Source organism: Ophidiomyces ophidiicola (assembly GCF_022830035.1).
Source record: "Ophidiomyces ophidiicola strain CBS 122913 chromosome Unknown scaffold_56, whole genome shotgun sequence".
NCBI classification, from domain to species: Eukaryota; Fungi; Ascomycota; class Eurotiomycetes; order Onygenales; family Onygenaceae; genus Ophidiomyces; species Ophidiomyces ophidiicola.
Window position 1 is genome coordinate 1 of NW_026054696.1, and position 54264 is coordinate 54264.

General features: G+C 52.8%; 19 protein-coding genes across 19 annotated transcripts; 10 read left to right on the top strand and 9 right to left on the bottom strand.

The window, feature by feature from the left end:
* Positions 1-766: 766 nt before the first annotated feature.
* Positions 767-2094, top strand: LOZ57_006764 (uncharacterized protein; the record flags this gene model as incomplete). The annotated part of the gene is made up of 2 exons (XM_049255779.1): positions 767-1100; positions 1155-2094. Coding segments are annotated over 2 exons (1274 nt in total), but the record flags the coding sequence as incomplete, so codon positions are not given.
* Positions 2095-3578: 1484 nt separating this feature from the next.
* On the bottom strand, positions 3579-5779 carry CTI6 (Histone deacetylase complex subunit; the record flags this gene model as incomplete). The annotated part of the gene is made up of 4 exons (XM_049255780.1): positions 3579-4276; positions 4341-4606; positions 4682-4957; positions 5187-5779. 4 exons carry the CDS (start codon positions 5777-5779, stop codon positions 3579-3581), a joined length of 1833 nt encoding a protein of 610 aa, XP_049105229.1.
* Positions 5780-7606: 1827 nt separating this feature from the next.
* LOZ57_006766 (uncharacterized protein) lies at positions 7607-9514 on the top strand (the record flags this gene model as incomplete). The annotated part of the gene is made up of 3 exons (XM_049255781.1): positions 7607-7622; positions 7762-8523; positions 8580-9514. 3 exons carry the CDS (start codon positions 7607-7609, stop codon positions 9512-9514), a joined length of 1713 nt encoding a protein of 570 aa, XP_049105230.1.
* Positions 9515-11332: 1818 nt separating this feature from the next.
* On the top strand, positions 11333-11983 carry LOZ57_006767 (uncharacterized protein; the record flags this gene model as incomplete). The annotated part of the gene is made up of 2 exons (XM_049255782.1): positions 11333-11527; positions 11603-11983. The coding sequence occupies 2 exons, from the start codon at positions 11333-11335 to the stop codon at positions 11981-11983; spliced, it is 576 nt and encodes a 191-aa protein (XP_049105231.1).
* Positions 11984-12569: 586 nt separating this feature from the next.
* Positions 12570-14110, bottom strand: LOZ57_006768 (uncharacterized protein; the record flags this gene model as incomplete). The annotated part of the gene is made up of 4 exons (XM_049255783.1): positions 12570-13162; positions 13227-13719; positions 13774-13946; positions 14002-14110. 4 exons carry the CDS (start codon positions 14108-14110, stop codon positions 12570-12572), a joined length of 1368 nt encoding a protein of 455 aa, XP_049105232.1.
* Positions 14111-17221: 3111 nt separating this feature from the next.
* LOZ57_006769 (uncharacterized protein) lies at positions 17222-18515 on the bottom strand (the record flags this gene model as incomplete). The annotated part of the gene is made up of 3 exons (XM_049255784.1): positions 17222-17402; positions 17482-17983; positions 18059-18515. 3 exons carry the CDS (start codon positions 18513-18515, stop codon positions 17222-17224), a joined length of 1140 nt encoding a protein of 379 aa, XP_049105233.1.
* A 996-nt stretch (positions 18516-19511) lies between these two features.
* LOZ57_006770 (uncharacterized protein) lies at positions 19512-21891 on the bottom strand (the record flags this gene model as incomplete). Its single annotated transcript, XM_049255785.1, has 5 exons — positions 19512-19568; positions 19623-21231; positions 21299-21396; positions 21465-21663; positions 21725-21891. 5 exons carry the CDS (start codon positions 21889-21891, stop codon positions 19512-19514), a joined length of 2130 nt encoding a protein of 709 aa, XP_049105234.1.
* A 731-nt stretch (positions 21892-22622) lies between these two features.
* LOZ57_006771 (uncharacterized protein) lies at positions 22623-24038 on the bottom strand (the record flags this gene model as incomplete). The annotated part of the gene is made up of 3 exons (XM_049255786.1): positions 22623-23040; positions 23093-23789; positions 23858-24038. 3 exons carry the CDS (start codon positions 24036-24038, stop codon positions 22623-22625), a joined length of 1296 nt encoding a protein of 431 aa, XP_049105235.1.
* A 322-nt stretch (positions 24039-24360) lies between these two features.
* Positions 24361-26202, top strand: MCCC2 (Methylcrotonoyl-CoA carboxylase beta chain, mitochondrial; the record flags this gene model as incomplete). Its single annotated transcript, XM_049255787.1, has 2 exons — positions 24361-25841; positions 25911-26202. 2 exons carry the CDS (start codon positions 24361-24363, stop codon positions 26200-26202), a joined length of 1773 nt encoding a protein of 590 aa, XP_049105236.1.
* Positions 26203-27791: 1589 nt separating this feature from the next.
* RSR1 (Ras- protein rsr1) lies at positions 27792-28629 on the bottom strand (the record flags this gene model as incomplete). The annotated part of the gene is made up of 2 exons (XM_049255788.1): positions 27792-28215; positions 28598-28629. The coding sequence occupies 2 exons, from the start codon at positions 28627-28629 to the stop codon at positions 27792-27794; spliced, it is 456 nt and encodes a 151-aa protein (XP_049105237.1).
* Positions 28630-30263: 1634 nt separating this feature from the next.
* TGL1 (cholesterol esterase) lies at positions 30264-31837 on the bottom strand (the record flags this gene model as incomplete). The annotated part of the gene is made up of 3 exons (XM_049255789.1): positions 30264-31576; positions 31641-31720; positions 31803-31837. The coding sequence occupies 3 exons, from the start codon at positions 31835-31837 to the stop codon at positions 30264-30266; spliced, it is 1428 nt and encodes a 475-aa protein (XP_049105238.1).
* A 368-nt stretch (positions 31838-32205) lies between these two features.
* Positions 32206-32757, top strand: LOZ57_006775 (uncharacterized protein; the record flags this gene model as incomplete). Its single annotated transcript, XM_049255790.1, has 3 exons — positions 32206-32230; positions 32318-32459; positions 32553-32757. The coding sequence occupies 3 exons, from the start codon at positions 32206-32208 to the stop codon at positions 32755-32757; spliced, it is 372 nt and encodes a 123-aa protein (XP_049105239.1).
* Positions 32758-33122: 365 nt separating this feature from the next.
* WBP1 (oligosaccharyl transferase glycoprotein complex, beta subunit) lies at positions 33123-34701 on the bottom strand (the record flags this gene model as incomplete). Its single annotated transcript, XM_049255791.1, has 4 exons — positions 33123-33548; positions 33607-34325; positions 34384-34494; positions 34557-34701. The coding sequence occupies 4 exons, from the start codon at positions 34699-34701 to the stop codon at positions 33123-33125; spliced, it is 1401 nt and encodes a 466-aa protein (XP_049105240.1).
* A 2038-nt stretch (positions 34702-36739) lies between these two features.
* On the bottom strand, positions 36740-37712 carry LOZ57_006777 (uncharacterized protein; the record flags this gene model as incomplete). The annotated part of the gene is made up of 3 exons (XM_049255792.1): positions 36740-37393; positions 37456-37500; positions 37584-37712. The coding sequence occupies 3 exons, from the start codon at positions 37710-37712 to the stop codon at positions 36740-36742; spliced, it is 828 nt and encodes a 275-aa protein (XP_049105241.1).
* A 4206-nt stretch (positions 37713-41918) lies between these two features.
* LOZ57_006778 (uncharacterized protein) lies at positions 41919-43586 on the top strand (the record flags this gene model as incomplete). The annotated part of the gene is made up of 2 exons (XM_049255793.1): positions 41919-42727; positions 42797-43586. 2 exons carry the CDS (start codon positions 41919-41921, stop codon positions 43584-43586), a joined length of 1599 nt encoding a protein of 532 aa, XP_049105242.1.
* Positions 43587-43619: 33 nt separating this feature from the next.
* On the top strand, positions 43620-44015 carry LOZ57_006779 (uncharacterized protein; the record flags this gene model as incomplete). The annotated part of the gene is made up of 1 exon (XM_049255794.1): positions 43620-44015. One exon carries the CDS (start codon positions 43620-43622, stop codon positions 44013-44015), a length of 396 nt encoding a protein of 131 aa, XP_049105243.1.
* A 438-nt stretch (positions 44016-44453) lies between these two features.
* Positions 44454-46358, top strand: eso1 (N-acetyltransferase eso1; the record flags this gene model as incomplete). Its single annotated transcript, XM_049255795.1, has 1 exon — positions 44454-46358. One exon carries the CDS (start codon positions 44454-44456, stop codon positions 46356-46358), a length of 1905 nt encoding a protein of 634 aa, XP_049105244.1.
* An 803-nt stretch (positions 46359-47161) lies between these two features.
* Positions 47162-48990, top strand: LOZ57_006781 (uncharacterized protein; the record flags this gene model as incomplete). The annotated part of the gene is made up of 4 exons (XM_049255796.1): positions 47162-47891; positions 47943-48024; positions 48085-48691; positions 48757-48990. The coding sequence occupies 4 exons, from the start codon at positions 47162-47164 to the stop codon at positions 48988-48990; spliced, it is 1653 nt and encodes a 550-aa protein (XP_049105245.1).
* A 3232-nt stretch (positions 48991-52222) lies between these two features.
* On the top strand, positions 52223-53821 carry WSC4 (Cell wall integrity and stress response component 4; the record flags this gene model as incomplete). Its single annotated transcript, XM_049255797.1, has 4 exons — positions 52223-52352; positions 52419-53011; positions 53220-53726; positions 53792-53821. 4 exons carry the CDS (start codon positions 52223-52225, stop codon positions 53819-53821), a joined length of 1260 nt encoding a protein of 419 aa, XP_049105246.1.
* Between the last annotated feature and the right edge of the window lie 443 nt (positions 53822-54264).

Genomic DNA, 54264 nt, shown 5'->3' on the forward strand with positions numbered 1-54264 from the left:
GGCTCAGACCTTCAACGGATGTTGAAGAGAAGTCTCAATTCAGCCTAGTGTATCTTGGCATAGCCCCACCCTAGTTAGTAGGAGACGGCTCTTCAACATACGGTGAAGGTCTGAGGTTATGAGGCAATGCCCAAGCCCTGGCCTGACGGAAGTTGATTTGGGTGGCGGGAAGGCAGGGGGTTGGGCCAGCCAGTCCAATGAGCGGAGCCCACGGAGCTCGGACCCCACAGGGGGCGGCGGGCTGGGGACGCGACGTGAAGTCTTGTCGGGCACGAGGTGGCAGCATTGCGGATGGAGCCTGGCAGTGAAAGAGGACCAGCAGTAAAACCACCGTGAATCCAGGCTTCGCGAGCGCAGTGAAGATTGATATTGAGTGCTCGAGAGAGCTTAGGTAAGCGACCTGCGAGCTGGGACTGCGCGGTGATTGGCCGGCAGCAGCATAGGGCTTGGCCGAAACAGGCCTAGCTTTGTTTACCTTGGCCGCCCACTGCCTGCCCGAAGCGGAAATCAACAACAAACAACGGCCGTGGCGGGAAGGCGCCGCCCGCGCCGAGTGGCCCAGCAACCACCAGCCTCCCCCCGGCCGCCCTTATAACCCCGTCGCCCGCCGCTGTTCCTCCTCCTCTTCTCTTTACCTCCTCAACTGCACCCTCTTCACCGACTCGCTCCGTCGACCCTTTTGTTTTTCGAGTCTTTTCTTGTCTCGCCTTTCGACTTGTTCTCGAGCACTTCGAAAAGGCATTCGAGAAAAGACCCCCCCGCTCAGCCAATCTGGACTTTGACGCCCGCGTCCCCATCCCCTTCAGTGTCTTCCCGTCGTCGTACCGGAGTGACGCTGTCTCTGAGACTACTCATTCAAGAGTAGAGGGAGAGGTCAAGTTAACGGGCGCCGCTGCTTCGCGCGTCGGACGGGAAGATACTCACCACGAAGGGCCGCTCCCAGCTCCCAGAGTCCACGGAAACGAAGAGGTTGACCACCGCTACTCCAAGACCGAGTATCGCCCTGTTCGAACCCAAATCCGTGAGGACTATCGTGTCTACGAAGAAGCCCCTCCTGCTGCTCGTGAGAGATACCCTGAGGTAGATCTCGCTCGTGAACAGTAAGCAAAGCTTTTCTACTTTTATTACCCACTATTTCGCTCACCCCAGCTTAGATACTACGAGACCAAACAGGAACGCAAAGGTTTCCAGGCTCAACTCGACGTAACCGAGCACGAATATCGCCGACGAACAGACCCTAACTACTCTGTTCAGTACGAATCTGTGCGTCCGTATCCAAACGAAACACGAGAGGTTGACGCGTCATACGATCGTGTCGACGAATACACCGAGACCTACAAGCCTCGCCCACACGTCCGTGAAGTCGATTACGATTCCAGCTCCAACCGCTTCGACAAGACTGTTGAAGTGATCAAAGAGCGTCGAACCGTCCACGACACTCCAACCCAAAGAATGGGATATTACGACGACGAGGGACAGTATCATTCTTTCCGTCGTGGTGTTGAGCGTGCTGCCGACCGCATCTTGCATCCTTTCCACCATCATCACCACCATCACAAGGAAGAAATGGTTTCCGAGGATCGCCCAGTCCGCCGTGAGGCTCCACGTGAGACCGTGAGAGTCATCCAGCCCCGTGGCGGCCACCCCCCTGGCACTATCACCATTCCATGCCACTTCATCCGCATTGGTGATCTCCTCATTCTCCAGGGTCGCCCTTGCCAAGTGATTCGCATTTCGGTCTCCGCCCAGACTGGACAGCATCGTTATCTTGGTGTTGATCTTTTCACTGGTCAACTTCATGAAGAGTCCAGCTTTGTATCTAACCCATCTCCCTCTGTTGTCGTTCAGAGCATGCTCGGACCCGTCTACAAGACATACCGCATTCTTGATCTCCGTGATGACGGCCATATCACTGCCATGACCGACACCGGTGACATCAAACAGGGCCTCCGCGTCATCGACCAAGGTGGTCTTTTCAACCGCATCAGTGATGCCTTCGCTGATGGAAGAGGAAGCGTCCGTGCTCTTGTTATCAACGATGGTGGCCGTGAACTTGTTGTCGACTACAAGGTCATCCATGGCTCTCGCCTCTAAATATTTTATGTAACATGAATCTTGATGAGTGCTGGAAAAAGGGCTGATAATTTGATGGAACATAGCCTTCTGGGTCAATACTTGGAAATTTCCTTATCTTTGAGTGGTGGTCTTAGAGTTTCTTTGTTTCCTATTTTTCCTTGTCACCTCTGAAATGCTGGGATTTGGTTGATGGATAACTTTGGTAGCTTCTGGCTTGTATACTCAATCTAGCTGAATCAATTGACATTGACCCTTAACCAATTTGTCCTTTTTTGTCTACTGTTCCCTTACTTACTCTGTACTACATCCTATGTGTAGCGTTCCAGCGACTATCTACTGCAGGTTCTGTCTGCCAGGTGCATCTGCGTGGGTATTGATACTTGCAGTGTCAGCATCGATATCTTCCAAGTATGTCATTCACAGTGCCTCTTAAAATATTCATGATTCACTTACACATTATGCTTGGTTAGCTACCCACTCCGTCCAGAGGATGGAACAATGATATGGCCAACTGCTGAGGTCTTGATGTATGTCGATCCACTAATCCGTATTGCCATGCTTGACAACCAGCTATACAAGCAACAGTGCCCGGTACTGTCTGCTTCCAAATTCCAACTTTATGGCATTGGTCTTCAAGGATGTGAAGAAACAGGAAATTTTATACCAAGGAGTTTGGTTAAGACAATCCCATTATTTGATTAATTTACACAATTCATGCTTTGATACCTCCAAATGCCTCATTAGACTGCATTAAACCAGGCCTCAGAAAATTATGTGTAGAAAGAACAGTTTCCGCAGAACTCCTGCCTTAGGAAAAAACACAATGATAGAGGGGAAAAAAGTGGATAGGTAAAGAGCTCAAGGTCTCAGACCATGTTAGAGAACAAGAGAGCTGGGTGGTGGAAGAGGTCTGGGGATATATCTCCTGATTTCAGCAAAAAGTAAATTACTGTTGTTGTAGTAAGGGCATTTAAAAAACAGAGAAAAGATAATAGCAACGAAAAAAATCAGTGGAGATTGAAAACACCACGATGAGAAAACTGGTTCTCCAAATAATGTGCATCAGCTCACCAACACGCCCCTGGTTCAGTTTCTTTTTGTTGTCCTCCCAAATTAATAACCAACGCCGTGCTCCTGATTCATGTGCATCAATTTCCAAAAGATTCATAATTGTTTGTGACAATGAACAATTGACCATTCATCTTGGAAGAAGAGTGTAGAGGGCAAAAGGTGAATCGCTCAATGCAATGCCGCGTATCTGTGCATGCAAATGGCATAGCACTTTAAGCAGCGCAGGTGCTTTCATCCCTCATGTAAAAACGCCCATCCAAGGGTGATATTGGACCGAAGAAAAGAGAAAGAAACCAAATCATAGTCGCCCCGCCACAGATGTCAATAATCGTACAAGGTAATAAGAAGGAGAATAAAGCTGCCGAGTGAAGTGATATGGCAATGGCACAGTCAGTATGTAGAGACCAGCTGCATCAATACCACTTTGTGTGTTATTTCTCGCCATACTTTCCAAACTCCTGCTGCCATTTGAGCAGACCGCGGGTAAGCTCGTCCATCATTTCTCCACTAGACAGATCTTTGAAATCTCGTGCGGGGGGAAGACAACCATCCAGTAGCGGGCCAGCAGCTTCAGCAATCGCACAAATAGGAATGTCCCCATTGATAACGGCACCTTCTATGGCTGCTGCAACGGTAGTGCTATCTGGGGCGCGGGTGCCATTGCTGCCTGCTCTATTCGGTGGGGTGGTTTGCTCCCCGGAAGCCGCCATCTCGACTTGCATCCGCGAAATAAATTCAAGAATAGCTGCAACACGCCTTCTCATATCGTTCATCGTAGTTCGATTGGGGTTCATATAGCGGGGTCTGCTAGGCTTTCCAGATTCCCCTCCGTTTGTTTGCACACCGTTCGCCCCATTGTTTCCAGGGGAGTCACCGTTCTCTTCGCGTGACTGGCCACGTCGAGGTGAATTGTTCTGATCCCCAGTGCTGTTTCCATTGGCCATATCGCGATCTCGAGTATATTGGTTGCGACCAACACGACCGCGGCGCGCTGGAGGACGGCCCGATTTTCGAGCTGACGGTTTTTGTGCAGGTGGTGGGGGGATATCTGAAGTCTCAGGGGCTGACTGAGGGGGCACAGAACCGTTTACAGTAACTTTCGTGGGGGAGGTAGCGTCAAGCTCTGAGTCTATCATGTACGAGGAACGTTAATTCCGAGCAGGAAGAGAAGCTAAAGTAAAGGAAACACCCACCATCATCCTTCCTTCGATCGGACCGACCTTTCCGTCGACCGGTAGGTTCTGGGGGAAGTTCTTTCTCGGTGTCTTTTTCAGGGGCAACGGCTTCTTTCTCACGTTGATTTCTGGTGACTGTTCCCCTGGTCTTTTTGCTACCATTGGCGGTAGATCGCGGCTTTTCTTCATCAGATAATTGCCGAGATTGGGGCTGCGCCGACTTCGATACAATGGAAGAAGATGAGGGAGATCCGGTACGTTGCCGCTTTGCGGAATGTTTAGGTCTGCAAATAGGCTATTGTTAGGACACAATCCAGATACATAGTGTGAGACATAATGGAAATTAAATGTAATCATACGTTTCACTACCGCTCCGGTTTCTTTTCCCTCGGCGGCTAGAGGTATCTTCAGCAGCAGACTTGCTTTCCTCTTTGCTCTCCTCAATAGCCCGGCGCAACAGATCCTCTTCATCGTACGCGGCTTCTCGGCTGTTCATGGTAGATCGTCGTTTTGGTGGGTCTCCATGGTCCTTAGATTTCTTGTCTTTGGCGCTTCGGGAGGTACCTCGAACAGAAGAAGTTGAGGAAGGAGGGGAGGGCGTCCCAGCGACCGGGAGATACTGGGAAGACTTTTGACTGCGAGGCCGTAAGCGTGAGAACCACATTGTAGACAAGAAAGGCTCAGATTGAGTATAAATTAGGTGCAAGGCAAAGCTTTGGTGAGAATGAAATGGGTTGATGTTAAAAAAGGGCCACGAAGGAAGAAAAAGGGTAGTAGGGTCAATTATTTGAGCAAAGCGTTGAGAATATTATGATCGGGTAGTGAATGGGCTCAATCGGGATCGAAAATGAATGAATGGCTTACCCGCTACCGCTGACAACCAGCCTGTGTAGGTCTTTTCGGCATTTTTCGCAAAAGTATTCATCTGGGCTCAAGGCTTCTTCCATGATGCCCACGCAGCCGCCATGCTGCCACACCTTACAGGAATCGCACTGGATAAATAAGCTGCCAGCGTCCTCGGACAATATGTCCAAGGCAGCCGGGTCTTGGTTGGATTCTTCTTTGATGCCAGCCTTCAGCGAGTTTCTCGCCATCATCTCACGAGCAGACGGCGGCAGGCCCGGGTAATCCTGCTGCCCACAGATACACCTTGTTATTTCCTCCTCTTCGCCATCTTCGTCTTCGAACTCGTCGTTTACGGGAGGTTTTTCGTCATCGTCGCGACCTCGCTGTCGCTGGCGAGTATGTGGGACGTCATGCCTTGAGCGCGCATCGGCGTCGTCTACAGATTGCGATGGAAGCGTCGAGGATCTCCGCGACGAGGAGAGCTTATTATTCGACCGTGTGTTTCGTTCGGGTCTCCCGAGCGAGTTTGAGGAACTGGAGGAGGCGGAATGGTGGAGGACACCGGCGGGTGCTTGGGACGCGCGAGCTCGAGAGGAGCGACGAGGCGTCATGGCTCCAGGCGCGATTCGAGGAGGGGATCGAGGGTAAACTGCAGTAGGGAGGAATCGAGGTAGTCAGAAATTACAGGGAAGTTTAGAAGTAGATAGTTGGCAAAGAAGTAGCTCTGGGGCGTGAAGCTGCGTAGGAGAGGCCAGGCGCGGGCAGGGGGAGCAATCCAGGTGGAGGGCAGACAATTGACGAAGGGTACAAGCGGTCAAAGGGCTCGAGGGCCGTCAGACGGCATAAGAAGAGCGAGAGTAGAGAACTACATGCTCTAGAACGGCGGGTGCTGGGGCTGGGAGGCAGAAAGTGGGAAGAAGTTCGCGAGCGGAGATTTGGGAGAGCAGAAGAACGGATGGATCATTCGCTAGTTTGGTTCCCCGCGCGCGCCCGTCAGCAGCAACGCCGAGCGAGCAGCAGGCCCAGCGTTGCCTTCTCCCGCCCATTATTCCACCACGGCTGCACTCCCGCCCTCCGTCCGCGTCTGATGGTGGCTTTGGATGAGAGGCCGCTGCGGGCTTGGGCACCGTGACTCTCTGCGATGGCTCGCAACACGCCCTGCCGCCTCCACTGCGCGGCCTCGCGTCGAGTCTTCTCTCTGAGCAGTTGTCGATCCGCCCGATGCCTGCAGGCTCTCGGTCCCTACAAACTGACCCCGTCGCAGATCGTGTTCTTCGCCGCGTGCCCACACGTTGTTGACGCGTTTCCACGCCTTTTCCTCGCCGGTCCGGGTTGGTTGTCCACCGTGGGCGTGCAACTGAGCGAAGCCGACGACTGGGCAAACTTGTTTCCCAACGGCCAGCGGTTTCAATTTCCTAATATTACTACAGGATCTATGTTTCTGTCTCATCATGCCTCGCAGCGCTCGTTTTTAGGGTTCTAGACTGCTCGACACCCGCGCTGGGCCAGCGTGCCGCAACGGCGGTGTGTGCTCAAGCAGCGCCCAATCCTCCCGTCCTCCCCGTGCAGACAGCGTGTGATCAGGTGATATGTGCGAGGCCATGACGGCCGGATAGTGTGTGAGGCAGGAGAGCTGGGGTGGTGGCGGTTCAGTCGATGGAGGGCCTGGCTGCGAGCAGGGTGCAGGCCAGGCTGTGGGAGTGTGGCAGGTCACGAACTAGTTAGTTAACTAGAGTACCCGTCCACTGTCTGCCCTCCTCAGGGCCCCGGGCTGGCCGCACGCCCGGCTGCCCGCTGCGTAGAAGCCGTAGTTCGCCGGCCAGCGGCTGCCGTGCGTGATATCGCGGTTGACAGACAGGCGAGGGGGCGCTGCGTGTCCCAAAACGGCTAGTGTGGCGTCCGGTGATTGGCGACGACGCTTTGCACGAAAGAGGAAACCCGAAAGCTCAACGACCGAGTGTCTTCCCGCCTGCCCACCACCTCGTTCTCGCCAGAGCCTGCCGACACCCTGTCCAACGCTGTGCCCTGTCTTGTCCTGTTCTGCTGAGTATTGTATGCTCCCCCTGCCCGCTCCTGCCGCCCGCCATCGTGCTGGCCGGCTCTCGCTACTCCCACCACCTCTGTCTGACCCTCAATGCCGCAGGATCTGTCATCGCTGAAGGCCTTGCTGGCTTGTTGTGTAAGTGGCACGCCCGCTGTGGTGCTCACTCCCGTATAGACCATGTCTGGTGGGCCGATTTCTGCCCGGAGTCGAGCTCTTTGAGGAGGAACGAGGCCATTGTGTCATAGCAGCTGACTTGGCTTATTCCGGAGATTAGATCGTCAACACTCATTCAGACGCCGGACTAAAGCATTGCCATTCTCGCGTGAAAGAAATTGCTGCCAAATCTAGTCTTTTAACTTGTTTGGGTATTGCTTGAGTAGGGGTTGTGATAAATATGGCTGCTACGTTGAGTATGTGCCCAACCAGACTAACTAGGCATCGTGGGCCCTAGAAGCGGTGGAGGGCATCCCTAGGCACTGGCCTGTAACCTCTGACTCCTTGGACAACCAACATCTCTGAACTCTAGTTACTGATGGGTTCAATACGCAGGCGGGACTTACACCTCCGCTCCCGACACACCATCCCCGGTTTTCCCTGATCGACTTATCAGACCTCTGCCAAAGCGTCCAATTCGTGCCCGTTTATCCCCCGAAACCGCCGATTCCATCCTTTTTCCACCGTCTCCCCCGGCGACCCAGCTGTTCTACACCTCGTACGCTACCAACGGAGATGTCGTAAACGGTGCAAAGGTTTTCGTGCAGCGAGCTAGTTATGGATTTGAGAACAACCCCGATGACGACCATCACATATATGAAGACGGGGTAGAGTCTGATGAAGATGGGCCTGTTGTTGTGCGGCGGAGTATAGGGCTGCACCGGTCGTCTTTGCCTCCTTCGGAATTTGTGAAGCATATGGGCTCTCCTTCCAAGGCAAGCTCAAACGGTCTCGATGGCTACGATGCATTTGAAAACACAAACAATAAGAAGAAGCGGAAAATACCTACATCTGGCGGTTTAGGCTGTCATTCGTCCCTTTCAGCTGATATTTTAAGCATCAGCCCTTCCAGTGCACCTGCTGTCAATTCTCGGCCCCTGGAGGAGTGCAGCGGCAACGCTGCTTATTACGCATCCAGTCATGCTATTTCCCCGCCTAGCTCTGGTATTTCCGGTTCTGGACGTGGGAGGTTTGGCCGAAATGCCGTCCGTTCTGGTAGTGGAAGAACTTCTTCGGGTAGCTTCCCTGTCAACTGGCCCAGTCACCGGCCTGGTGGCAACCGCCGTGACGTGCCCTCTCCTAGTCAAGAACAATTCGGTATGGGTCGTTCCTTCTTTCTGGGCGTTATTAGCCAATCTAATACTTCTTCACAGGTGCAGCAAAACATCACGACCAAGGTATCATCTCGACTGCCATTGCTAATGCAGCAGCATTTTCAGCCATGTCAACGCAAACAAAGGAGGCCACAAGCCTATTGGATCAGCCGCTGAAACCTGCGCCTGCAAAGACGCAATTTACCTTCACTTGCGAGTCTGATTCTTCTAAGGGAATGGCGTCTTGGCCAATGCATAGCGTCTACCCTCCTATCCAACAGCATCGACCAACTTTTCAACCCACTGCTAGACCTGGCTCGGGGCAGAGAAGATTTTCAACCCAGGGCACGCAGACCAGCCCCAACGTAACATCACAGGTCAATCAGCAGAGCCAACCTGCTCCCAGCCATCCTACCCAGGCAGCTCCGCCGCCAGCGCAAGGGAAAAAAGCCCGTAGATCGCCTCGAGCCGTATATGCGTTTGCTGCTCGCCAGCGCAGGCTTCAGCAGCAGTACACAAATCTACACCATCCACCTAACATTGAGGACATTTGGATTTGCGAGTTTTGCGAATATGAGAGCATCTTTGGGCACCCACCCGAAGCCCTGATCCGGCAGTATGAGATCAAAGATCGAAAAGAGCGGAGAAGATTGGCAGAGAAACGGAGGCTGTTAGAGAAAGCCAAGCTGAAGGGCCGCAAAGGAAAAAAGCAGCCCAAAAACGCGGGGAAGAACGCAGCCGCCCAGCAGCCAGCTTATCAGCAAAACTATGATCGGCAGTCGATGCCAGACCAATCCATAGAAGGCCAGGAGGGGCAGGAAGACTACATAGGATCTATGGACGCTGAAGAGTATGGTGACCAACTACCACCGCCACCTCACGCACCGCATGGTAGCCCAAACAGACAGCCTGCTGCCGCTCGTGGAAACCCAAAGCATACAGCAAGCCAGGGCCCAGGTGAACTTGACGGGAGTGGACCGGGCCGTGCTGGATGATGGGTAAGTGGGCAATCAATCTGCGTTCATTGTTGCGATGGGTGCGAGGGCTTCTGTCTTTGGTGCTCGAGAGGAATGGCGCTTTTTGCTTGCTTGTTTGACCTTCACATCCGCGTGATCTGTTGGTGTTTTCATATCGGTCTCATCCCCCTTTCCTACCTGCTTTCGATCATTCTCTGCATCTTTCTTCGTCGAAGGACTGCTTGAACACCGGCAGTACTATCTCTACTCAAGCCTGTCTTTCTTTTCATTATTTTTGGGTGGTATGCTGCTCAAAATGCCTTTATTCTTCCCCTACCCCCCTTTCCCCAATCCAAATTCCCCAATTCCCCTTTCCTTTCCCCCTCTCCCGTTGCCATTATCTTCCCCTTCTTCCCCTTCTTCCCCACCACTGAAACTCTCACGATCACTTGTTGCATGAGCGTATTGGAATATATGCAGGAATAGCGAGATTGGAGTCACACTTTGAACCATGTCCGAGGGCTCGCAGACCCAGCACATACGAGCATGCTCTGTTAGCGCCATGTGCTGGTTCTGCCTCTGCCCTGGACGCGGGCATGAGTACATATTGGTCGTGTTTCAAGGGCCGTTGGCGGACTAGCTGCTGACTACAAGGACCAGCCACGGCCGTCGCGTTGCTTTCAATTCCGCACCCTAGACTATAGATATTGTTAGGTTAGCCTTTAACTCCTAGGGTGGAATAGCGAGCAGTGTGTCTTCTGATTGTCCTCCGTAGAGATGATGTGTCCGCATAGAGTTCCGGCTAGTTCGCGGGACGGCCAACGGCGTTTCTGGGGGCCAAAAGCCAACTCTCGACGCCCGCAAATAGAATCGCGACGATCGCCTTTCATCCGCATCCTCCAGGCGGCCGAGTCTGGGGCCGGGCGCTTGCTGCAACACGCCAGTGCGATCCCAGCGCGAGCTTAATCGAACGCGAGACAGCCAACCGTCGCGCCGTTTCTTTTAATAGCCGCTGATGCCATTCTGCAAGTGCTGTTTCATGCCGCCTGGACGACATCGCGATGCTCGACCGTGATTGATCGCTCGACCTGGTTCTTCAGAGGCGACCGCCCTGCAGAGTCTCTGGCTGTGGCTCTCGATGCGACGTGGCCCCACGGCATATAACTTAAGGGGAGGGATAAGAAAAGCGGCAACCTTGCGAAGACTCAGCTCGCTTTGGCTTCTCGACGGGGGCTCTCCAATGCAGCCAAAACACATATATACCCGCTGCTGGCCGGCTCGGTCGGACGCTGTTTTCTCGCTGGCCAACCTGTCTCTCTTTCTCATCGTCGCTGCGCTTGTTCCCGTTTCTCTTTTCCTCTTTCGTTTGTTGTGTGTGTTGTTTTCCGTTCTATAGATCCTGATCACGCTTCCATTGTCTCCTGAACACAGACCTCCACGCAATAGAAATCCACTCTCTTCTTCCTATTGTATATCGTGTCTCTTATTGTCTGCTTGAATACGTTCCTTGACGGAACTTGCAGTTTCTCGTCTGCTTCACTCCCCAAGTGCTGAGCACTTGCTTCCCTCGCCCTGCTGCTGTGAATCTGGCCTGGTGCCCACTTGCATCTCTCTCTCTCTCTCTCTCTCTCTCCTCTGCTCTGTTCTGCTGCATCTTCACTTGAAGACTTTTAATCTTCACTTTACGCCTTGACGACTTTCATATCTCGCTACTGAATTTCCCCTTCCTGCCTCCTTATTGTCGATTTGTCTTCTGCCCTGTAGCACCTCTTTCCCAATCTCCTTCGCCTACTTTTACCCCTCGAAAATCTCTCAATTATACCTGTTTGCACAGACTCGAAGCTATAGAACAACACCATGGCTTTCCTCAGGTCTCTCGTCGTTGATGGCGTGAAAAAGCGCTACAGTCCCGGCAATATCATCACCACCATTATCGAATGCTGCTTTCGATTCTTTCAATTTGTCTTCGCCATCGCTGTCATCGGCTTATACGCCCAGGATGTTGAACGCGCAAGAAAAGCGGGCATTTCCATGAGTCCTCTCTCAAAATGGGTATGCATACATACCAAAGACAACTTCCTACCCCCCTGACCGTCTCCCCTACTAACCCAACCCACGCACCGCCAGATCTACGCCACCGTCATCGGCTCCATCTCCTCCATCGCCGCCATCCTCTACCTACTCCTCCCGTGCGCCATCCAGCGGCCGCTGTCCAGCTTCCGCATGCTCCAACTACCATGCTTCGCCTTCGACTCGCTCCTGTCCGTCCTGTGGCTCGTGCTCTTCGGCATCTTCGCCAAACTCTACATCAAGGTCGACTACAAGGACGACGCGGGCCTGCGCCGCATGCACCATGCCGTCTGGGTGGATCTCACCAATCTGTGCTTCTGGCTGGCCACCACGATGTGGTGCGGCCTGCGGTGGTGGCGCGGTGACCGCGCGGCGAAGCAGCAAGGGAAGAATGCCGAGTTTGCGGCCGAAGAGGGCCAGATGCAGCAGATTCGCTGATTGATAATTTTCTTTTTTTTTTTTTAATTGTATTTCTACGTGTTTGAAGGGAAGGATAAGAAGATTGGTTATCGATGGTGTGCCAAATTCTTGCATATGCATTGTCCTGGGGTTTTTGTGTTATTAGTCCAGCTCCTCAGCTGGCAACTTGATTTCGCTTTGCATCATAATAACTGGTTAGCATTTATGGTTATGGGCTCAGTTTGTTTTTACTTATGAGTATTAGCAGGTATCCGGTGCCAATAAAGTTTCGTATGGCTGATAATGCTAGTTTTGAGTATGCTCTGCTAGCTGCTTATATTTAAAAAGATTTTCGGTTCATAACTTCATATTCTTATGCAAGATGGAGTAACTACCGTAGATTCATAGAGCCTCGCTTCCCTTCCGCTAATCATACACATCTCCGAATGCGCCTGCATGCCTATCCCCCAATGCATGTATTGTCTTCCCATATACCTCCCCAGAGTGGACATTGATTATTTATCTTAGTAATCTTTTGGTGTTTCATGTTCTTGTGGAGTAATTGCTGATTGTTTGGATTTCTCCCCTGCCCTCGTATACTTCACTAATTGCTTCTTATTCACCTTCATTCTTTCAGTCTTTCCTCTTCAATTAATCTGGCCAGATAGCTCTCCTGCCTCTGCCGCACCGGAAGCCTCAGACTTCCGCCGCGTGACACGGGAATCTGGGCTGCAGCTGACAACGTGCGAGAGAGCAAGGCTTCTGGAAGCTCGCTCGAGTAAGCATCTAGTCGAGAAGCGGTGGAAGTATGAGTACCGTTGGTTGATTCGGGGATTAGTAACGGGTCGGTGGGCGCTGGGGAGATGGATAATGAAAATGACTCGTCGGACGAAATTAAGCTGGTGAGCGACGACACGCGAGCCTCACGTTGAGGTTTCTCGACAAAGCGTGCTCGAAAATCTTTATCAACTAGCGGAGTGGTAGAAACGGGCTGAGCTTCAGGTATTGGTTCTGCAGGGTTAGGGGGTGCTTGCGACTGCTGTTGAGTAATGGCCTTGGGCGTCGGTTGGTGCTCTGGGGGTACAGTGTTTTCTGTGTTGTTAGCAGCTGGTGGGCCATCGTATAAGGGGGTGGAAGTATGTTTGTGAGGCGGACTGGATCGGTCGGAAAGAAGGGCTGGTCTCGATGGTCTGGATAGATTGGTTGTTTTGGGGGACACTGTAAAAGTTAGTATTGTATATCACGAGCATACGACTCGAAGGCAAAGATAAGAAACACATACATTCTTCTGGAATTTGTATTATACTGGAAGCATTTGGTGGGCGGTGCTCGAAAAGATGGCTGTGAAAGTGAGGTGTTCTGTTTATAGACAGGTTGGCTTTTGGAATGTTTTCTGGGTACTGCATCGATGAGGGATTCGACACTCGAATAGTCCTCTCACTTCTGACAGTAAGTTGAGCTTGTGGGGTTAGATTTCTTTTCACTTTCCTCCTAACGCAAGGACGTGGAGGGTATGGCTTTAAAGTTTCGCTGTCATCCGAACTCTCTCCCGGCGTAAACACAACCCTGGTGCTCTTTCGAGGGGTTTGTGATGATGGCGATGACCGTGATGGTTTCTTGAGAATAGAGGGCGGGAGGTTGGTCTGGCAGCCTCTTTCGGAATACATCCTGGACATATGAGTGGCAGAACCGTCTTTACTGGGGGAAGACGGAGAATGCAGGCCTGGGGTTGACGGTAGCCCGGGGGGAGAATCTCTCAAAATGGACCCCAGTTCCTGTTCCGGAGTTAGATGGTCTATACAGCGGGTAACTGGAGGGTGGCTGCCAACCTCTCGATCTCGAGTCCACAACGGGCTCTCATCAGATATCTGGGTGAAAAGGGTAGCCAAGGTCGAGCCGGTGATGGTGGAGCTGATGCGGCCATTGCTCCATATCCTCCAGAAGAGGTTCTCCAGACGGCGGCCAGCCCCACGTTTCAAGGTGACTTTCGTGGTGGTATAGACTGGGCCAGATCCGGTCAGAGCAGACTCGGAGATGAAAGAAGGAAGAGAACACACCTCGCCAGAGCTTTGCCACGTCCTCGATTTCAACGGTGCCGGGCGCTTGGAGGTCGGAACTCACACAGTCGGTGTTTGACACCAGGCCGCGGGGAAGAGCGCCAGCCATTGCGGGAAGCCCCTGGAGGGTGCTTTTTGACAGCGAGCAGAAGCGAGAGTGCAGCACACAGCGCGCGGGTATAGCTAGCAGACGGCCAGGCACGCAGGCTAGAACATGGGTATCCGCGGAAGTCAGACGGCGAGGAGTGTGAGGCGCGTAGTTAGCTGCTGTCACATTCTTAGCGGTGGCGGGCTGTGAATGGAGTGCAGCACAGCAGGACACGGGCACAGACAGGCATGGGAATAGACAGGCACAGAGAGCAGAGCGAAGAAGCACAGAACAGAGCAGAACAGAGCAGAGCAGAGCAGAGCAGACAAAGAGCAGCGGCGGGCTGGCCAGGCAGCTCGCGGGCGGTGGAAAGCCGGGTGACTCACGTGAGGGAACCAGCTGACCGCGACGAGCGCGATCGTGAAGCAAAAAAGAAACGGGCGAAGGGCGCTGACCGCCTCGCAGGTCTCACGCTGCACCGGCAACAGGGCCGCGGCAGCTTGCACGGCGGGCCATCGCAGGCGTTGAGAGTGCAGAGAAGAAGAGGCACAGGCACAGGCAGAGTCAACAGCCGGAGTCAGAGCGCAGCTCAGTCGCCACGCAGGCGAGGGCTAGTCTCATCTGGCCTGGCCGGGTCTGGTCACTCTGGCTGGCATCACCCGGAGTAACCACTCACTAACTAACCACCATCGCGAGAATGCTTCACTAACTAACCCGTTAACCCGCTCACTAACCGCTTCACTACTGACTAACTAGCTACCTAGCTAGCCAATTCACTTCCGCTAATGCTGTATCCACGTTGCGCCCCATCCCTGCCTCCGATCCAGGGGAGCTCCCTGCCCGCCCCCGACCGTTGATAAAACCTGAGCCGGCCAGTGATCTCGCCTGCTGGCCCGTGTTTCACCCTGTCGAGCCCGCCGCTGCCCCTGGCCGTGACGTCCTGACTCTTCCTTCCGAGCTTGGGCCTCCCGCAATCCTACTCTGACAGCACCCGCCGCGCCCCCCTCGCCCGCTGCTCACCGACTCGCCGTGCCTGTTTTTCGTTGGCCCCAACCACGCCAGACTGACCAGATGCCGTGCCAATCGTCGTCGAGACCGGCCTCCTGCTTCTCTCAGGGCGCCCAACCGTCTCTCAGCACCGTCAAGCCGCTGCCAATGCGGCCTGTTGGCCTCTCCCCAAACGGGCAAAATAGCGACCGCATTCGTCCACAACAGCTCCGCGGATGAGCGGCATTGCGACCCTCAAGGACGTGTGTGGTTGCCTCGGTTCTCGCTGTCATCACATTTTCGATAGCCGCAACGGCTAGTCATGCTGACGATCCTACACTTCACCTTGATTGCTGGATCATGCTTTGGTGTTTCTTCACAATCTAACCCCTGTGATGCCGCATGGCTCCTGCAAGGATTACAACCGATCTCTTTGCATACTGATTGAATATGGTAGGAGATGCGAGGTTGTTTGTCTGTGTGTATGTGATCCCAGACGTGAATCCTCTTGCTTTGTCTTTTTCCCTCAAGGGCAAAGATTTTATTGGCTAGCCCCCCCAGGCTTGCCCAGGCTTCTCGAACTTGCCGTCTTTTCAAGGGGCCCGCTGTTTGATTGCCGGCCAAACGGAGGCTTGCAGAGACAATTCTCTCCTTTTCTCGGGATCCTTATGGACGCCCTAGAAACCCAACCTCACTTCCCTATCTTTTATATAACCCCCCTGTCGCGCAAGGCGAATCGGGGACGCCCGGGGTATTTTAGCAATACGGATTGACGGGCGGACCCGAGAAAAGAGGCTACCGCCTCCCTAGTCGTTTCGGCGCGATCCTTGTGCGCGATGGATTACGATCTTCCCCCGCCCAGCTTCGACGCCAATCGGTGCTCTTGACACGCTCATAGCCGCATTATGATGATCATTATCTTTTTAGTCCTCATTTAAAGCCTATAAGGCAATTTGGCTTTGACCTTCCTCCTTGACCTACCTCGCGTCATTGCCTTTGCGGCAATGATTGCAGTTTCGGAGCAAAGATCACCGCCATTTGTGATAACAGGGGACACAATGATACGACGGGCGGTGTGAAATGCTTGATCTCGGGTTTCTGCATGGGGCATGTGAGAGAAGGATGCGCTTTCGCGTCACATGTCTGGACGTGTACCTGTGACTTCGACAGTCACCCAGCTACGGAATTCCACCGCTCCTATCAACTTACCTGGGGATACTCAGTACACTTCTCGTGTCCAGATAGTCATGTTTCGTAATTCCCCATCATTTGTGTGAAAACAAGGAACTTAACTAGATTTAATGCTGGAAAATCTTGAGCATATGTCAGTCGCTCCTATTTTTCTTGTAGACTATCAAATAACCTTGCTGGGAAGAAACTGTTAAAGTTTTTTTAAGATGACAAGATCCCGTCTGCATACGAGGATACAGAACTTATCCGAACCAGTCATCTTTCCCGCCTTTGATGTGCTTTGATTTAGCACTCTCGTATGTCGCTGGAGACAGTCGCCCAGCAGGTACTTAGTTCGTTTTGGCGTAAGCAAGTCCTTGGAGCCTACGTATGCCAGAAAACTTAATATTTGTCAAAACGGCCTATTTCACTAGCGATAGGTTTCTATTCACTAGCCAATCTCTTTCAAATAGAAGTCCTAAGCCGCTCAAAACAACTTAGAAACTCAATTGAGTACAGCAGTCAACATAGTGCCCTCTAGTTTTAATCTTCCTATATATAGGAATATTATCCCTCTCATAAGTCATGATCGAGGCTATGAAATGTAACAGTCGATGCTACACAATTCGCGACACTGCGCCGTCATACATACGCCGCCGCTTTCCCTCCTTGTAAATCCTTCGAGGAGATGATGCTGACGTATTTAGGGCCTGGCCAATCAGCGCGTGGCCCGACGGGGCTTGAGTTTCCCCGCACCGCACAATCTTATCAGATCGCTAGTGCCAGATCGGACCCACAATAAAGCTTGGCTCTATTGTGTTGGTACCTTTTATGCCGCCCCCATTTATGCACTTTTTTTTAATCGGGTGCGCCTGGGTGTGTATTATTCATGACGCCATGGAGGAATCTGGTATTATTACAAAGTCTTTGCGCCAATGTACAGAAATATTGAACACCATCAGTCCTTCGCCTCCTCTATGTCAAGGTATATCCTCCATCAACTCGCATGTCGGCGCCCGTGACATACTTGCTCGCATCGCTCAACAAAAATGTCACCGCACCCATGAGGTCCTCGGGCTTGCCCATTTTCCCTTGAGGTATCAATGACGTCCACTTCTGTTTGAGATCGGAGTTGTCGTCGAGAATCTTGCGGGTCCTAGATAGACAGCACGGTCAGAACGCTGTTCTACTGGTAATACAAAAAGCGAAGAAGAAGAGAAGGCGCCCCAACTTACAAAGCAGTCAGCATGTATCCAGGGCTAATACAATTCACCCTGATCCCCACGCTTGCCCATTCAACCGCCAGCGAAGCAGCCAAGTGCCTGATTGCCGCCTTTGCGGCGTTGTATGGCGCCTGGGGCTGGGGCACATTGACAATGGCACCGGACATACTGCCAATCATCACGATGCTGCCCGGAGATTTGCGAGACATGAGGTGTTTGGCGACCGCCACTGCGTAAAGATATGACCCGTCAACATTGACCGACCACAGCTTTTGCATCCGGTCGTGCGGATAGGATACGGCGTCGAAGTTCTCGGTGAAGCCGGCGGACGTGACTAGGTGATCAATGCGGCCGTGCTCCTCCAGAATTTCTGCGACGCTGTTGTCGACGGACTCGGGGTTGCCGACATCGGCTTGGTGGGCCGTGATCTTGGGGAGCGATTTCTCGCTGAGCCCGGGGTTTTCGGCTTGGAATTGCTCGAGCATATTCTTAGCCTGATCTTGGGCTTCTTGGACTGAACAAAAGGGAGGTATATTATTAGCTATGCTGCTCCATTGGCAACGAACAGCGATATTGGAACCGAGCTCACCATTCAAGTCCACAATTGCTAGATCCGAGCCTGATGCCACCAATGCCTGCCCCATCACCAACCCCAGCCCTCTCGCGCCGCCCGTGATCACCGAGACCCGGTCTTCGAGGGAGAACGACGCCAGCGTTCGCTTGAAATGCCGTCCCCCACGGCCCTGGACAACAGGCGTCGGAGGCATCTCTTCATCTGGAGGATACTCAACGCGAACACTTTCGTCTATTCGAGCGTAGCGACCCTCATGGTTGCCCGAGGTCTCGCCGGGGTCGGCGGCCGTACTGGCTGACTTCAGAGGATCCTCATCGGAAGGGAATTTCGTGGATATGCTGTGGAGGGCGGGCGTTGACGAGATGAAGGAGCGTGCAGTGGGCGTGAGGTGGGCCGGCGATGGACAGGATGCTCGAGGGAGGGGAATATTCACGCCACGGGATGCATGGCGATAGAGAGATGCTTTGAACATCCCCAGCGCTTTTGTTGTAGAAGGTTCGGGGATTTTGTAGCTGGGTTGAGAACAGGAGATATCTTATGGTAGCTTCTGGTCGAAGCTTGTCTGGAGTCGGGAAACAGGTCAATTGTCAACGAGCGAGCTGCAGGGTCTGCATGGCAAGATTTAATCCGATTGAATGATGATGTAACAAGCGAATTTCGGATTAAACGAGCTCGTTCAAGGCACTCATTCGCCCTGCCCAGTTAGTTTGGATATCTGACAGAAAAAGTGGCTCTCGGAAACTCAATCCAGGATTCATTCACGACACGATTGCTGTAGAAATCACTACTGCGAAGGTCTTTTAGACAAATGGATATCGAAAACGGTGTAAATTGAAGGGGAAAAGACCCAAGGGCTCTAGAACATTTTCTAGTCAAGCCTGTCACTCGTGCGAGAAAGGGATAACTACATAGCTAAGAGCGCTAGCAGGAAGAGGAAGGCCACCGTTCTTCATTTTCGAACTCCTCTAGCTAGTGGCCAAGTGTAGCGAGCCGTCGCAGGCCGGAGCTCCAAGTATTCACGATGCTGATCCTGCAAGAGTCATCTGATGGTAGTGCACGCACGGTACCTTAAAAACTCGCGATGGCCTACTCCGCTGCAACGGCCCGCCTGGAGGGGAGTGTTTAGGGCGGCTCTTTAGCTAGCTTTACCTGGAACGGAGGGTGGCGGGGCGGTGAATTCCAGGCGGTGTGGGGGGCAGCTGTGGGGACCAGCCCTGTAACTTCGGGGGAGGAATAGGGCCCCGAAGAGTGATCGTTAAGTTCACTATTATTAAATTTGGGCAGCAATAATGAATCCACGGCGTTTTGTGGAGCACAGCATCGCTTTTTTTTTTAGTCATTTGGCTACAATTAAAGAAAAAATCGATCATAGTGTACATAATCGCCAGAGCATCGAGGTATTATCATATCTACCTACCCTGACATGACACACGGAAAAACAAGCAACCTCACGCACGCCAACTAGAATCTATTTCTCTTCAGTACCAGCAAACTCCACCAAAGGCGTTCCAGCTTTGCAAATGTCCTGTATGACCGCAATCAGTATTCAAACTCAGAGCATGGGGGAACCAAAACTTACGCCTTGCTTATGTACCACTTTTGATATCACTCCGTCCTGAGGAGCCCTGATCACCGTTTCCATCTTCATACTTTCAATAACAACCAACGGCTGATCTTTCTCCACTTTATCGCCCTCCGAGACCGCCACCCGTAAAATCTTGCATGGCATGGGCGCAATCACACTGTTCGCCGTATCTTTGATGCCCAGTGCCTTCTCCATCCACTTCGCGCGTGGGATTCGAAGACGATATTGCTTCCCTCGTTGGAATACTGTGACATTATCCTCGTCCCGCACCACAGTGGTGTCAAGTCGTGTATGAGGGAAAAATGACGAGTGTACGTTGGGAGCGGTATCTTTCTGGCGGGTAACATTCGTGAATGTCTTTCCGTCGACTGTGATATCAAAGCTGTTGGGTCCGGTTTGTTGGATCTGGGTAGAGAATGGAGTGCCCTCTGGCTCGCCTGGGGCGGTGGCCTGAACGAACGAGAACTGTCGTTGTTGATATGCAGGGCTAAAGCCGATAGTAGAGCCGGCTGGCCCGGCCGAACTGCTGTCCAAGTAACACGCCAAAGTCGCCTGGGCTAATACCTCGGGCTCAATAGGGTCTTTTCTGAACAACTCGTCGCGGTGTTTTTCGATGTAGCCTGTTTCTACCTCGCCCGCTACGAAATCCGCGCTTCTACATACTCGCTTGATGAACTCGATATTGGTCATTGGGCCAGCGACTTCATACTGCTCGAGAGCGGTTGCGAGACTTCGAAGAGCTTCCGTGCGGTCGGCTCCCCTGACAATTAACTTGGAAATCATCGGGTCGTAATGTGAAGAGACTTCATCTCCAGCGACGAATCCAGCATCAATGCGAACGTCTTCCGTCGTTTGAGGGGTGCGAACGTGAATCAGGCGACCTGAATCAGGTACAAATCCCTGGTCAGGGTTCTCGGCGTATATTCTGGCCTCAATGGCATGACCGCTGGTAGCAATCTTTGCTTCCACTTCTTCTTGCGTTAGAGGTAGAGGAGCTCCTTCGGCAACCAAGAGTTGCCAGTGCACGAGATCTTGTCCAGTGACCATTTCAGTGACGGGATGCTCGACCTGTAGACGAGTGTTCATCTCCATGAAGAAGAACTCGCCCGTGTCGTTGTCGAAAATGAACTCAACAGTGCCCGCTCCCTCATAGCCAACAGCCAGAGCAGCCGCCCTGGCTTTCTCCCAGATGTCTTTTCTGGTCGAGTCGACCAGATGAGGGGCCGGAGACTCCTCCAAAATCTTCTGGTGTCGCCGCTGGATACTGCAGTCTCTTTCACCGAGCGCCACGCAATTTCCATGCTTGTCTGCAAATACCTGAACTTCAATATGGCGGGGAGTCGTGATATACTTTTCAATCAGAACCTGATCATCGGCAAACGAGTTTCTTGATTCAGATTTTGCGGAGGCAAGTTGGTCCTGGAACGTCTCCTTCGAGCTGCAGATACGCATACCCTTACCACCGCCTCCTTTGATAGCTTTGATCAAGACCGGATATCCAATTTTGTCTGCTTCTGTCTGAAGAAATTCTGGGTCTTGGTTCGATCCATGGTAGCCAGGTACACATGGAACACCAGCAGCAGTCATGATCTCTTTTGATCGACTATAGTAGCATCTTTTAGCAGCTGTCCGATCGCAGAGAATCCTATAAAACACCAATAGCAACATACCTTTTATCACCCATGGCCTCGATGGCTGTGAATGGAGGCCCAATAAACACGAGTCCCGCCTGTGAGCATTTCTGCGCAAAACCGGAATTTTCACTTAGCTATTCCATGGCGAGTCAGTAAATATAATTTGGGTGCATGACTTCATGGACAGGAGCAATCAGCATACAAAGCCATATCCAGGGTGAATTCCCTTGCATCCCTCCCTCTTCGCAATCTCGATTATCCGGTCTCCATCGAGGTAGGCGGAAGTCTCGCCGAGGTTGAAGGCAAACGGCGAACTCAAGGCATGTTGTGATCGCGCATCGGGGTCGGTATATAACGTAGTTACTCGTACGCCGTGTTGTCCAGCGGTCCTTCCTACTCGTCTGATCTGGCATTAGCTTACCGGTCCAGGCTTTTTGCGACTGCAGCGCTACATATACATACAGCGCGATCTCACCACGATTGGCGATCAGGATGGAATTGAGAGCGGTACCATCACGGCCCGCAGCGTTCGAGAGCGAAGACGACCGTCTTATAGCAGATCTGAGAAGCGCGGTTCGGCTGAGGTGGGAAGCGGGATGGAGCCGGGATGCTAGAGCTTGCAGAGACATCTGGCTGAGGTGGGTGAGGGGACGTAGGGGGCAGTCTCGGGAAGGCAAAAAAATTGTCAGGGCGATACTCGCATCCCCGTCTCGCAGAGGTCGACAGGATCTCCTTTTTTTTTTTTTGCTTCTCGCTTTCTTTCGCGCAGTGCTTCCCCACGAAATCCACGGCCTGCTTGCCGGGCCGAGAGCATCGCGACGGCTGCTTGGCCGCGCTAAGCGGATAGGCGCTCTCGCCGACGCAAACCGCGTTCGGGGTGGGGCGCCGAAAGTTACCGCCCTGCCGTAATCTTACCGTATGCGGCAGAACGGCCGACTGGTCACGTGTATTTATCGGCGCACCTTCCTAGCACAACACAACTGACGTCATCATCGCTCGGCAAATCTGCGGAGGTTCAGCCGGCTACTATAAGATTCTGTATGGGACTAATACACTGCGATTGCCTATAAGAGATGTATCTATGCGAAAAATTGAGCTATTCTACTTGTTTAGGCTCTTGTAGTAAAAATAAACTTTAGTTCCTGGACATGATTGTATTTATGGCAACCAAAATGGCCACCAAAAGAATCAGGAAAGTGTACTTTTAGCAGAACACAAGGTGGTTTTAAAGCAAACATACATCTGCTGTGCAGGTTGCTAAAGAAAAGGGTATAAAACTGATTGGTTTCCAATTGCCAAGTATGAATTTTGTACTATGCAAGCTATCGACGCCAAACCATCAAACCTCTCATCAAAGTCCCTAAGAAGCATACTCCTTGTTAAACGCTCTTCCAATGACCATGCGTCGGATCTCGCTCGTTCCGGCACCAATCTCATACAGCTTCGCATCCCTCAGTATCCTCCCCGCCGGAATTTCATTGATGTACCCCGTGCCGCCCATCAGCTGGATCGCGTCTAGCGCGCATTCCGTCGCGCGCTCGGCGGCGTAGAGAATGGCGCCGGCGCAGTCCTGGGTGCGAATGTGCGTACCCTCGGGCGAGCCGGCGGAGTTGTCGATCTGTCGGGCGATGCTGTAGGTGTAGGCGCGGGAGACGGCGAGTTTGGTGTACATGTCGGCGAGTTTGCCTTGGACGAGTTGGTTGTGGGCGATGGGGGCGTTGAACTGTTTGCGGGTGTGGGTGTAAGGAAGGACGAGGTCAAGAGACGCTTGCATGAGTCTGGGGGAATGTTAGCAAAGGCAGATTCCCACAGTAGAGAGAAATGGCTTACCCTAGAGGGCCGGCACTGAGAACCAAACGCTCGAGATCTAATCCCTCCATGAGAACGTGAACACCCCGGTTTTCCTCTCCGAGCACATTTTCAGTCGGCACGAAGACGTCTTCGAAGACAATTTCGCCCGTGTTGGAGCCTCTCATGCCCAGTTTATCAAGCTTGCGTGCACACGAGAAGCCCTTGGACGAGGTCTCAACAATGAAGGCAGTGATGCCCTTTGAGCCCTCCTTGGGCTTCGTTTTGGCGTAGACAACAATGTAGTCAGCATCAGGCCCGTTGGTGATCCACATCTTAGTGCCGTTCAGCAGGTACCCGCCGTCGACGGCTTTGGCTGTGGTCTTCATGCTGACGACATCAGATCCGGCCGAGTGCTCCGACATGGCCAGCGCACCGATCTTTTCACCGGATATCAGACCGGGCAGGAACTTCTGCTTCTGAGCGGTGGTTCCGTTCAGCGAGAGCTGGTTGACGCAGAGCTGCGAATGGGCGGCGTACGACAGGCCAATGCTGCCGGAGGCTCTGGTGATCTCCTCGAGAACAATGCAGTGGGCCTGGTAGCCCAGCGAAGTGCCACCGTACTCCGTGTCTGCGGTCATTCCCAGAAAGCCGGCATCGCCCAATTTCTTCCACATCTCGTTGGGAAAGGCATTGTCGGTGTCTGTCTTCGCGGCTACCTCCTCGGGGATTTCTCGTCCTGCGCCGTAGAGTTAGCCGTGCTGTGGCCAGGCGCTGGTAGCGCAGCGCAGCGCGCGGGGGTCTCACTGGTGAATTCCTGCACGCGCTCCCTCAGCTCCGCGAGGTCGCTCTCGTCCGGCGCAACGAAGGAGTCTGGGTGTTTGGACGAAGCGGCGCGCCAGGTCGAGCGCGGGGCCAACAGCGGGCGTCTGGCAGAGAGCGAGCGGGCGGTGCGGCCGAAGAGGCGAGGGACAAGCGACGACGCCATAGTTGCGAGAGAGATAGAGAGCGAGAGCGAGAGAGCGAGAGAGAGCGTGAAGACGCCTGTGCTGGCCCGATTCGTCTCGTCGGGCTCGGCTCGGCTGACCTTCCGCGTCGGCGCCCGGCTGTGCGCGGCTATTCGCGCCGACGAGCCGTCGCGGGCGGCGAGCCGAATCGACGGAAATCAGAGAGCAGTGAGAGACTGCTCGACGACGACAACGACAACGACGACGAGCTCGACAACACCGCCCGGCTCGCATTGAATTTGAAGCATGCGCTGAAGCTGCCCTCGCTTTCCCCCCCGTCTCAACCGCCCGCCGTCCGCCAGCATGGCCGCCGCCCGCGCGCCCTCGTCCACGCTCCTCCGCAGCCTCCGCGGCGCGCTCTCACGTAACGCCCACTTCTCGCTGCGACAACAGCGGCCAAACCGACTCTTCCCAGCATCCTCGTCCTCGTCCTCCTTCTCCTTGCCGTCATCCGCCCGCTCCATCGCCAACCACACACACGGCCACCAGGCGTCCGCCATCTCCGTGCTGCCGACCGCCGTCGACCCGTCGTCGGCCGACTTCCAGCAGAATGCGCAGCAGATGCACGAGCTGCTGGCACACATGGCCACGCTGCACGCCGGCATCGCGCAGGGCGGCCCGCAGAAGGCGCGCGACAAGCACCTGGCGCGGGGCAAGATGCTGCCGCGCGACCGCGTCACCGGCCTGATCGACCCGGGCACGTCGTTCCTGGAGCTGTCGCCGCTGGCCGGCCACCAGATGTACGGCGCCGATGAAGTACCGTCCGGCGGCATGATCACAGGCATCGGCACCGTTGAGGGCGTGACGTGCATGATCGTGGCCAACGACAGCACCGTCAAGGGCGGCACGTACTTCCCCATCACCGTCAAGAAGCACCTGCGCGCGCAGGCCATCGCCCAGGAGAACCGTCTGCCGTGCATCTACCTGGTCGACTCGGGCGGCGCCAACCTGCCGCACCAGGCCGACGTCTTCCCCGACCGCGACCACTTCGGCCGCATCTTCTTCAACCAGGCCCGCATGAGCTCCATGGGCATCCCGCAGATCTCCGTCGTCATGGGGCCCTGCACCGCGGGCGGCGCTTACGTGCCCGCCATGAGCGACGAGAGCATCATCGTCGAGAACCAGGGCACCATCTTCCTGGCCGGCCCGCCGCTCGTCAAGGCTGCCACCGGCGAGGTCGTGTCCGCCGAGGACCTGGGCGGCGGCCGCCTGCACAGCTCCATCTCCGGCGTCACTGACTACCTGGCCGTCGACGACGCCCACGCGCTCGTGCTGGCTCGCCGCTCCATCGCCAACCTGAACTATCCCAAGTCCGCCTCGCCGCTGCTCCCCGCCGGCACCACCGTCAAGGAGCCGCTGTACGACCCCGAGGAGCTGGCCGGCATCGTGGGCACCAACCTGCGCCGCCAGATCCCCGCGCACGAGGTCATCGCCCGCATCGTCGACGGCAGCGAGTTCGCCGAGTTCAAGCGCGACTACGGCTCTACGCTGGTCACCGGCTTCGCGCGCATATACGGCACCCAGGTCGGCATCGTGGCCAACAACGGCATCCTGTTCTCCGAGTCGTCGCTCAAGGGCGCCCACTTCATCGAGCTCTGCGCCCAGCGCAACATCCCGCTCGTCTTCCTGCAGAACATCTCCGGCTTCATGGTCGGTGCGGATGCCGAGAAGGGCGGCATCGCGAAGAACGGGGCCAAGCTGGTCACGGCCGTGGCGTGCGCCGACGTGCCCAAGTTCACCATCGTCTTCGGCTCCAGCGCAGGCGCCGGCAATTATGGAATGTGGTGCGTATTATCAACTTCCCCAAAATAGTGAATGAAAATATACTAACGTCGTAATTCTTCCTCCCCCAGCGGCCGAGCCTACTCCCCCCGTTTCCTCTACATGTGGCCCAACGCCAAAATCGGTGTCATGGGCTCCGAGCAGCTGTCGTCCGTGATGGCGGCGGTCGGCAAAACGGCCGATCCGAACCTTAAAGCCCGCATCGACACGGAGTCCGAAGCCATCTTCTCGTCCGCCCGGCTCTGGGACGATGGCGTCATTCCTCCCGCGCACACGAGGCGCGTCCTCGGCCTTAGTCTGGCTGCGTCGCTAGGCGGCCGGTTTGACGACGCGAAGACGAAATTCGGCGTTTTCAGGATGTAGTTGTAAAACATAAAAGGAGGACCCCGAGGTAGAGAAAAGAAGAAAAAAATATAAAAGAAGTAAAAATAAAATAAAAGCGGCTTGATACGATAACTGGCCGGGGGGAAGGGAGGGTGTCTATTCTATTTTTTCCTCGTGTTCCTTTCATTTTCTGGCATTGTTTTCCTTGTCCGGAGTAGTCAAGTAGTTAGTTAGGAGACCTGTCTAGACGTGTGTGCATGGTCGTCGTCTGTATACCTAGTTAGTTATCCCCAAGCATCAATCCAACTTCCTATTTCCGAACGGACTCTCTCCGTGAAACCCCTTTTCTTTTTCTTTTTTTTTCTCTCCTATCACGGTTCCAAACTCCCATTCCCCTCCCAAAAAAGAAAAGAGAAGAAAAAGAAAACGCATCAAATCACACAGGTCATCCGAAGGTCTATAGTTCTGGACTCTTTTGCCCGCCGCCGACGTCCAATCAAACATGCAGGGCGAAGCTTTGCCTCCGACGGGGGGAAAGCGAACCGGTTCAGTTATATTTCGTTAGGGTTTGGGGGGAGCTGCAGAGGAAAGACTCTAATAATCCCTGGATACATGCATGTCACCTGCAGCAGATAACCAGAATCTTCAGTGCAAAAATGACATATGAAGACACGATTTCTCCACACAAAGGCCGGCTTTGCTTCGGAGCTCGGTGATGTGAATTTTTTTTTTATTTTTTTGAGTAGCTTCACTGGAATGAATGTGTATGTCTCCTTGGTGTTCACGGTGGCCTGATTTGATTTGTTTTTTCGGGGAGGGAGAGTACCTTGAGGGGAATTGAGGGAGCGGCAAAAAAGGAATGGTTCAAAATATCCCGGCGCGGGAATGATAAGAGAGCTAGCTTAATATCCGACGCTTCAAAAATGAGGACCCCAAAAAAACATGCAGTCGAGATGATATATAGAGTAGGGCTGGCTGGAAAATAAACGAACGCGTCATACCTGGCTGTCACCAGTAAAGATAAAAAAAGAAAAGAAAAGAAAGCGGAGTGTTATACGGGAGTATTTTGGATAACCAAACGGCAAACGGCCGAGGATGCGCAACATATGAGAATATTGTTTTTTTCTTTTGTACATCCAAAAAGATCCAAAATAGGCATTCACCAGGTAATTTCTCACATGCCCCGTTGACATAACCCAAGACAAAAGTATATATGTATATAATAGTAGCAAAAAGAAAGAAATTCTGTAACTAAATAAAAAAAATGACTCCAAGGAAAACTTTTTTTTCTCCATCCTAGTATAGATATGAAAAACGAGGTATTTAAAATAGAAAAGAAAAGACCGTGTACCCTCCCAGAGTATATTCAACAGATTCACCATTAAGGAAAATCGAAACGGGAGGAATAGTAAAACCAGATCCCCAAAGGAAAAGAAATTGAGTTGGGCATCGAGCTTCATGCTGAAAGGGGAGGAGGAAAAAGAAAAAAATAATAAAAACAGAGAAGAGAAATGTATATGTATATGTCTAAAAAGGAAATGTGGTCGCAAGCCGATGGTATAAGCGGGGGGCGAGGGGAAAGTGGGAATGAAGATGCAGAAAACACGACGTGGCATAGTTACCACACCTCAGAGGATCACGCATTCAGGCCGTAGAGTTTTTTTCCTACTCGGTTTCTTGCTCCGCTTCTGGGCATCTTTCTTTTTCGCGGCATTGTGCTCGCGGTCTCGGTCCTTGGTGGCCTGGATGTCCTTGCGGATAATCTGGCGGCAGAGGTCGACGAAGGCCTCGTCGACGTTGGCTCGTCTGCGCGCGGAGGTTTCGTAGTAGGGCGCATTGCCCCACTGCTGCGACAGCTGGAAGGCCTTGGATCGCGACACGGCGCGGTCTTCTTCGAGGTCCGATTTGTTACCGACAATGACGATGGGCACGTTCTGGTCATCCTTGATGCGAATGATTTGCTCGCGGAGCTCGGCAAGCTCGTTGAGCGAGGACATGCTTGTTATGGAGAAGACGAGCAGGAATCCCTCCCCTTGCTTCATATATAGCTCCCTATGCAATGCCGTATTAGTCCGGATCGAAATTTGCGGTTCGCTTAGACGGAATGGTATACGAATGCCGTCCACGCACGCATTTCAGAGGGCCTGGTGTGGCAGATGGGGCGGGGAGGATTTAAAATTCGGGGGGTATATACCTCATGGCAGCTGAAACAACCCACGTCAGCCTTAATACTCGCCGGAAACTTTAGTGGACACAGGGCGAGAGAGAGAAAAAAAAAAGGACTTACTAAACTGCTCCGTTCCCGCGGTGTCTAGGCTGCAGGTAGATTGGGATCAGCTGCTTTGCTTTCACCAGTAGAGTCTCTCCAAAGCCCAGCTCTGGGAGCCATTGCGCGCGACACGGACGACGCAGCAAGTTGAGAGAAGCGACTCACATTTCTAGAACGCATTGTCGGCCCTGTTGCATTGAGTGCGAGCGTAGATGTTACTAGGAGTGCTTGTAGAGAAAAAAAGAGAAGGGAGCATACATCGACTTCCAGCTGCTTGCGGTACGAGTCCTCGATGGTGGGATCATAGTTCTCAATCCATATGTTCTGGACGAATTGGGCTAGGCGGAGAGCAAGGAACGGGGTCGCAGGTTAGAGGAGAAGGCGACGCAATCGGACGAGGAGCTCGGGACGAAAACAAACATACCTGTCAAGCAGCTTTTGCCAACGCCGCCTGAAGGACAATTGGGTTAGCTGGGTGGTCGTGGTGAGGGAAGAGAGAGAGAGAGAGAGAGAGCATACCGGCGCCCAGCACGACGATGTGGTACTCGCGGCTGGAATTCCAGAAAGCTGTTAGCCACGCGGGTAACTGGCGGTGCAGAAACGACATTTGCGCCGGGGCCTGGCGACGAGAGGGCGTGAGGGAGGGCAGCAGAGCGAGGCAGAGGGTGACGCAGTGGGTGATGGAACGGGGTGAGGTGGGAGAGGAGGAGAGGATAGGAGAAAACAAGGGATAGATAGGCAGTCAAGGTAGGGAGGGAGGGAGCTGAAAGGGCGTCGTTACCGTGGCTGCAGTCGCAGATGGGCGGCCATGCCTGGGGGGCACGAGAATTTAAGGATTGCGGGAAGGAAGGGGGCGAGGCGGGGGGGGGGAGAGGGAGCCGGGGGGGGGGGTATGCCGGGGGGGGGGCGCGGCAGGATTGCAGCGAGGGAAGGGGAGGGAAGAGGAAGAGAGAGAGCGACGAGGGCGAGACGAAGGATTGCCGGGCTGGCGTTGGTGGTGGTGGTGGTCGTGGTGGTGGCCGTGGTGGTGCGGGCGGCGCGGCTGGCGGGGATGAGACACCAGGCGGGCCCGGCACACGCCTGGTCAGCGACAGGCCCGAAGCAACCCGGGCGAGCTGGGCGGGTGGGTGAGCGGTGGTGGTGGTGGTGGTGGTGGAGGAGGTGAAGCTGTGAGGTTGGTGAGGTGGTGAGGTGGTGAGGATGCGAGGTTGTTGGGTGCTGGTGATGGGAGAGTCGACCACCACGATCGTTGCTCAACAGAGGAACCGTCCAGCACCACCCGGCTCACTAGCCAGCCAACCAGCCAGCCAGCTCGCTAGCTCACTAACAACCTAGTTAACCTTCGTCTGAAACGGCGCGCCAGCATAAGCCCGCTCCGTTCATCTCGCGCGATCGTCTGACGGCCAGCACGCCCAACGGCTGTGAATCTGCAGGCTCGTCACCGCCGGGAGCTTTGGCCGCCGCTCAGGGTCCCGCGCCGCCCACGCCCACGCCCACCGCCCACTGCACGCCCCTGCAGATGCGTGTGTCTTAGCCTGCGGTGCGGCACGACCACGACCACGACGACGACGACGACCCTTGAGAGCCGGCTGTACTGTGTGAGTGATCTCATTCCCAGAACGCCTGTTGGCCCTGTTCTATAGCCTGCCTGCGCCCCCGTCTATCAAACACGTCCTATCATACACACACCCCACGCGCCACCCCGCGGCTCGCGTGCCATTATTACGAGTACTATGCTATGCTTCTCATCGTCATCGTCATCATCATCATCACCAGCATCCCGTCTAAACGCGCTCAACCACCGCCCAATGTCCATGGCTGGACCCAGCGATCAGCCACCCATGTCGCCGCTCGCAACCGAGCCCCCTTCCCCGGCCACCGCCGCCATCGTCGTTGCTAGCCCGTTGGGCAGTGCCGGGCGGTGATGCGCGCGCAGCGCTTCTAGTACGCGCGGGAACACCAGCGCGTGCACGTCGCGCGCCCACAGCAGGTCCAGGTGCTCGTAGTGCGCGATGCGCGTCGCCGTCGTGTGCGCCGGCAGCGCCCGCAGCATCACCTCGATGTCCACCAGGCTGTCGCTGCCGCCGTACACCAGCACGATGGGCGTGCGGATGTTGCGCGTCGGGAACTTGGCCGGCTTGTAGTACCGCGCCGCCCCGCCGACGAGGTTGAGCGTCGGCCCCGCGTCGTCGTCGTACATCTGGAAGCTCTGGTTGCGGATGATCTGGAACCAGTGCACCACCGACTTCGTGCTCGTGTACGAGTACAGGTGCGCGTACGCCGCCAGCTTCTGCCGCACGCTGATGTTCGCCCCCGTCCAGTTGAACAGCAGCGACAGCGACATGTCGATGATCCGCACGAATATCGGCGGGTACAGGATCGCCTGCCACATCGTCGCCGAGCTCAGAATGCTCCGCCGCCCAAACGCCAGGAATATTATGTCCGGCGACGCTTTGATCAGCGAATCCACCACCCCGTTGTGCAGCCCCGCCGGCGACATCGCCGGCGCCAGCCCAATGAAAACATCCACCTTCTGGTTCAGCCCCGGGTGAATCGAGAGCGTGGCAAAGGCCTGCGCCGTCCCCTGCGAAAACCCAATATAAGACAGCGACGCCTGCGACGTCACCGACAGAATGTAGTCAATGCTGTCCGGGATATCGTGGAAGGCAAACTGGTCCATGGAAAAGTTCCAAAACGCCGTCGACGACGGCGAGTGGCTGATCGACTTCTTCGAGTACTTGTTTCCGCGGTTGTTGCCAAACCACACATCGTAGCCCTGCTCGACCAGCGTGAACGGCAGACAGCGCTCTTCCTCCGACAGGCACACCCAAACCTCGCTGTTCATCAGAAGCCCGTGGTGCAGGTACACCACCCGCTTGCGGATACTTCCCTCACCGCTGTTCACCTGCCTCCCCCGTTCGCTTTTCTTACATGATATCCGATGCAGGCCAAGTAAGTACCCATCGCCGGTTTGCACAATGTGCTCCTCGGCCTCGTATCCAAACAGAGCACATAGATCGACAAAATCCGCCGCCTTGGCGACCGACGAGGAAAAATCTCGGTGTTTTATGTGGTGCTGCTGCGGCGACAGCCCGTGGAATAGCCGCTTCGACTGCCTGTAAAAGAACCCGATCACAGGCTGAGCTAGGGGTCGGTGTCAGCAATAATGCCGGTCTATACCAGGGCCTACTCAAGCAGCCTAACTCACGCAAAAAGGACGTTATCAGGTGTAGAATCCCTTCAATGAATATGAATATCAAAGATCCGAACAGCGCAAGGTACTCGCTCCTGAATTCAGGGGAAACCCGTTAGCACAACGCCGCCAATGCGTGGACGGGTTGGCATGAGACTGGGGGGGGGGTCTCCATACCAGAAGAGCCTGCCAATAACGGGAACACGAGGCATGGCGGCTCGTCAACGCTCCATCGACGGTCTTCCTCGCTCGGCTGCGCGGTCGAGGCTGGACGAAACGATAAACACGCGAGGCCGCCGCTGTAGTTTCTGAAATTCGCGCTTTTAAGGGGCTGGTTGTGCCTGTCTGGAAGCAACTTAGTAGCTCGTAGCTAATGCTGACGTCATCGGCGTACGTTCTTTGTATTAGTAATGTTCACGTGATATTGAAGCTGCCAGCCAATCACAGCTGCCGCTTTTGAGTTGCCGCATCGGTCGCGGCCGGGAAAGAGAAAAAGAGCATCATATCATCAGACCGATCTGAACCCTCCGCCCAAATAGTCCCAGTGGTTGCCCACGACTCGGGCGCTGAGAATTCCGCCATGCCGAGCTCCTGTAAAGATATCCGTATGTTGAATCTCTCTCTGGTGGGGAGGAACCTCCCATCAATGTCTTCATATCTGGAGGAGGCGTGCTGATCGTCTGCAATTACAGGGCAAGCTCTGGCCCAATGTCTCCAGGAGTCGGACTGCATTATGGTCCAGCGGAACTCTCCGCGAGACTGTCTGAACCCGCCTCACCTCGAGCAGCTGCCGATTCAATGCCAGCAGCTCCGAAAGGGTTTGGGTGAATGCAAGTACGTCAACGGAGCAATTCTTTTTAATATGCTCTTTCATACTACAATACCACTTAAAGCCCATACGCTAACCATATTATTTTTCTTTCTCAGGCGCGGCCTGGTGGACATGCGCAAGCGTTTCCGAGGGAACCAACCCGTTTCGATATCCAAGGAGAAGGATGTGTCGACCGGCGAGGTCATTGAGAAGAGGACGCCGGTCCCTCAGCTGTATGCGGGGAAGCCAGTCGTTCAGTCGGTAAAGGAGACTAGCGGCAATGAAGGTGTCATGGATCCGGAGAAGACAAGAGGGCTATAACAACTATCCCCCCGAAGGGTATGGGATAGGTTTTTCTGTACGATTTGTATGCTTTGGCGTTTTGGATGGAGTTACCAAACAAAGGCGTTGAATTGGGATATTATATTGGGAAAAACTGCTGCCGATGTCGTTAATTCGATTTGATGCTTTGGCAAATTTGTACATAAATATATGTCTGACGATTAGAACACACCACTACTCTGATTCATCAGTAACCTTGAGTGGAACAACTAAAATTGAACTAAATCAGCTTTTTAACCATTTCCGCTGGTACATAAAATATAAAATATTGGAATATACAGATATAAAAAGTCCCCGCTTTAGTTACATGGCGAAAGAAAAAAAAAGGAGCAACACGTAATGGTCTACTGTTCTTTTTTCTCTCCATTCTCTTGTTTCGGCGGAGCCGAGTACAACCACAGCATGGTAAAAGCCAGGAACCCTCCAATAACCGACCACAACCCAGCAATCCACACCCAACCGCCAGTGATGGTCCAGCTGCGTGGCCACTCGTCGTGGGCAAAATGACGAACCGTAATCTCATGCTTCTCGTACACGTTGGTGAGGAAGGGCCGTTTATAGTTCACCCTGAATGAGAAAATGCCGTGTTGATCAGGGAGGACAAACGTGGTGCCGTAGATTGCACCCGTGGCTGTTTTGGAAACAGGCTTTAGGTTTAATCGGTGGAAAGGGGAGAGCATTGTGAATTCAAGTTGCAGTTGATCGTTTTTTGGAACTTCAAAGGGAATCCAGTGGTCGTTATCGTGCTCTGAAAGCTCGATGTTGAAGGTCTGTCGTCACATAAACATCAATAAACATACCAATTGTAGGTTCACTTGCTTTACGTACCACTTTATTTTTGATCCGGTAGATTGTGGGGTTCGTAGCATTCGTGAGAGCAGGCGCCGTAGCGTCTGACTCGCTCAAATAATGCTGTACCTTTCCAACTTTGATAACACCGGTTTCCTTGAACGTCCAAGCAGTGAGCCTTTTGGCGAACTCTCTGTTCCCCGTTTTGCTTTCTTTACCATCATTTGGTCCTTTAACGGTAGCAGAGAACCATTTGTCCTCTAAGCTCTGAAGAGAACCTAGGATAGTAAGACGAGCAGAATTTCTCGCCTGCACTGCTGAAACGAGAGAAATCTGCGAGCCTGTTGCAAATGGATCCTCTACGGCAGCGTCCATCTCTTTAGTGTCGTAAGAGTACGCGGTCGATGGAGCGTGAATAATCGGAGTAAGCAATGGGCTTGCATTTCCAAGAACCTGGCCAGCGGATTTTGGAAAAGCGAGAATTCCATGGCCAGCAAATAGATTCTTTACGTCTAAGCGCAGTTGTTTCGGTTGAGCAACAAGCAGGGTATCATGGAAGTCGGATGACGAAAGGGTATCGAAATTAAAATGGTCAACAACAACGGGTGCACGGTCGGGAGAGAGGCTTATGTCTAGCTCGAGGAGGAGAGATGATATGGCGTTGGGGACAGGGGAGCCTCCAGAAAGGGCCAACAAAATATTCCCATCTCCATTAAGGAAATTGAGGAGAGTATTGGGGGTCAAGGCAGGTCCAAGTCCTAGCATAAATTATTCATTAGCGTCCTGTAAACGCCTATGTGATAAGAGCTACTCCACCTTTTGTTTTCGTAGGGAGAATCATAAGATGGTCATAGGACCTCACTCCATGTTTGAACAGCGATAGGCTTTCATTCTTGGGGGCGGCAAATGTTATCGAATATCCCCGGCCTGTGTAGAAGCTAAGTTAGAATGGTAGAGACAAACGAGCACCGTAAATTGGAAGCACGTACTTTCAAGATCGGCCCAGAACGTCGAATATAGCTGCTTCTCAGACGCCTCCTCCTGGATGACGAGCAACCTGCTGCCCGAGCTACTCAATGCCTGAACGGCGCCATAGTAGATCCCAAGGACAAGTAGCGAGAGTAGCCACTGCATGTTAGCATCTAACCCACGCGCGCGCGGGCAATGCGGGCAGAGGGGAGAGAAGGGAGACAGTAACGGAGGGGGCCCAATTGCACCGAGAGGTAGGCTTCCGGCTCTTTTCGCTTCAACCGTGGGTGAAGCTTGCTCGCAATGGTGGAATTGAAGCTACGTGTTTGGATGCGCAGCCAACACGCCAAGACTTCCGGCACTAAAGCCAATTCTCCAAGGCGGGCAAAACGACCTCCAGCGCATATCTCGAGCGATCCACGCCGAACATCCCCCTCTCGAAGCTCTCGCTTCACCCTCCACCAGCTTAATCGGCAGTCGCCTCTACTTTCCTTCCATTCGTTTCTCCCTTAGCCGTCTATACAACCGGGAACCTCCAATCCACGACCCTCACGCCATGTCCAAGCCAGTGTTCTGGTCCACACCTATCCGCTATATGCGATGGGCAGCGATCGAGAAGCCAGCAATCTTTTACTCCATCGTCATGGGCTCCCTTGGCCCCGTCGCATTGGTCACATTGCCCCCTATCAGACGATATTTCGGAGATGTTGACCCCCCACCAGTCCCATTGAGTTATCCAAGTGCGTTTCGTCCCCCCTCCTTTCCAGACAGCCGTCTCTGCCTTGTGTTGCGAGGCTGGATTTCATTCATGTCTTAAATGCACCAGACCTACAAATTTAACTCTATATTAACCTAACTTGCCCATCTCTCAATCTAGTCCCACCCGGCCCAAGAAAGATACCCGAAGGCTATGACGACGAGTAGCCATTTATCTCCTCGCCCACAGACCATCGAGCGTTTGTCAAAACTCTAAGATTATTTTGGGACACCATCCAACAGTTACAACTCTTAAGCCATCCTTCTACAAAAATGAAGACTTCGCTTTTTGGAGGGGGAATTGACCGCTCTGTCCAGCACGTCCCAGAATCTTCAAGTTACAAAATGAAATAAGGGCGCATTCAGTGATTGGGCTCAGCAGGGCTTTGTTATTGCCCCTGTGATGTATTGTATGTACATACATAAATGATGTACTTTCCTATGGAAATTTAGCGAATTGTTTACCCATATGTACAACTTTTGGGTGTCCAATAGCCTTTGAGCGATGCACGTTTATGTGGTAGAAGTAAGACTAAAATAAGAGGCCCTGGAGGTTCTGTCCTCGCTTCTCACCCCATCCTATTGAAGAGGAGTATCTTCATTTCATGACAGGCCTGAAAACAGTACACACATATGTATATTTTCAAATTATCATTATAAGGTTTAATCACCGCTGTATTAGTACTGATAGTGACGTGAGAAGATTGTGGGAGAACTATATAAGAAACTGGAAGCATTTTGAAGAATCATTGAATTTATAATTTTTTATCACTTATGACGCCTTTTATGCATCGTCAAGCCATTAATTGCCTCCCTTCTTATAAAAACAACCAACCAGGCTCCACAATGCAGACTCATGAAAGCGACGAAGGGAGAAGTCTTCAGTACAGTTGTCCAGTCCAGTATGAAGATAAAGGAAATAAAATCATAGCAAAGTGTAAAGGTAGAAGACAAGCATAACAAAAAACATCATTCCCGTACATCGCGTCCACGACTCTGGATACCACTGGGGATAATTTTAAGTAATATCAGCAGGTCGAAAATATTAGCACAAAGCCACCCTTTTCCCAACACCTCCGTGTAAAACATCATGCGCCAAACTTTAAACGATCCAAAGTGGACAGATCGAGGTTTGAAGAGAGGTCCCGGCCCGGTAGATGTATGAGTAAACCGACCATTATGGCAATCCGTTGGTGAAGAACATTACATAAATTGAAGTCGGTAGACGGCTACTGTATAGCTTTCCATCCGAACAAGTCGTAATCCACATCACCCCGTAAATAGGGAGCGAAATAGTAAGGGTGGCCTGGGACTCTGGTATTCCAAAAGCCGAAATGAATCAAGTCACATTCTCAAAGTTATCCTTTTAAGACCACGTGGATTATGCGACTCTGGTAGGTGTACACTGGCAGCAGTTCGAACAGTCCACATTTAAATCACTGGGAAATTAGCGAGGCCGGCGCTGAGGGTCTCTATCTCTTGGTGGGTGCGCTCTGCCAGCTGGGCCTCTTGGATCCGGGTAGGCACTTTCAGGAGAGTATCTGGGGTCCATTCGAGGGTCCGGGGCAGTGCTGGGAGGATACCCCATGCCACTAGAAACTCCTGGTGGGAAGTCGGGGCTATCGTTATCGTAGCCCTGACCAGTGTAGCGAGGAGCTGATCTGCTATCCCCATAAGGGTAGGCATTACCTTGAGAGTAGGTATAAGAAGATTGCATTTCTGCGGATGTAACAACTGGAGCGGACGATTGTCCCTGTGCATAGGTATTTGGAACAGAGCCATAAGATATCGGATCCGAAGGGTAACCAGAAGGCTGGTTAAATGTTGACGAGTATCCAGATGAATTTTGCTGGGGGGGATACGGGGTTTGCGAGGAAGAATATGGATCCATGTATGGCTGAGAAGTGGGAGGAGCATATGTGGCCTGTTGTCGAGACTCGTGAATTGACGAGGTATTGTAGTTGGCTGGAGCCCTGTTAGGTCCTTGTTGCATATTGACATCATGGTTGACGTAGTTACCTCTCGGATAGCCCCTCTCAGCTCTACGAGACGTCTCAGCCTCCCATCTTGCAGAATCAGCTTTGAGGTCGGCAATCATTTCCTGTAACGGATTCACAAGTTAGTATGGCGAAAAGAGTATAGGAATGAACAGTGGGATCATACGGATGTTAAATTCCGATAAGCGCGAATGAAATATCCTTGGCGTCCCTGCGAGACGAATATTAGCAACCAGAGACGGCAAATTGAGACGGCCAAGTTAGTGTGGGCGCAGAGAGGATGGGAAGGCAGACCTGGTGGACCCCAGGTTTCACGAGGGCATCATTTCCGAGGTAGCGGCAGATATCTGCCTGGATCACCTCACGACTTATTCCATCTTTCTCGATGAAATATTCATTTTGGCGCTCTGAGTGTCCCATCATTGGTGCTATTTGGTGGAGATACAGGTCAAAGATAGGTATCCTAATGCGACTAGTAGAAGGACAGGGTTCCGGTGTCAAGTATATCCGTCTGGAAGGCAAATAGAACAACACTGGTGGGTGTCAAAAATGGGTGGTGCTTTTGTGGGAATAATCCTGTTGAAACTATTGAAGAGCGCTCTGGCTGGTGTCACACTGCAAATGAAATTTCACTTCACTCAGCGAAATAGAAAAGGTATTCCGAGAGTGATCGCGGGTGATGTTAGAGTGTATTTAATCCTTTGACGGTCAAATTCAAGGTCCGTGGGAATGCCAGGCTTTAGAGTCCAAAGAAAGGAAAGAGTCCAGTTCCAGAAACGGATCAAAGAGTCCAGCGGGCGAGTCTCAAATCCGGGGACAGTTCGCAGTCGCTGGGGGAGGGTCTGAAAGGAGACAATCAAAGATCAAAAGAATTCGGCCACAGATATGAAGTCTGGCAGTCACACCCTGCCCTTGCAATGGAGATCTCCCCGCGAGGTAGGTGGGCAGACCGAAATCGCGGTCACTCAAAGGCGAAGAGGGGCTGGAGGCGTAGACACGCTGGGCGCGATGGATGAAAGAGAGGCAGACGGGAAGAGAGTGCACGAGGCAGGCCGGGAGAGAGAGGAAGCGAGAGAAAAAGAGAGGGCGAAGGAGGGAGAGAGGGCGATGGTGGGGGCGAGAGCGAGGAAGAAGAAGAAGAGAAGAAGAGCGAGAAGGGGCGGCCGCAACGGGCTTAGCGCCGTCAGGCATGCAAGAGTCACGCAGGGAGGGGCTACGGAGTGGGGCGGCTCGCGCTGATTGGCGGGCGGCCGGCCTGGTGCCACGAAAGAGGAAGCTTAGGCGACCTTACGTCAGCACGCAAACACCACCAACTCGCAGCGACAGCGACAGCGACAGCGGCGGCGGATGCGCGATGCGATGCTGCGACGCTTCTTCACGGCTCGTGTGTGCAGCCCGGGGCACCGGCGGTGGTGCTGCTGGTGCTGCTGCTGCGACAGGGCGGGCTGCGTGCTGCGGTCTTGAGCCAGGCAGGTATTTGATACCCAATGCCTAGCCCCGTGCCCTGGTCCCGTCCGAGTACAGGGTACCGGTTTGGCTGGCGGGCTGGCCCCCGAAGGCGTTGTGTGATTCGCAAGAGCCGGAGAAACGGCTGTCTCAACCATCAGCAGACCGGTTCTCGCTGGTGCAGAATAGACTTCGGTGTTGGTTGCCTGTACGGCCCAACCACCCCCGCTGCGCCATTGGCCAAGCGGCTCTGGCTGTTAGGCACACATGCGTTGGGCATCACTTTTTTTTTTTCAGCGGAAACCCTTTTTTGACCTCAGCGACCCATGATGCCGTTACAGGGAAAGCAAACCTTCTCCTCGCCCAATCGAGCAATTGACAGGCGTCACTTGCCACAGCCGCACACAAAGCGCTGTTGCTGCTCCTACGGACGGCCACAGCTTCCTGCCACCCACTACTGGCGCGCTGAAGGTGCCCGCTGTGCTGTGTTGCGTGGGACGGTGGTACATCGAGGGAATCCTTCTCCGGCCACACCGTTTCCCCGACTCGCACTTTTAGCCCATTTTTACGGAGTAGTCGCTTGAAGAATCCTCCCGTCAAACCCCGAGGCAGGGATCCGCCGTTGCCACACCGAACGGGTCGATGCTTTTAGGAATGCCATCTGGCACACTTCTGAGATGATGGCATCCCGGGTACTACTCATATGAACACCACCCTCCGGGAGTGGCCTTTGCATCTGCGCGGATGCCGCTTGCGGATGGTCAAACCCTTCGTGCTTGAATATCATACCGGGCTGTGCACGGGTTCAAGCGTCTTTGTTGTCTCCCCGAGCCCTGTTTTCCTTGAACGTCGGATTGCATCTGCGAGTCAATAATATTTGCTCAGCACCATCGGCTTCTAGCATCAAATAGTTACATGAAGCTTGTTTGAATACGGTCTACATGCGATGCGGTCCGTTTTCTTTCATCGCTTCTTCCCGCCACCGTCTAATCAGCGTGGACAATCTTGAAATTGGTTCGATGGAAGTGGAGCCGGGTATCGAATCGCGCTTCCGCGGTTTTACGCTGCAATGCCACCTCTAGCACATTGACGGCTACAAGGCTACTGACGTCCTTGTCATTGCCTCCAGTGCCCGCACGGCATACGGGCATTTTGTCTCCCTTAGCACCCTGATCGGGTCGCTTGGGCAATACCACCCTCTCTATTCTACAGATCTTGCACCGCTCGGACCGTCTAGAACGTCCTTACCGTTCAGCTGTCGAACGTATCTTACAATCTCGTCCGCCGCAGGCCTATTTCGAACAAGTTGTTTTTGATATCAAAGCGGGATCAAGGGGTCCTTCAAGCCCAATCATCGAGTCAAATGCCCACACAACTGCATACAAACCCGGTCAATAGCATGCAAGAGAACCATCTGGGTAAGCTCACTACCTTGGATCGGCCGACGTAGGCTTGTTCGTCTTACGTATCCGTTTCCTACCATTCACGGGCAGAATTGGTGCATTATGGGAAATTCTTGCTTGGCATGTATCTCCCATTTTTTCTACCCGCAGGTTCACTGCCGCATCTTGCAGTAGAGACTTTCCCAGAAATTCGGCACGGTCCTCCAGAAACTCAAGATTCGACATGGATGCATTATCCATAGGGGCCAAATATATCACACCCAAACAGCCCATACGTGGAATTCACCTCTCACAGTTCTTCCAGACCATCCCATTTCCCGTCATATGCACCAAGCTTTCTGTAAGGGGAGGTTTCTACGGGTATTAGGAACATGGGCATAGTTATACAATATATCTCTTTCTATCCTTAGTCCCGGAATGTGATGTTGGTCTCCTGGCACTGCGGAATCTAGCTATGGCGGGATTATCGCTTGTTTCTATTGGTTTGATTAGATTTTGACGCCAGTCAGATTCGCAATCTCCCCCATAAAGGCTCAAACATCCGGTGCTGTGGCGTCGATCCAGGTACCTTGCCAAAATGTTTAGTTCAGCAGACTCGCTTTTGGAGACGAATAGGAAAGGAAAATGCACCACCCTTTTTCCTGCCGGGCATATCGTGAGGTGGGTGAGTGGAACACAAAGATTTCTGGACGCTCATGCATACCCAACGGTCCAGAAATGCGGTGCCAGGCTGTACCAGGTTTTCAAATGTGACTAGCTAATAAATGTTCTGTGACAGATTTCCAACCCGCCGGCACAAAGCAACAGAGATCAGGTTGCTGGACTAGTTAGTTACAAGAGGACTGTGCATTGTGAAATTGGAGAACAGTTCTGATAATTCTCTGTGCGACTGGTATTTCTTCCAATCAGAACACACTAAGACAGCGGCTGAAAAACTAGCCAAGGCTTTGCTCATATTCCTTTGTGATGTGCAAGCAACGATACCAATGCTGCGTGGAGAAATGGGGTTTATAGTAATCCAGCATATATTTTGTACCACATTTGCATGGCCCCGATTTGCCTTTTTCGTCATGTCCAGACCCCTCTCACCCCTGTCCCCTAAGCGACCCCTGCGCAATTACCGTTTACAGGCCCATGATCCGATTCCCATTTCTGTTTCTCGGATTACGCGGATGCGGCTGAGAGGGGGATGCGTGAGTGGTGAAGGGCATGGCAACTCGTTCGCTTCCTCCTCAAGCTTCCACTACCACCGGACTATCCGGTGAATATTAGTTGGTTGTAAACCGACACCACTCCCTCCAGTTTAATTAAATACTGGCGAAGTGTGACAAAGTGCTCAGATAACTAGACAGCCCAATATTGTCTAGCTTCTACCAGGAGACCAAGCAGCATCGCGAGTTAAATATGATATCACCTTCAGGGGTACTACTATAGAGCACGTCACTACCGACATAAACTGGCAGCCATATAATGGATAAACTTGCCCTCAATATGACCTGGAGTAGCATAACCAGGTACGCATCTTGGATGCTGACTAACGAAGGCTTGGCCGTCGGCCCGAGCTCCGGGCTTGGCGGGTGCGGTGGGCGGGGCTGGCCTCTGACGCAATCCGCGCTTCGTCGGCGACGAGTTGCGCTGAACTTGCGATGGAACTGTGCCAGGCAGCTCCGACCCGCCCACGCCGCGCCCTGAACGGAGCCAACTAGCTACTACTACCTGGTTTATGGCAAGCTGCAGCCATGCCCGCTCGCTTGCGGCCCGCCTCTGCGCATCCCAGATAATGTGGCGAGCTGCTGTCCGCTGCAAACCGTCCCGCCAGCTACGGGCATGTTTCCAGGCACGGCCGCACAGCTCGACTCTCTCCTCACGGCTCCCTCGACTGACTCCCTCTGCCGCACTATCGAAACCTGTTGGCCACAGGCTCATCCATGCCCAGCAATTTCAGCCCTTCGTTCCGCCCCCGCCGGCGTCTCTGGGGAAACCCACCGCCGCGAAAACCTACCGACGAACACGGAAATGGCTTCGCCGCTTCTTCTACCTCAGTCTCTCGCTAGGCACGGTATACGCTATTGACCGTTACTTCTACGCCTCATGCCTCTTCCGCACTACTCGCACGTTTGCTCTTGGGCTCTACGTTGCCGCAGACTATAAAATCAACTTTCGCCCCGACCCTCCATTTGCGAAATCCGTGGCCGCAGTGCACGCCCGTAATGCCCAGCGATTATCGGATCTTCTTCGCACAAATGGCGGGTTATATTTGAAGATCGGCCAGGCGATTGCCATGCAGTCTGCCATCCTACCTCCAGAGTTCCAGAAAATGTTCTCGCGTATGTTTGATGATGCGCCCCAGAATGCCTGGAAGGACGTGGAGCGGGTGATTGAAGAAGATTTTGGAAAGTCTGTTGAAGAGGTCTTTGGCGTCTCGTTCAATGGCGACCCTACTTGTGGAGTCATGGAGAGAACAGCCAGGGCGAGTGCGAGCGTTGCTCAGGTACATTGGGCGAGATTGACTGATGGAAGGGAGGTAGCAATCAAAATTCAGAAAAAGGAGATTGCTAGTCAAGTAAAGTGGGATCTATGGGCTTTTAAGTAAGTTTTTATAACCTATCAAAGATGCTTTTGGACGCCTTCCGGATAATTTTGATTAACGCTTTGTAGGGTTGTGGCATGGGTCTATAGCCGGGCTTTTGATATTCCATTCTACGGCTTGGTGCCTTTTGTCAGCGAACGTCTTTTCCTTGAAACTGATTTTGAAAACGAGGCTGATAATGCTGAGCGAATGGCGAAGCTAGTCGCTGGCGAGCCGCGTCTCAGAAATCGGGTGTACATTCCAAAGGTTTATCGTGAGTTGAGTTCAAAACGCGTGATGACTGCTGAGTGGATTGAAGGTGTTCGACTATGGGACAAAGATTCTATAACCCGGCCATGGCGAGGCGGTTGGTGGCAAGGCAGTCCAGGATGCCATGGGACCCCTCTTGACCCTTCTGGAGCGCAATCAAATGCGCGGCAACCACAGCTGCGATCATCCGGTGTTTCCGAAAAGCTTAAGCCGGAGCGTGAGTACTGGAAAGGCCGATATGGCCGTGGTGGATTAGGCCTCTCGCTAAGCGAGGTAATGACTACAATGGTCGACCTTTTTTCCGCGCAGATGTTTCTCTGGGGATGGCTCCATTGCGATCCGCATCCTGGAAACTGGTTTGTACGCCGGAAACCCAATGGCAGTGCTGAACTTGTCCTCATCGACCACGGCCTGTATGTTCACATGAAACCAGACTTTCGGCATCAGTACTCAGAGCTGTGGAAAGCCTTGTTGACATTCGACAACAAGAGCATCAGCCGAATTGTGAAAAGCTGGGGTGTCAATAATGCTGATCTGTTTGCATCAGCCACCTTGCTACGCCCTTACGAAGGAGGCCAAAGAACGACATCGAAAGCACTGGAGGGCTAGAGCAAAAAGGACAAAGCTAAGTTGCAATATGAAATGCAGCAGGCTATGCGGAAAGCCGCTCGTGAAGTCCTTGGTGACGAGACCAAATGGCCGCACGAGCTTGTCTTTATCTCCCGCAACATGCGAATTGTGCAAGCGAATAACCAATATCTAGGTTCCCCTGTTAACCGCATTAAGATTATGGGGACATGGGCATCCCGTGCGCTTGTTGAGTCTCTGGATCTGCCACTGTCACAAAAGATTAAGAACTACGGCCGGCACATTGTGTTCAAGTTTGTGATTCTGACCTCAGATGTCTTTTTCTACTGGTATAAATTCCGGCAGATGCTGGGCTGGGGTGGGGGTATGGAAGATGAGATAGAGGCGCAGATGCAGCATATGGCGAGAGATATGGGAGTCGAGCTGAATCAGCCCATATTTGAGGGTTGATTGACAGAACTATCACTACTCTCTAAATGTGTTTATACCCTTCAACTTGTATTTATCTTCGTACGGAGTACTGTACATTAAGATTAGTTGTGGAGATTTGACAGAAATGTATTATAGTAATAGAATCCATACTCAATTTAAGCAATACTTTGAACCTTGATTTCTTATTCTCTACGGAGTACAATCTATTACTACCGATAAACCTTTCTTTGGTCGAAAGTTTGGGTTTGACATTGACTTGGCTTGGTTGGGCGCCGAGCTGGTAGTTAAACTAGATTTCCCGTTATCAGATCAGATCATCCCATATCATATCACATTAGAACTCTTCTCTACTTTTCTACTCAAGTGGTACAGCTAATGTGCATAACCTCAAAAATGGCACATAAGACTCTCCAACTACGACTGGATCCTAATTACGCATAATCTCCCCATCTCGCAATGGAAGACATATCATGCTCACCCTTCCGCTCCCATTCCCAATTCAGCTACCGCCACCTCCAACTCCTACGCGCATTCTCCCCACGCACACCCCTCCGCGTAATCGCCCATATCGACCTCGATGCCTTCTATGCACAATGTGAAATGGTCCGGCTCAAAACCCCTCGCACGCAGCCCCTCGCCGTCCAGCAGTGGGAGTCACTCATCGCAGTGAACTACGCCGCGAGGCCGTTTGGCATTTCACGCATGATCACCGCGAAGGAGGCAAAAAACAAATGCCCGGAGCTTATGGCGGTGCATGTGGCAACGTTTAGAGAGGGCGAGGGCGGGAAATGGGCGTACAGGGAAGATGGTGACCATGATGTGGCTACGGATAAGGTCTCGCTGGACCCGTATCGGGCGGAGTCGAGAAAGATACTGGGGATGGTTGGGGATGGGCTGATGGAGTGGGCAGAAAGGGTTGATCCACGCGGCTTTGGGGAGCGGGACGGGAAAAAAGACAAGGGTTGGGAATATATGGTCAGGGTTGAAAAGGCTGGAATTGATGAGGTCTTTGTCGATATGTCTGCCCTGGTATGGGCAACGCTCATGGAAAGATATCCCATGTTACGGCAGACAGAGGATTCCCAGGATATGAATGAATATCTGCCACGCCCCCCCAGTACCGCGCTTGAGTGGTTCAAAGAGGATGAACTGGTTGATTTGGATGACGGGGAGACCGAAGAAGATGATCCGGACTGGGATGATGTGGTTATGCTTGTTGGCGCAGAAATTGCTCGATCTGTCCGCCAGATGATCTGGGAACGTTTGGGTTACACTTGCTCTGCGGGCATTGCACAGAATAAAATGATGGCCAAATTAGGAAGTGCTTGCCATAAGCCTAATAAACAGACCATTGTGCGAACTCGCGCTGTTCAACAGTTTCTCGGTGGCTATAAATTCACCAAAATCAGAATGCTTGGTGGGAAGCTGGGGAAGCATATTGCCTCAATATTCGAAACTGAAAATGTTGGTGAACTACTGAAGTTTTCGCTTGAGCAGTTCAAAGCAAAGCTCGATGATGACACTGCTATGTGGCTGCACGAAATCATTAGAGGCAATGATCATAGCGAAGTGAACCCGCGAACAGAGATTAAGTCTATGCTGTCCACGAAATCCTTTCGTCCAGGTATCAAATCTTTGGAGCAAGCTGAAAAATGGTTACGGATCTTTGTCGCTGAAATATACGGGCGGCTCGTAGAAGAAGGCGTATTGGAGAATAAGCGGCGGCCAAAAGTACTCACCATCCATCATAGGTTCAATGGACAGACCAAGTCTCGCCAGATACCAATCCCGTCTACTATGCCAATTGATGAAGAGTCGCTGCTTTGTCTAGCTACACGATTGCTAAAGCAGATTGCGAGTGAGGGCAATATATGGCCTTGTGCCAACTTTTCTGTCAATGTGAGTGCATTTGAGGACGGCATTTCTAAAAATCAGAGGCTTGATGGGTTTTTTACACGCGCGGCATCGTCCGACAAGATGTCAGTGATACCTCAGCGACATCAACTAAAAGATGACCATGAGCCCAGCGAGACGCAACGAAGCAAGATGAGAAAACTCGAACATGGAGATAGCGATGGTTCTCCAGAAGCCCCACAAGAGTACCAGGCAAGGCTACCTTCGGAAAGCATTATTGGCAAAAATGTCGTATCCAACGACGATCTATCACCGACCGAACTTGACACGTTCTCCTGCTCCCGGTGTAACAAGCCTATACCCACAGTCGAAATTGATGAACACCAGGACTGGCATTTTGCGAAAGATTTGGAGTCACAGGATAGGAGGTCATTGCATTTCGAGAACATGAACCGTGGTCTTGTCAAAACTGGAGGGAAACGACAGAGCCGATTGGCGTTTGGGTGACATTTCGGAACTGATCGTTAATATTGTCATATGGGGCATTTCTTATCATCTGGCCTCGGAAATTTGCCTCTTTTTTTAAAGTGGTTGGCTCTAGTGACGCTGGGCGGTATTATAATCACCGACCTTCCTGATACCAGTCGCTCCGGGCTAGAACCCTTATCTACATGCGGAACGGCAGGTTTGCTGGTATAGCCCACCGACTCAACGCACGATAGAGAGCTTGACTGGTACTCTATAGTTCGCTAGTCTTTGGTAAGTCCCGTGTTTCATTCCGACGTTTCATTATTGCGACGCGCGTGCCAAAGATTGGTCAGGCGCAGTATTTGGGTCAGCAATTAACTCGGCCGCTATAGTCAAGCGTATCCCCCAAATAGATGGATTTGCCCGCGGTTCCTACTTCTCCGACGCTGGTTCTCCAACGGGGATGTATCCTTGCCAACGTATCGTTTTTGATGCCGGGCTTGGCTTCAAGGATTAGCGGTGACATCATCGGCGGCGAGCAAGTATTCAGCCCCTTCGGCTCGCTTTTTCAACGCCCACACGGCGAGACTGTTCGAAATTTCGGTTTCGTTTTGGAAGATCTCCCCGCAACTGCCGTGCGTTCCATTTCGTCTTTTGCCTTGTTCTTTGGGGCCGATTTGATTATGCTGTGGAGCTTATGACTTCATCTTTTCTCTATAGATTCTTGATTCAGGGCCGATCCACTGGTTCAATCATATACAGCATTTCGGACACCCGGAATTCTAAACACAGAAGCGCTTTTGAAGCCCCTGTTATCTAATCTTGAGTTTGATCGGAGCATCATGGGGCGACGTGGGAGAACAGTGGAAGAAAATTACTATGAAGAGCGCTTTGATCGTCGTCCAGCAGTGAAGGAACTTGTCAAGGATCGTCGTGAGCGGGTCTTCGAGGAGGATATTGAGGTCCGCCACCGACCTACGCGGCTGTTCAAAGAGCGAATCCGAAGTTCAAGTGCTGGTGCCCTAGTACTTCGAAAGCGGGTGAGCGACGAGTTCGTGCGCGTACCCCGAGAAGCGGAAGAAGTACATATTTTACAAAGAGAGAGACGGCCTCCAGTTGCCGATTTTGAATTAGACGAACGAATTATCCATAGGAGAGAAAAGTCCAGGGCACGTGAGCCGGTCCGGATAGTTGAAGATGAGGCAATCATTCATGAGCGGGATTACGATAGCGATCACTTCTCACGGCGTTCACGACGAAGGCCGACAGGGCATTCACGCGAGATAAATGTTGAAATAGACCATGGAGCGCATAGGGACGAGATTAATTATCATAGCACATCCAGAGACAGATGCCCGCCACCAAGGCCAAAATTTGAAGAACGGGAAGACATACTTATCCGTACTGAAAACAAACGTGAGAGAACAAAGGTAGCGGCGAAAGATGAAATCCTCATTCGAAAAGAAATAAACAGGTCGCCCTCCCCCAAACCGTCTATAGCACCATCGCGGCCGATACATGCTCCACCAATCCATCAAGATGTCATAATGCACCACAGACACGTCGACCATGGTGCGTCTAACGATGGTTCCCATTTTTGAGAGTTCTGACTGATGGAAATAGGATATGACATTCACACTCCAAGACGTGTTCGAGAGGAATCCAAAAAACGTGTTGATATTGACGAGATTGATATCCGCGAAAGGTTAGTACACAAACCTCTAGCTAGTGAATTCTACACTATCAGAAAATAACCCGAATACAGACGTGGTCGGAATACCGACGATCTACAGGTTATCCATCGTCGCGAAAAGGGCTATGAATCCTCACCATCGCCCAGGCGCCACGTGGCCGAAAGAGATGAGGTTATGATATCGCACACCAGTAGCAATGGTCGGGAGCGCGAGCGGGATACACTCGTAATTCGTGACCGTGAAGGCCACCATGACCATCGTGATAGAGCGGATATTATGGCGGAAGCTGATCATTACAACCGTCGTGCCACGGTCAGTTCATCTATAGGCGAAGCATACAATGGCGCCACCAGAGACTGGGCTACCATCGAAGTACCGCCCGGGACAAAAAGAGTGACACTAGACGGTGTGGGGGGAGCGAGTCAGGAGATATCATGGCAGAGATATAATGGTCTTAGGAGGTCGAAGTTCAGGACTGACGGCGAGGAGCACTGTTCGGATTTTGGATTCGAGTTGGATAACGCCGACATTGGTAGGCGTTACACTGGCCTCAGGAAGCCAGAAAGGCTATGGACAGAAATCACCAAAGACCTTGTTGTCAAAGAAGCGATCGAGAAGGTAGGATATGAGTACGAAGAGACTGAGGAATTCTTCTATGTATTCTCCTACCTACGATATGTATGTGTCATCTCACAGCCGAGTATTATCATTTCCCTTAACTTCCGTGCTGACCGGGCGGACAGGACGACGTTGCGCACCTTGTTCGACTATCTGACGAATTCCGACACGCCCGACGGGAAAGAATTCGAGAAATTCAAGCTGAGCGAGCTATCAAACATGCCCCATTGGCCCTTCCGGCACCTCCCACACACTCCACAACGGTACTGATAGATCGCAGCGCGAATGAGGATCGAGTCAGCGAACATGATCTTGTCATTGAGACTGACCGGCGTCACTTTCGGGGACGAAGGTGGTAATGAATTTTTTGTCCGGCCTTTCTTAGCTTTCTCATTGGAGATGGCCGGCGTTCAGCAACGCTGGGCCGGACGGCTGCCTTGCCGACCTCTTGTACGCTGCCCCTCAGCTGCAGTGTGCTGCTGTATCACCACCATGCTATACGTGACCCTGTATTCCCCCGCTTCGTATTACCTTCTTGTTTTCCCATATGTTTTGGCTACGTTTTTGGGTTTTGTGTCTCCAATATGTTGATGCCTAGCATGACTTCTGGACAGTGTGTGATGATTGATGACGATGAATACGAACAGCTCAGCTTAGTTGCCGGCCTCCATTAATGACATAAAAAATCTAAATATTGGCTTCTCTTGGTCTTCCAAAGTATCAAATCAAGACTTTTGGCCCGAGGAACTGCTTTCCACCATTGTAACATCTACGTGGGATGGCAACGGGAGAGCAACGCCGGGCCCAAGGGAGCTCACATGGAAGGCCCCCACGCATTCTAACTAGCCGGGCTAGAGTAACTACGGAGTAGTTTGACTGTCGCCGTCGTGCGAGAGATTCTGGAAAAGACCAGGTGTCTGTCCTTATCCGGCAGTTCGTCAGCGGGTGGCAGGGTCTCTGGAATTACGGACAGCACATCAGCACAGAGTAGCACAGTGAGCAAGATCACCAACACCAGTCAAGCCGCCGGGCCGGCTTGTCCTCTGTGCAGATTTGCTACGTTAGAATCTTGAGACAGCTTGGAGCGCTGGGCTCAGCCAGCCATCCGGTCGCGATGGGCGCGCGCCGAGATGCACTCCCTTGAGGCACTGTCACAGGATATCGCTTGACGAGACACCATCTGGCGTGGGGGAGACGCACGGAGCAGCGACAGCAACCTACCGACGTTCTCGAAGAGCAGACGGAAAGCGTTTGATGAAACACAGATCTCTAAGCGCTGGCGACCCCCAGATCGCATCCCCGGGGTAAAGTCAGCCCCAACGTTTGACCCCCGTCGCGTCCTTTTTTTTTTTATTATGATTTTCTGCGACTCCTCCCATTAAGCGCCTTGTGGCTTGTGTCAGAGTGTGCAGCTTGGCAGGCTGCATTGGATTGTCGCTGGGCCCGCGCGCGAGAAAGGGGGTGTGAAGGGCTGCGACATCTCGGAGGCCACAGTGTTGCGCAAGACGCGCGCGTACCGCAGACGGTCCTGTGCCTACTTCACATGGCACCGACAGGCTGCAGGAAGAGCGCGAGTGTGTTCTGCTGGTGCTCCGCCAGGCTCTCGTTGGCTCGCTTTTGTGCAGCGCCAGGCCCTCTCTCGCCACCGCCGCCCCTTTGGTGGCCACCTCCTGATGATCGCGGCAAGATTGCCCTGATTTGCAGCCCACGCGCCATTGCGAAGCCAATAATCCATCCGCCGCCCGCCCGCCCGCCGATTCTCGACGTGGTCGTCGGTGAGCGAGATTACATATTGGCGATCGTGATATTACCAAAACCTGGAGTCTGGAGCCGAGCCGGCAACCCTGTAAGCAGCCAGAATGATGACGGGCCAAACAACGAATGCAGCAGTTCGCGGGCTGTTCGGGAGCGCATGAACAATCTTAGGGTAATCTTACGGGAGCTTCCGACGGCTGGAGGTCCCTGTGGATAGGCATTATTGTTATTGTTATGGATCTCTGCACGGCCACACCTTTGCAGCCGGCCACGGTGGTCTAATTGTCGCCTCCTGGCTCGTATTGGCAGCGACCGATGAATCATTGACTCCGAAGGAAGGGCCCGGTTGTGTTCAAGAGGCCCGGCCCAGCGCCCGCCACAACAGACTTTCAGCATCCTTGGAACAGCGCGGTCCACAGCGATCCCGGTTGTGCGCAGTGTTGAAACAAGTGAGCAGCCAATGGTGGTCTGCTGGGCGCCAGGGATTCATGCAAGCCGGCATGCACTTGAGACGGACCCATGGCCGCAGAGAGCTTGAAATTATCTCATCGTGTCCACGCAAACACCACTGCGGGCCGGCCAAACGCGCGCGCACGGTGGGCATCGTCCGTGGAAGCATCTCGTAGCGAGTGAGTGAGCGGGCGGCCGTGGGCCAGCGGAAGGCCGTCGTCGTGGGCCAGTCCATCGTCGTCAGCATCATCAGCAGCAGCAGGAGCAGTTCTGTAGCAACGCAGCGGCTCGAGCCTGAGGCGGGCATTATTGGGCTCTGGATGATGCTTTTGGCTGTATTTTAATAATAGCAGCGCTCCCTGGTGGTCAATGCTCTTGGCGGGCCGGACATCGAAAAATAGTCTGATTCTCGTCATCCGTTGCCCAGCACGCTGCCAACCTGCAAAGCCCTCACAGTCCTTACCAACCCGCTCGCTGTCCTTCCTGTGCTCCGCTGCTGTCGCCGCCGCCGTCAAGTCTCCTTCCTCCCGCTCTGCTTGTCCTCCGCCGTCCTCCCCTGCTGACCCTTCCGCCGTCTCTTGTCACCTGTCTCTCCCTTACCCTCCATCTCCACCTCCTCCGAGTCGCTCGCCCACCGCAGGCCACGATGCTCGCCATAGTCTGAGCAATAATACCTGTCCGTTGAGCTTCTCGACCGGCGACCTGCCTGTGCCTCTGTACTCTTTCGTGCAGATGGAGGCCGGGCTGCCGTCATTTCACTAGGTTTCCTCGACTGTGCCAGTCACTGAGGGTATGCGACCTGATTTCCAATGGCTGTTCTCTCCTCGATCAATCATGCTGTCCCCCTTCCCTGCTCCTCCCAGCTCGCCGGTGCGGCCCTGTGAATGATGTGTGAATGGTGTATACCTGGTGTTTTGTTGGAGAAACCCGCATTCTTTGTATCTGTCTCTCTGTCTCTCTGTCTCCCTGTGAGTCTCTGGCATGGCCTGATGTCTCCAAAACAATCCACCTCCCATCGCACCATATCGCATCATATCTCCATCGCCGTGGCGATGAGCATTCACAGCAGTTCCGCTGCCTTCCGCCGAGCTCAGAAGAACAGAATTTTCTCTCTCCCCCTCTCTCTCCTGTTTGTTTTTCTTTCTCTTCCTGCTCCTACTCTCATCCTTCGAACCCATTCCACCGGTTTGCCGCTGCGTCTCTCAGCAGTGGCTGGCCTCAAATCCTGTTCTCGTGCAGATTCCGTCTTTACTTTCTGATACCAATCCGTCTCAAGCTCAATTGTTCACATCCTCCTTGAAAAGCTGCTGATCCGGCAATCGTTGTTCCTAGTCGAGACTTCAGTTTGACTGTTGTCAGTCGATAGCATCGACTTGGTCATAAACAATGGCTTCAAAACTACTCGTCGCGTTTGCGTACGTCCTGATTCTTCTTCAAACGACTGTTCTTGGACAAGCTCCTGGCACCGAGCAGGTCTATTGCGCGTCTCTAAACACTGGGTCAACTTTTGAAGCTGGTGAGTCTCTTCCACGCGAGATGCACGGCCATGCCAGGTTGTCTGACTAAGATATCCACCTCGCAGTCTATAGTCTTTACCAATCGTACGGAGCCTGCCGTGATACCTGTGTTAGTAAATACGCGTTCGGAGTCGTTCAAGGCAGATACTGCTGGTGCTCAGACGCCGCCCCCGGAGACACCACCGACGTCAAGTCCTGTAACGAGAATTGTCCTGGTTACCCTAAAGACAAATGCGGAAGCACGAACAACAAACTCTTCGGTTACATCCAACTCGATAAAAAGCCGAGCACGACGATAGGCGGTTCGACTACAACCACTTCGTCGGTTAGTACCTCTGGTTCCCTTGGACCCTCGACTGATACCACCCCAACTCCTGCTCCTCTTCCAACTGCTACATTTTCAAGTTCATTGATTTTTCGGCCACCTGTGTATTCTTTGTCGACATTTTTCTCTCTTTCGCGAGGCGTGCCTACACTCTCTGAAGACCCAGACTCCAGTTCTCTTGATATTCCATGGACCTTTTTGACAACTGCTACTACACAGACTGGTCCTTCAACACCTCCGTCTTCGCCTCCCGCCCCAGTGACGATTACTGTCGTGGACTCGCAGACAAGGAGCGGCACCACCACTCTTTCTACAGAAAAATCACCCTCTCCAGTATGAAAAAACTCCTCCAAGTCCTCCAAGCCTCATCAAGAGGCTTGCCCTTTCCTTTTTTCCCCTCGTACTGGAGTGATTCTCTGCATGTTTGGGCGTTTGTGTTTTTGGGGATGCATTGTATGGCGTTTTGGACACTTTTTTTTTTTTCTATTTTTTTCTCTATTTTCTTTTTGGATGAGCCATATCTAACTGATCTTAATTGTAGTCATCTGCAACCGACAGCACCACTTCTTCTGCCGCCTCCTCCTCCTCCTCCTCCACGTCAACCCCTAATGTCACTACCCAGACCCTTCCTGGAGCGACAGTCACTATCCCTAACAACAATCTTCCCAGTCAGACAGCCCAGCCTTCCACTGGCAATAAAGGCCTCAGCGGTGGCGCGACAGCTGGGATTGTCATTGGCTCCCTTGCCCTTGTTGCTTTGATTGGACTCATTCTCTTTTTCTGGTTCTGCTACAGACGCAAGTCCAGTGATTCTCAGAAGGAAGAAGCTGATGAATACTTGAACCCTTACTATGAAAGGGCTGTCCCTCAACCCGTCTTCCGCCCTCCCCATGGCAGCGGACCTAACAGAACGGGGCCAACTCTAACCATCCCATCATCTAATGACTCCCGCCTGAAGAACGGCATCTATCCAAATGGCAGTCGTCGCAGCAACGTTTCTCTGCAGGACAACCAAGACTATTCTCGCCCTGTCCGGCCTGCATTGCGAGTGAGTATTGGTCCTTGCTTATTATGCCTGTAGATCGGGAAATAACTGACGCGGTGCCTTACTAGCTTACCAATCCTGACCCCCCCGAGAACTAGTAGTTCATGCGCGTCTCACATCACCCCTCCCAACAACAATGGCGACTTGAGACCTTTGACGATCCCAGCTCGCACGGTTGCCACCTAATACCTTGAAACGAATCTCATTATGGAACATGATTTCGGTTTTATCCAGCTTTTTACCCCAGGTGCATTTCATTTAGACGGCGTTGCGCAGGCTCAACAAATGCAAATACCCAACGTCTCCCCGACCATCCGCTCCATTTCATCAGACCGATCCAGTTCGATTTGGTAGCTTTGGTGAAAAAAAACTTCACATTCTTCTTGTAGAACCGCTACCTCTGTATCCCCCTCCCCCTCTCTTCCTCTCCCCCTTCTCCCCTCCCCTCCCTTTTCTTTCCTGTGACCTACAATGACTAATCTCAAGCCTACTTTCCCTATCCACTTTTCCTAGAATTCAGCGTTGATGGTACCTCTCTGAA